At 38.2% G+C, this 64,830-nt stretch overlaps 1 long non-coding RNA gene across 1 annotated transcript; it reads left to right on the top strand.

The window, feature by feature from the left end:
* The first annotated feature begins 7,849 nt into the window (after positions 1 to 7,849).
* LOC129657433 (uncharacterized) lies at positions 7,850 to 49,012 on the top strand. The gene is made up of 3 exons (XR_008716717.1): positions 7,850 to 8,174; positions 47,813 to 48,037; positions 48,152 to 49,012. It is a non-coding gene; the product is annotated as an uncharacterized LOC129657433 (long non-coding RNA).
* Positions 49,013 to 64,830: the final 15,818 nt, after the last annotated feature.

Below are 64,830 nucleotides of genomic sequence, written 5' to 3'. Positions count from 1 at the left end.
AAAAATGAAATCTTTCCATTTGCCACTGCCACTACGTGGATGGACCTTGAGGGCATGACGCTAAGTGAAATAAGTCTAACAGAGAAAGAGGAATACCATATGATTTTACATGTGGAATCTTAAAGAGAAAACAAGCTCATAGATCCAGAGAACAGATTTGTGTTTACCAGAGGTGGGGGGTGGAGCTCAGCAAAATGTGTAAAGGGGTAAAAGGCACAAGTACAGATTTTCAGTTACAAATAAATCACATGGATGTAATGTACAGCATGGTGACTATAATAAAAAATCATGTATTGCATATTTGACAGTTGCTATGACAGTAGGTCCTTTTTTTAAATTTTATTTTATGTTTTAACTTTACAATATTGTATTGGTTTTGCCATAAATCAAAATGAATCCGCCACAGGTATACATGTGTTCCCCAAAAGCACTCGTCACAAGAAAAGCATTGTTTTGGTAGCTCTGTGTAGTAATGGACGTTAACTAGACTTCTTACAGTGATCATTTTGCAGTATATACAAATAACAAATCACTATGTTGTGTACCTGAAACTAATACAATTTCCTATTTCAATTACACCTCAATTAAGAAAAGAGAAAGTGAACACTCATTTCAAGAGGCTTTGAAAATTCTGAGCAGGAGGATGGACATAGGACGCTCAGGAAAGGCCTGGTTGAGAAATGACATGAGAGGGAAACGTGAGAGGATAGCTTGTTCAGAAATAGCAATAAGGTCATTATGGCTGAAGCGGACTGATGGAGAAAGTGGTAGGAACATTCGCTGCCTCTTACCTGGATTACTACGGTAGCTCCCAGACGAATTTCACTGTTTCAACTTTTGCTTCTTCCCCAACCCCATGGGTTGAGAGTAGTCTCTGTGTGTGTATAGTATGGTATGGAGGTACAGGTGGGGATGGGTAGGCAAAAATAAAAACACTGAAATTAGTTAAGAGGCTATTTCAGTAATCAAGATGAAAGAGGATGGGGATTCAATCCATAAGTGAAGATGAGGAGAAGTGTTCATATTCTGGGTGTTTTGAACATGGAATCAATAGGATTTCTTGGATAAGAGAAGAGAGAAGTTTGGATAAGAGGTATGAGAGAAAGATGTTAAAAATGACTCTAAATTTTGGTCTTGTGCAACTCTTAGGATAGAGTTGCATCAACAGAGAAGGGACAGTATGTGGGTGGAGCAAGTTTCTGAAAGAGTCAAGATTTCAGTTTTGGAACACGTTGTACTTAACGATTTCTATTTTAAAAACGCAAACTAAGTATAGGAATTAACACATGGTCTCTGTTGCTGACTTGATGAGATACATCTTTTACTTAACACCAGTACAGACACCAATCTGCCAAAACTTTGCATTGTGGATAGCTAAAGATATTAAGAAAAAGCCAGAATTAAACAGATGCTATTTGTACTATTATTTAATTTGCACTTTCTCTCCCATTTTCCAAAAATCTTACTGGTTTTTAGAACTTGCCTTTTTGTGTGTGTGGATTAAGGACCTTGCTCAAAGTATTTTTTGAACCTGTTTTACCAACCAACCAACCAACCAACCCAACCCACAAAATCACAACCAAGAGAACAACAAAATTGTCTATTTGTCTTCTTATGGAATGAGTAATCATTCTTCAGTCTTCTGCTTTTAAAATTCACACCCAGGGCTGACACATAACTGTGAATTAAATAGACTGCTTTCCTCCAGCAGTTGAAGAGGTGATGGAGGCAGCTGGGAGAGCACTAGAGACTGAAGAGAGGAAACTACAGTCCTCAGAGATGAGTCTACACAGAGGAGTGTGGCTGTGGCCTGTCATCCTGGGCATACCCTGGACTCTTTTCCCGCTTCCTTTGAAGTGAGATGTGGCCATGTAACTGAGTTCCAGCCAGTGGAATATGACTATTAGTCACCTGTTCTATTTCCAGGTCTTGTCTAGGAAACCTTTCCACTGATGATATTTATTCCTTTCCCTTTTGATTGACTGAGGCCTAGTCTGCCATACTGGAAACAACATGCTGAAAAGAACACATCCTAAACTGGAGAAATGGCTGGATGGCATCACCGACTTGATGGACATGAGTTTGAGTGAACTCCAGAGTTGGTGATGGACGGGGAGGCCTGGCGCGCTGCGATTAATAGGGTCGCAAAGAGTCGGACACGACTGAGCGACTGAACTGAACTGAACTAAAACTGGAGAAGCCTGGGTCTCTGAAGTTTGCTCAGACCATCCACGAACTAAGAACTTCAATTTTTGAACTTGAGTGGGAAATAAATCTTTACTGTAGTTGAGCTAGTGCACATTTGTGTGTTTATTTGTTATAGCAGCTAATGGCCTCAAATCTAATCCTAAGAGAGAAATAGGGGTTCAAAACATACTTACTGCCCACATTTTCCTATTTAACTCTCCCGTTTGTAGCCAGTTATTTCCTTCAAATCCCCTATAAGTTTATAGTTGAGGAGTGGAATTACAATTACATACCTTTAAATGCAGAGCTTAAATTAAACTCACGGAACATTCCATATACTATAATACTGACTTAGGCAAGAATTCAAAGATGTAAACCTTTGAGGCTTGAGAAACTGGCAGCATTACTGAGATGTTCAGTTTTCCCAATTTGATTTGCACTGCCAGCCCCATCTGTTTACTGAGTGCATGGTGGTATTTAGAGATCTAATTCAATGCTCTATTTGAAATTTTCTGATCATGCTTTTGAATCATAGCCTTTCTCAAATATTATATCCTTACTAGTGCAGTATATGGCACCCCACTCCAGTACTCTTGCCTGGAAAATCCCATGGATGGAGGAGCCTGGTAGGCGGCAGTCCATGGGGTCGCTAAGAGTCGGTGGCGACTGGGCGACTTCACTTTCACTTTTCACTCTCATGCATTAGAGGAGGAAATGGCAACCCACTCTAGTGTTCTTGCCTGGAGAATCCCAGGGACGGTGGGGCCTGGTGGGCTGCCGTCTATGGGGTCGCACAGAGTCGGACACGACTGAAGTGACTTAGCAGCAGCAGTGCAGTATATATTTTTAAAAGTTTCCTTAGAAGTTTTTTTTTTTCCCATTTTTAATATATCCATTCCTTGTCTCTAGAGGCATACAGTGTAAAGCCTATATTTTCAAATTTCATATACACATGTCCTTCAGAAAAAAATAAAGTTTTTTCCAACATAGGGTAATCTTCTGCAATGACTCCATGTTAAATATATATTCTTTAAATTAAAGTACAAACTTACAAAATGGTGTGGACTTTCTAACCTTGGACTGAGAGGAAAAATATAAGTAAATTAACATTCTATAAGGAAATAAAAATACTTGAAGATTTTTGTCTACAAATGTAGATACCAAGGGTAAAAATCTTCCAGTATTTAAACTCTGGTTTAGTACCTGGTATACTATGATAATATATGAGCAGTGACAGGCTCCCCTTCCTCAAATATCTCCTCTAAAAATATGATACAGAGTCTCTATGTCCTGCAATATTCCAAATAGTAGGAGTAGTAGTAAGAAAAAAAATTTATAATAAAAATAAAGTTTTACTGAACACTATCATGTGTCAGGGATTATGTAAAGCACTTTTTTTTAATGACTCTTTTAAGGTAATTCTCACAATGACTCTATGAAGAGGCAGATATTATTTCCTAATTTTCCAGTGAGGAAGTTGAAGCACAGATAAATTTAATGACTTGTTCAAGGTTACATTTAGTATGTTGAGAGAGCAAGGAACTGAACAATTTGGCAGTCTGGCTCTATAACCCATACTCAATATTCCTGGAAAAGCTAATATATTAAGCCCCTTTCATCAAGTGCAAACTGATTCACCATTTTTACTAATGATAGACATATTAGGTGTTAAAATAATCATGCAAGAAATTAAAATAAGAAATTATTAGTACTTATCTTTATATATATATATATATATATACTTATGGTTATTCTTATATAATTATAGCTAAACTTATAGTACTTATGAGAAATGTAGTACTTACACTAATACATTAATGCTATATACTATATATAAAACTAAGTCATGGTTTAAATATTATGAAATTTTCAATTTATTATTACCTAAAAATATAGCCAAACCTTAAATATTGAGAGAGAGATATATATATATTATACATACACATAAACTATACTATATGCTAATACATTATACTAAAGAAACCATGACTCATATAAATAATAATCAGTGTAAATACAATTAAATAAAATATAAAAACCATGACTTTGTCCTAATCTGGGGAAAGCTCAGATTTATGTGAAACATATGAAATACATGAGATAAAAATACATTTTAAAAATACATCTCTAAAAATGAACTTTTTTGGAGGACCTTAGGTGATTTAATGTTCTTAAATATCTTCAAAGTGGTAAATATATAATATTTATAGTAATATTAAACTATAGTGTCAAAGATACATATTTAATTTCTAGGACAGAAAGCTTCTTGAAGGCAAATCATTTAAAAAATCTCCAGCACTAGTCCAGTGTCTAGTATAGTTCAGATAAAGGAATAACTAACAATTAAAGAGTTGTATTAGTCAGGGTTCTCCAGACAAACAAGACCAACAGAATACATACAGACATATAAGAGGAGATTTATTGTGGGAATCAATTCATGCAGTTATGGAGAGACAGGAAAGCTGGTTGTATAACTGTTTGAGCCCAAAGGTCTGAGAACCAGGGGAGTTGATGGTGTTCAGTCCCAGAGTCATAAGGTCCAAGAACCAGGAGCTCTGACCTCCAAGGGTAGGAGAAACGGATGTCCCAGCTCCAGAAGAGAGAGAAGTGCCTTACCGTTAGCTTTTTGTTCCATTCTGGCCCTCAACTGATTGGAAGATTCCCACCCGCACTGGTGAGGGTGGATCTCTTCTTAGTCGACTAATTCAACTGGTAACCTCTTCTGGAAATACCCACACAGCCACACCACCAAACAAGTTTTGCCTGGCATTCCCTTAGCCCAGTCAAGTCGACACCTAAAATTAACCATCACAAGAGTGTTTTCAAGTGAAGGTCCATTTAGACCTGTTTCACATCAATGAATAATAAAAGTGATTCATCATCTAACAAATTTATTATCTATATTAATTCATTATGTCCCTATAGAAGTGAAACGTTTGATCTATAATATTTTTCACATTGTTAATCTGATTATCAGCCATTTTATTTATAGCTCATAAAGTCAGCGATAGGCTAGTTCAACTAAAAAAATCATGGTTCCTAAATTGGTAATTTTGGAATTAACAAAATGATATTGTATAGCTGAGCATGATAACTAGAAAGGCATATTTGAGAGCTGTGCTGACTAATACAGTGGCTATGCGCTACATGTGGCTATTTAAATTTAAAAGAATTAAATTAAAACATTAGTTGCACCAGTGGTAACTGCATCGAACAGTACAGATATTTCCATCATCACAGAAGGTTCTCCCAGACATTGCTATTCTAGAGAAAGAATGTATAATCTGAGTCAATTATTGTGTTTTTGTTCAGTTGCTAAGTCGTGTCCAACTCTTGTCTTCTCAGTGTTTATCCAATGACTTAACTGGCATGAATCTGAAGTCTTGCCTCCCTCTTGCTCTAGCGCTGGAGAAGGCACTAACCATGGCGAAAGTATACCTAACGGAAGCAAGAAGGAAATTAAAGGCAAGAAGCAGGATAACATATAAATTCTGCCATCAGCTTTTCTGAGATCAAGAAATTTGTATATAATACACCATAGTTCTTTAGTCTTACAGCTTTTGTGAGCAAAAAGGCCCTTGAAGGAGATACAATAGAACTATGGAGGATTATGTGACCTGTCAGTTGGGTGAACAACCTAAAATCAAATAGTGCAAACAGAAAAAGGCATTAGAAACAACAAATATGAAAGGATATAGGTAAACCCCAAACCATTTAGTAGCAATGTTATCCAACTGCTGCAGAGGATGGAGTTTTCCCTTGATGCTTCCACACTTAGAGGATGGGGATTCCTGCTGCTTTCTTCCTTTCAGCAATCAGCCTTTGAGGGGTCTCTTGATGTCTAGGTTTCCCAGTACAACTACCAGCTCTTCTCTAGGTACTACCCTTGTACTTTGAACTTTTCAACCTAGGATTCCGTTCTCAAACTGAGTCTAACAAAATGACTAATTACATCCAAGGCAATGACACAATATCAGCTATTTAAATGTTCCAGAAAAGTTCCTATTTCCATTACAAACAAATTCATTCCTAACCTCTTGCTGACCTAGTTATGGTAGGTTCATTGTAATTAGATCTCTTAACAGTTACCATCTTTTCTTTTTCAAGCTGCATTTTAACCTGTCTCTTTTTCAAACAAAATGTAATAAATATTAGATTTAAAATATTCACAAAGACAAGCAAAAAGAAAAAGGTGTTTGCCCATGAGTGGGGACATAATTCACTGCAGTGTTTAATCTTTATCTTTTTAAAACGAACTCTAGCTTTGGGAGGAATACTGCAGGAAATAGAAAAAGGAAACAATGTCTCACATGCTTCTAAATGCAGCTGAGATATTTTAAATCAAATATTTAGCCATTTAACCAAAACTTTCACTTTTCATCACCAAGCAATTCTGACAATATGAATTGTCCATATATTGCATTGTGCAACAGGCATCAATTTCATTTTGAGAATAATCAATGGAGAATATACGCAAGAGTATTTTGGCAAGTCTTATTTTGGTGGCTTATTTTGAACCAAGAAAAAAATAATTAAAAATTATAACTTTTACTTTCCCTTCTTAGGCTGCTGTTTACAGTCACTTGCTGGTCATACACCTGGCATAAGACATGTGAGGCCACACTGAGCATACCTCAAAGAAGAACTTTGAGCCTCCTGGAATTAATTTCTGATACATATTTTCTTTAATAGAAGGAGATATTTAATATTTTCTAGTGGTACTGTGGTGTTGAGCTTGGGAGGATGATAATTTTTCCAGAACGTCAGTAAGTTATACACTTGATTCAGAGCTAGTATATATTTCAATATTTTTACTAACATGGAGGGATAGATGAGATAATAAAATGACTGGGTAGTGTGTAGCGGAAGGCCACATTTGAACTATGCTTATTGCCAGAGTTCAGATCTTTGCTGGAACATGTCTATAGGTTGTTTGAAGTCTCTTTGAATGAAGAAAGTAGAAATCTCCTTGGAAAGATCCTTAAAAAAAGAGAGAAATTTAGGTATGACAAAATTATCCCTATAACAAAATATTCACTAGTGGAGTTTCAGTTGTGAATACAACCATGCTGGTCTGGCTCCAATTTAATTCCTGGGGGGAATGGGGCCCATGCTCTCTGCACCTCCAGTTAGCATTTTTTAAAAATAATAAAAGTCTTCTCAAGGTTGTTGCTCCTCATTTAAGGTCCAAAGAATCGGTGTTATACACTGTCAAAGGTGTAGACTGACACTTACAGGCAGATCATCTTCCAGTTCCTTCTTTTTCACACTAGGTGACAATCTTCAATCAAGTCAGACAACATTCAAAGCCCTTAATCTGTTATGGAGATGATGACAGACATAGTCTCTTCCATGAGAACAGTTATGGTCTCTCAGAGAAGACAGATCTCAAAAACAAGTACAACCGTAATTATACAATCACAAGAAGGTAAGAATACATGAGAGGGGATCTAATCTAACAGGAGACTGATAAGAAAATCCTTAGGGTGAGATTTAAGTCGATAGCTACAAAATGAGTCCAGTTAATCAGGTCAGTGGAATATGGAGAAAACATTACAAAGAAGAGCACATGCAAAGACCGGTAGCAAGAATGAATCTACTGTGGTTAAGAACAGAAAGAAGCTAGTGTAGCTGCCGTAAACAGATTGAAGAGGAGGACAGAGGGAGATGAGGCTGCAGAGGCAGACAAGGACAAAATAACAGAGGGCTCTGTCAGCCATAAAAAGGGTTTTCATTCAATTCTAAGAGTAACGGGAAGTCCTAAGAGGGTTTTGAGTAGGAAGTGACATGATTAGGTTTGCTTTATTACAAGTCCACTTTGACTGTTTGTTGCTGAATGGATCACAAGGTAGCCAGAATGGACATGTGGAGCTTACTGCGACAACCAAGCCAAGAGACATTCGTGACTCTAGGTTAGAGTGGTAGCTCTCAAAGTGTTGTCCATGGAACCCTAGGAGGCTCAGAGATGCTTTTTTGAGGTCTGCAAGGTAAAAATCATTTTCATAACAAAACTAAGATGTTATTGACCCTTTAAATTGGCTTGATATTTGCGATGATGGTACAAAAGCAATAGTGGGTAAACTTCTGGAAATTTAGCTCTAATTAAGACTTAGAGTCACTGAATTCTTTATCTGAACATATTCTCATTGGAAACTGCAAGTTTTATTTAAGAATTTCCTTGATGAAGCAGAAACATCACTGATTTTATTAAATCGCATCCTCAGGGACACATATTTTTAATGTTATGTGACAAAATCGTGAAACATATTGCAAAGGGAGCTTAAAGTTACTGCCAGCTTCCCATAGCAGATGCTGTTTTTCTCTTTGTGGTAGCAGAGGTCAGTTGCTCAGTTTACCAGAGGGCTAAAGAAAGACAGCATGAGAGATTAGATGCTCTAAAAGAAGAGATATAAAGACAATGCAGGCATATATAAATATATCTATGGGCATTTATGAGTCACTCTGCAAAGCTATTTAACCTCCCGGTTTTGCCTGTTATGTAGTCACAGATAGGCTCTCAGGGTGACCCCAGAAAGTCATTGTTGAGTATTAACAATGATGTACTAGAGTGGGCTCATCACAGATCAGGAAAATGGATTGTGTTCGTCTTTTCCCAATTCCACATTCGATGATGTCAGGTTGGTAGACCGAGATCAGACACGATGGTGTTCTTTGTGTGCATGCTAAGTTGCTTCAGTCGTGTCCGGCTCTTTGTGACCCATGGACTGTAGCCCACCAGGCTCCTCTGTCCATGGATTCTCCAGGCAAGAATATTGGAGTGGGTTCCCTTCTCCAGGAGATCCCTTCTCCAGGGGATCTTCCCAACCCAGGAATCAGACCCATGTCTCTTATGCCTCCTGCACTGTCAGGCAGGTTCTTTACTACTGGGAAGCCAGGTGTTATTTACCACCACGTTAATGAACAAACAAATGGGGCCTCTTTGATTTTAAAACCCTGGAGAGCCAGTTGTTAAACATTTACCAGCATACCTCTGGTCCAGCCAGGTCTCTAAATTCCTTCTCCCTCTCATGTTCCCGAGACAAATAAATCATCAGCTCTCTCCATCAATCCCCATTCATTTAATAATCTTTGTTTTAAAAGAGAATAGGTGATAACAGTTGGCATTGTTAAATGGAAACATTTGGCATACATGTTCAACAAATATTTGTCGAATGCTGATAACTGAATAAAATGTGGGTCAAAAAAGGCTAAGAATATATATCTTAATTGTTATTGATGTAATATATTGTCTTCCATAGCACATATTTTGAATATAGCATTTATATCATATTAGAGTTACTTGTTTAAATACAAATGCCAAAAATCTAGCTATTGAGATAAGTGATAAAGTCCCTGTGTTCTTTATTTCCAATTTACTTTTATGAAAATATATTTAGAGAAGACTCTAAAATCTTAATTTCTTTTCTTAATGATATATGACTTGTATAGTCCTAGTGTTAACATCCATTTAGTGAAAAAATAGGGACTTGAGCCTTTGAGAAAGCCTCTGTTCGTCATGCTTTATGACGCTCTGCAAAGCCAGCCTTCTCTAGTCAAGAGCCGAAAGAAACAAAAAATGAGCTCGCTAATAATCAATTCCCAGTCATTCTAGGATTAATAGGATAGTTTGTGGCATAGTTTGTTATCTCCATCTTTGCTTCTCTTTATTCTCTTTTTGGCTTCCTGCCACTGAGTTTTCGCATTATTCATTAGAATCCACGCCAGCCAGCGCATGATTGGGGAAATAAAGGGCTCTGAAATGCAAATTTTTCTGTTTACTCTTTGTCAGCAGTGCTTCAGAAAATGTTACTGCAGGAGGAGGTGGTCAAAACAATGAAATGAAACTGGTTTGTATTTATAGGCTTCAAATATTTCATTTAACATAAAGATGCATCCGCTTAACTTTATACATTAAAGATCGGCTGGAAACACTAAAGCTATTAGTAAGTTGTTCAAACTCTCTAAGATTCTTACAAGGTATCAAAAATCTTAAAAATTAGATAATGACCCTTCTTCCTCCAAAAACGCCTTCATGTCTCACAATTTTAAAAAGCATTTCCACAGCAGGTACTTTGTCATGATGAGTGCATTTGAGCATGTTCCCTGGAAGATAAACAAAATGCTGGGCTTCGGTTATAGCAGAGCTCTCCGAAAGAAATAAAGTGACTAGTTAATCCTCAGAGTACTGGAATTTGCTGGACTGTCAGCCAAATGAATATTTAGGAAACTGCCATGTGTTTCTGTGTATAAATGCTCATATTTTGACACTTTGGTTTGAGGAAAGAGCAGAAGGAAGACAAATATGGGACCACTCACCTCAATACAGAAGGTGTTAAGGATTGTAGAGAAATAGTTCCTATTCATGAATACATGTGGGTGTATATGTGGGCGTTGTGGCAGGTGTAGGTGAAGCAAAGAGGGGGAACAGATAACGATTGATTAACATCACTGTCACTGCTGACACTTGGGACTAAGCAGCCAAAGTTCTAAGAGGCTTTTCCTGGTTATCTTCAAGGCTGCCATGATGAAGACCTCTGGCCTGGGTGAGGTTTCTGGCAGTGTGACTGTGAAGAGTTCTTTTTAAACTGATGATGATGCCATTTCTCTAGTTTGAAGATGAAGCTAAGCTTTATTACAGCTCAGTTGTTCTTTTTTGCCTCCCCTCTGAGTGTGTGTGTTTTTCAGCAAGGTCTCTCAGGATACTGGAAAATACCTAGTCACATACAAATAAACACACAGTTACCATTAAATTTCCCGTGCAGCATCTCAGTGTGCAAAAACATATTGTTCTAGGTACAGAAATCTATCTCCCCCAGTCCTCTCATAAATCCAGCCTTGATTATCAGACTTAAACTGAATCAACATCACTGTGTCCCCCAGTCTCTTCCTTCTATAGCAGCCATTCCAGGGCTACACTGGGACTAGGGAGGAAAAAAACAAAACAAAACAAACAAAAAAAACACAAAAAACCCCTCTCTGCTTGCACTAGTTTCGAGGGCATAGAAAAACAGGAGCTGAAAGAAGCAAACCAAGACACCACTGATGCCGTTATGAAGAGACTTAAAAATGCTGTATGATTCCCAGGAGAACTGTTCCCTGACCTGGTCAGGTCAACTTTTGGGGGTGATATGTGATTTCTCTCCTTGAACTAATTAATAGTGAAGATCAACCTTCTACTGTAAAGTAGGGATCAGGAGAAGAGGAGAAGAAATGAGTTTTCTACATTAGTATTAGTTGCAGACATTTTAATTTCACTTTTTAATTTATATTCTTGTCTCTGAATAAAATGCTATTTCAAATATTTAATTCAAGGCACACATTGATGACAAAATGCGATAAAGTACAGCTTTTGACCCTTTATTTAGGCTCCTAGATCTTATTTTTTATTCCTGAAATTTCCCTTGAGTCCTTGGCATAATTCTGTTCCTTTGCCTGCTCTTTAGTTTCTTTTCTTACCAACAGTTTTAGAGTTTGATTTTATGAATCAATTTTACATTGAGTCAGTGGAGGTATGCATTTTGGAAACTTATCTTTGAGCTGTTGTCTTACTTTTCCTGCATCAAGCAGCATCCTCTAATAGACTTCCTTCCCTTAACCTCATGAGACACAAAAATATCTCAGAACATTTTCCAGAACGATGTTTGTATTAGAGATCAAAACTAACATTAGGCAGAAACATCCTCTGTGAAAACAAAAGGGGGGGGGGACAATTAAGTACAGTTTTCAGTCAAAAAAGACCCTATATATATAATTAAAATAAAAATTCAGAATCCTGCAAATGGGTTTGCTGGAATTATATAATCACAAAGGTAAAAAGGAAAACAACACCAAAAAAATCATATTGAATTGCAGTATTGGTTTTTACTTCCTAAAAGGGCTAGGATAAGACTATTAAAGGACTCACCTCAAATTTCAACAAATTAGAAATAATTCATGCTCAATTAACAAATAATTTTTGGTGTCTATCATGTCAAAGTGCTAGGCCTAAAGCTTTTATGAAATACTTTTCTTCTCTTATTGATCAGGATGAAGGATTTAAGCGTCAACCTCTTCAAAACGACCTAAAAGTAATCTTATTAGGAATTTTGTATATATTTAATAATCATTCTCATTTCTATAATAACTTATAAATGTTAATTATAGAAACTGAATGCTAAATATTTGGTTTGAATAATATTCCAAATCAATAAGAAATCAGCAACTGCATCACTATTCCTACTGTTTCATAACCACACAGTTAAGACTAACAAGACTAGAACACACACCTTTAAGAAAGGCCCACCTTCTGTACCTGAGGACCAGCTGACCCATGAGGGCATACAGTTCACACTACAACTCCACATCCAGTAATCCCAGGACTTTCCATTGCAGTTGGATCTGTTTGCTGCCCCCTTGGATCAGCCTCTTGTTACCAGCTAGACTGTGGTTCTATTATACATATTTGGTTTCCCCAACTATAACTCCTTTGTAATTCTTAAGAACAATGACTATTTGCACCATTTATTTCTTTTCTGGATTTTGGCTCCTTCTTTGTTGAACTCCTAACCTAGCTTTAACATGTCAGGCTCTAGTCCCTAAGTTTTGCTGTGTCTGGTCAGTACCCTTATTGAACCCATTTAAGTTATAATGTATTAATAGTTATATATTCAAAAGAGTAAATTTTATAGGATTGACAGTAGTCATGGTATATGCATTTTTATATTTAAATGAAAAACCATTTTTCTGAACTATTTGTTCAAAGCCTGTATTTATTTCTTCTGGTTAAATGCTCTATTTCCTTATCAGTAAAATACTAATAAAAGATGTTTGAGATATAAGTTTAGGTTTAGTTTTTTTTCCTACATTTTGACCACCACCCCCCCCCAATCTTTCTGTAACTATTTGTGATGAAATGATAAATGATAATATATGTAAAGGCACTTCAGAGTGTTCTACAGGTGCTTATGATTATATTATCATTACACACACCTAAGTTTCAGATAAGCCAGTATCTCAGCTTATCACTAAATCTAATTGAGTTGGATTTCTGTAGAAGGTAACTTTTTCACTGCATGAAGTTTCATTTATGAATATATCATTTAGGAAAGAATTTTTATAAGTACTCTATAATGAATAGCATCAAAATGAGTTATAAGAATGAACGTCACTTTCAAATATGCTTACCTTGCTTTTCAGTTTTGTTAATGTGCTGAAAAATCCTGATTAAATACTGAAGATGTGGATGAGGATTTTTGTATTTTTATAATTCCCTTCCCCATTCCTCATATAAAAACAATTTCTTTTCAAACAATATTGTATCTTGGTGAGAACACAAGGTCAACCAACTAAAGCAGTCATATGACAAGTATCTTGAAAAATAGTATGTAATTTACTTAGCAAAAGGGATCTGAATTTTTCTACATTTAAAAAATTTAGGTAAGTGTGAGTTTGGGTGCTGCTGCTAAGTCACTTCAGTCGTGTCTGACTCTGTGCGACCCCATAGATGGCAGCCCACCAGGCTCCGCTGTCCCTGGGATTCTCCAGGCAGATTCATACTATTCCACAGAGCGAAATTTGTATGCTTTTCAAAATATGGGTCAACAGAATTCACTAAACATTTTAAAAATGATATAACTTCCTGTTTGCTTAAGATGTAAGGATCCTGTCACTGTCTACAGAATTTAATTTATAACCCAAGTGGGAATGTATTCAATAAATTTATTTTTTGTTCTAAATAGTATACTCTTGAAAAAATAGCTCTCACTGGACGAAAATTGTTCATAACTATGTAGTTTTTAAACATAAGCGAACAAACATACGGAAATCAGAGTCACATCAGAGAAGCATGACCCAAAACAATTTGCAAGAGGGAAGTTCGTGTATACTCAGAACTCATGGAACTCTAGCCCTGGCTGAAGACTTTGTAAATAAATCTTGTACAGCATAGTGGACTGGAGGTTAGAGGCTATTTAGTATAAATAAGCAAAAACAGAGCTTGTATTTGACATACCCTATTACAGAAGACTTTCCCCCAAGGTTTTCAAGTATTGGAATTCCCAACAGAAAGCCAAATATGTCCTTGGGAGTCTAATGGATGTCATCAATTATTTGACATTTTTAAACATGTATACTGTGACGATGAGCTATGAATTATTTGAAAAATTCTTATGATGTTAATTCTTGGGATTTGTGTGCAATTTTAATTTCCAAATTTGGGATATCATGGAGCCTTATTAAGGGAAAAGATAACTGTCTACTCTGTGCCAAACAGAGTATAAGGTTTTTCATTTATAACTCTCAGTTTCTTGTAACAGCCAACAAGGTAGGCATTCTACCCACAACTTACAGATGAAGCCTCTGAGATCCAAGCTGTAAGAACCAACTTAGTAGGGAGTTCTCAAACTTTTGTTATCATTTATTTATTTGTCTTAAGCAAATAAACTCATGCTTCATTCATTGAGAGATATATGTGTATCTATAACAGACTGAAAAGGACACGCTGTGATTCCCAAATCTGTGGAAATTCCAGAAATGACTGAGTATATGATGGGTCACTGATCCAAGAGATCCCTTTCAAGAATGGGATGATGAAGCAGGAATTTAGAATCTGTAAAAGAAAATCTGGGCAACAGTAGAATATAGACTTATGCATTTGGAAGAAGATACTGTGTATGTATATGTGTGTGTGTGTGTGTGTGTGTGTGTATATATATAGATATATAGATATATAGATATGCTAAGAAACACCGTTTTCCTTCTGTATTCTGTATTCTTTATCCATCTCCTTTGCCCAGTAGTTACTCAACACGTACAAGCCAACCCATCACCAGCTACCATATATTAATACATACAGGTTCAGAAGACATAAAATAGTTCTAGGAACAAGAGGAAATACTACAAGTTTCTCATTCTCCAGTGTCTGGATTCCTGTGGAGGACAACCAGGGAGCCAGGGCAGGGGTTAAGTTCAACTTAGTTCAATTAAGTTATAAAGTATAATTATTCTCAGAAGGCCACCTGTTATGCCCCTCTCTGATTGTTCCTGTCTCCTTCTTCAGGGTTAACTTGAAAAATATGACTGCTCACTTTCACTTTTGGAAACTTGTCCCCGCTAACCCCTGCCCATTTGAGACAAAGATGAGTAGTGCTTATATTAAATCTCTTATTTCGGTTTAAGACTTGACTTATTTGAAGCTCTGACTCTTTTCTTTTGACTCCCTGGCCCAGGCAGTCCTTCAGCAACCTATGACCCAGCAGAAAAAGGATGACAGAGCTGGGGCTGGGGAAGTGTAATCTATAGACAGAGTGATTGTTATAAGCTTGGACGTGGCCTAGTATGAGTCATATCAGTGTCCATCAGGTTCAGTATTTTATTACCAATAGAAAATCTCGAGAGTATGCCATCAAATTTAAAATTTAGGTACATTCCAGCTCCTTTTAATAACATACAATCATAGATGTTTAGGGCTAAAAATGACTTCTGTTTTTCTATTCAGTCTAAAGTCCTCGACTACATTAAAAAGCAAAAATAATAACTCTGACACATGCCAAGTAACGTATGAGGCTTTTTATATACATGTTCTCTATCCATATACTTTACATTGTCTCAACATATTGTAATCATCAGGGTAGAAATCATTGTCCTCTATATAAGAATCTGGCATTCAAAGGATTTAGGGAGATATTAAGATTTGTAATAGGGAGGGAAGCAGACATTTAAAGAAATTACTCCATTTGTACCACAGAAAACATTTCAGGGTACAGAAGTAAACTTGAGGAACATCAGCTGGGGTTTATTGCATTAGTCTCATGAAGTCAAGTTTGGATTAGAGATGGTGGGATGGAGAAAAAGAGACAACAGAATCAATAGAAATTCAGAATATAGAACTAATGAGACTTGACGACAGATTTGTCATGGGAGGTGAGAGAAAGGAGAAGGAAGAGCCAGATTTGGTGCCTTGTTTTCAGCTTGAGCAACTGGCTGGACAGTGGAGACACCAGGAAAGATGAAAGGCAAGATTTGGGAAGTGCAGGTAAAGCAGGGAGCAGAGAAGGGATGCAGGAGGCCAGAAGATCAGGAACTGATTCAGGGAACCTTTTGTTCTTTTTTTAATAAATTTTTCCATTTCTATAATTTATTATTTCTTAATTGTAGTTGATTTACACTGTTTTGGGTGTATAGCAAAGTGATTCAAAAATACATATAGACTTTTTTCAGATTCTGTTTCATTATAGGTTATAACAAGATATTGAATATAGTTCCCTGAGCTGTACAGTAGGCATTTGTTTATCTCTTTTATATATAGTAGCATCTGTTTATCCCAAATCCTAATTTATCCATGCCTGGCTTTCCCTTTTGGTAATCATAAGTTTGTTTCCTATGTCTGTGAGTCTACTTCTGTTTTGTAAATAAGGTCATTTGTATTATTTTAAAAAAAATTTTTTCAAACAGTTTTTAAGACTGGAGATCTGAGAATACATTTTCTACCCAGTGTCCTCTCAGTCTTTTCCCCTGCACTTATTCGTAGGTCAATCCCAAAGGCACTTGGCCCTTGGGTTTAAAATGCAGATGTTAACTGCATTTTCTGGGTAACCGCAGAGATTCATCAACTTGCATAACCAAGAAATCTAGCCTTGGACTTGGCTAGATTTTAGGTAACCTGAGAGAAAGGGTACTGTTGTAGAAGAATTACTGGTGTAATGGGGATCTCATCTCAACCTAAACTGGGATTTGGAATTTTGGTATGTGTCTGACGAAAAGTTGCAGCTGAAAGTTCAAAGAGGCTGTTTTTGGTGCAGTAGTTCACATAGAAGGAAAGTGTCTTCAGAGAGGAGGGTGTCTGAAGAGAGAAATGGAGAGGGACGTGAGTGGACAGAAGGCTGTTTCTTCTATTAAAGGCTCGCACGGAGTTAGTCGGAGCCCTGATGGAGACATGGGCTGCAAGATGGACCTGTTCCCACGGGCACTGAGGCACCTACTATGTGGCTTAGGGGCCATGGTGATGTAGCAGGAGGGAGCTGAGAGAATAACATCATTTTCTCTCAGCACTAAATATTCTGCTCCATTCTCTTTCTTGCATGGGTTCTAAGAAGTCAGCTGTGATTCTTATCTTTATTTCTCTATAAATGAGGTGCTCCCCCCGGCTTTTTTCAGGATTTTTTCTTCATCTATGGTTTTTCATAACTTGCAAATGTATAGCATTTTTGTTTTTGGTATTTGTCCTGCTTTTCTCTGAGCTTCCTAAATCTGTCTTGGCACATTTACATTAACCTGGGCAAGTGTCTAGTCATTATTATTCCAAATATGTCTTCTGTTCCTTTTTCTCCTCTCCTTCCTATAGTGCATACATTACACTTTTTGTAGTTGTCCCTAAGTCCTTGGATACTCTGTTCTGTTTTGTTCAGTCTTCCTTTTCTTGGTTTTGCTTTTTGAGGATTGCTCATCTGTTCTTCAACGCTGTCTACTTTATTCATTACAGCCCTTAACACATTACTCATCGGTGTTTTACGTTTCTGGTCTGATAATTCCAATATCCCTGCCATATTTGGTTTTGATACTTGTCCTATCTCTTCAAACTGTGGGGTTTTTTGCCATTTGCTATGCTGTGTAATTTTTCTTGATATCTGAACATGACTTAGTTGTAAAAGAAACTGCTGTAAATAGTTCTTTATTAATATAGTGGTGAGCTTTCAGGGGAGGGGACGAGTTCTCTGGTTTTGTGATTAGGTCTCCGTCTTTTAGGAGATGGTGCCTCTGCACTGTGAAGGAGCATCCTTTCACCACATCGAGGCATAACACAGCCTTGTTCTGAGAGAACCAAAACCGTTTGGGATTAAGGGGTTTTACTTTGTGAGTACCAGAACAGGAATCAGCACAGCGAGTAGGGAGCCAGTGTTAAGTACCCCTCTCAAGTGGCTCTCCTAGCCAGGACTGAAGCAGGGGATGACAGGCAGAAAAATCTCGGAGGAGTGCTCTCTTGCGCTACGCTTTTGGGGACTATGGAGATGTGTGGATGAAGCCCTCAAGTGCATGCGGAGGACGATGCGAGTTGTTACTGTGGCTCTGTTTGTAAGCACAGAGTGGTGAGACCTGGGGGAAAGGTGGACTACATGAGAAAAGGAGTTTCCAAGCTGAGGTGTCCCTCAGAGTAACTTGGGACTTTTTAAAAAAGACCTCTGCCCAGGTCCTACTTGTAGGGTTTCTGTTCTAGAAAGCCTAGGGTGACAACTGTGTTATGAAACGGCTCTGTGAGTAACTCTGATGCTTATTCCTGATTAAAAACTACTGCCTTAAATTTATTAGAGTTGAGTCATTTGATGCTAGTCAAATAGCTAGCAAAAGAAAAAGAAGTTAGATTTTTGGAGAGATTTCCCTTTTTGACTTTATTGTTTTATATTTTTCTCCCCTTCTCCCCAGCTATCCACATTCTCACTAAAACAGCTTCCTTTCCCTGGTATTGGTTTTTGTAATTTCTCACTGAAGGCTTCTCTGAAGAAGAATTATTGGGAGGCCCACCCAGTCTTACTTTAGATTCTCCATAGTTGGACTCAGATAAAAAGAAAAATCAAGAACGTAAACATCCTTTTTTTTTTTTCCTTAGAAGAAAATGGTTCACAATTTTGTTTGACCAGTTCAGTGTTAAACAATTGTGTGAATATTTTTCTTGAAACATCCACTCTCTTCTACTGCTATTTCCACAGCTCACTCTACTGTTATTTTTGCTTAAATTATCAATGGAATTTAGACATCAAAGCACGTTCACTTCATTTCTCCATTCTGGCTCCACAGGCTCCAAAGTTGTGAGCCACAAAAATGATCCCTCACCATACATCATTTCTGTAGAAGGTAAAGCAGGATTTTTTTCTCTTGTAGAATCTATAGTATCGAAAATAAACTATGTTAGGGATTTAATTCCTGATGAATACATCCTTTATTCCACAATTTTACCCATAATTTTCAATCCAACTGAATTCTAGTCTTCTCGAAATCAAGTTAAAATAACTGTATAACAATTTTTTCAGTGCAAAAATTTCAAATGTCAATTCTATTAAATGGAGGTGAAAATTACATTAGGAATTAAACAATTTTTCCCCCCAATTATTCTCCAGGAATTAAAGAAGAAAACATAGACCAAGCTCCAGTTTGAAAGAGCCATAATTCAGCACACTCTGTATTACTTCTCAGAGAAAGAAATCTGAGTTTCTAAAGGAAGAAACAATGCATTAAGTGCTGGGGGAAAGAAAAATGAGGGTCTCCAGTCTTGGGAAGGTAGTGCCCTGAGGCAGACTGACCCAATCAGCTGTTGACAGAGGGACATCACTGCCGTGCTGAAGGGAGCGCATGCTTAGTCACTCAGTCGTGTCTGACTGTTCGTGAATCCATGGACTATATAGACTGCCAGGCTCCTCTGTCCACAGATGCTCCAGGGAAAAATACCGAAATGGGTTGCCATGCCCTTCTCCAGGGGATCTTCCCGACCCAGGGATTAAACCCACATCTCATGAAGTCTCCTGCATTGGCAGGTGGGTTCTTTACCACGGGTGCCACCTGGGAAGCCCTGAAGTTAGGGCTAGGCATATACTTTCTACCCTGAACTCTCTGGTATCTTCGTATTACCCAGAATACATAGCAGGGTCAACGAATATGTCCTTGAACAATGTAAAAAAAAGAAAGAAGAAAAACCTTCCATTTCTCAATGCTAATTAATTTAAAATTCAAATTTTATTTACATTCTTCAGTGAAGGGATCATGTGGTTTAATGTATACAGTAGCATATGAATAGTGGCTATGCCAAAAAGAGGTTTGGGGAACCATCTTTTAGTGCCCTAACCCACCCTCAGTTACCCACAAATTTATTAATATGTTTACCAGTTAAACAACTGCCATTCTCTTAATGCATGAAAATCATCTTTTGAAAAAGTTCTTGTTTTCACTGATCTGTGGTTTGTAATTTAGATAGAAACAATTGAGACAAGTCTCCTAACTTCCCCACCTCCACTTCCTGCTGCCCCTTAATTCCCCTTCTTGTGAACATGCTGACCCCAGCAGATATGTGAATAAGTGATATGTGAATAAGCGGATAAGTGCATATGGAAACATGAACTTCAGTGTTCACTCTACTGAATACTACTAGTATTCCATAAAGACCCAAACTTCTGTGCAAATAAAATCCTTACTAAAGGAAAAGAGACAAAGATGATTTTCTGGAGAACAGAAGGACTCAAATTAACTGTGTATACAGTATATGCTCCATGGATGACTGGGAGACGTCATATATCACGTAAGCAGCATTTGTTATCTCATTTTTATATAGTTGTGGTTTATAGGAAAGCTATACTGAAAAATAAAGAAATGAAAGGGATTATCTGTGGATTTCTTCTTTTTATTCTTAAATTGATTTGGGCTTACTTTTTGAGGATTTCCACCCACAGTCTATTTCTACACATCTGCATCCCACACACAGCAAGTGGAGGAAAAGAAGAGTACATTTTACAACTTCGGAGACGAATTAAATAGGTGTTTGCCTGGAGAAGTACTTATCATGATGTTTAAAATGTTCTGTAATAGTTATTTGACAAGAACCTCAGATTCTTCTGTTTCTGGGAACTCAAAGGAAAGTAAGAGCTGTAGCTGATTTTGAGACTGATGTTTGTGCAAAATGAGGACACAACTGAGGTTGAATTGCCACTCTGAGATTTCCCTTAAGGTATTGCTTAGTTTCTGTTTCATCAAAAGTATAGCAAGGAGTCACTATGTGTAAAATATCGTAGTTTGGGGGTGGATGGAAAGAGGAAGTCGACATAGCCCTTACTTCCCTGGTGGCTCAGACAGTAAAGTGTCTGCCCGCAATGTGGGAGACCTGGGTTCGATCCCTGGGTCGGGAGGATCCCCTGAAGAAGGAAATGGCAACCCACTCCAGTAGTCTTGCCTAGAAAATTCCATGGATGAAGGTGCCTGGTCGGCTACAGTCCATGGGATTGCAAAGAGTCGGACACAACTGAGCAGCTTCACTTTTTTGCTTTCAAAGGAGATTTTAACCCAATGAGGGTGACAGACTGGAGGGAGTACACAAAAAGGGTTTAGGGAGTGAACAAGATGGAAGCTGGGGGGGAAATGCTGAAGGTGAGCTCAGAAGAGAAGGCTGTACAGTCTTTGGTGTGTTGTTGGGGATGTCTTTTAATCCCCATCTTACAGACTGAACAATATGTTATACTACCTAAGTTGGAAGGGGGACTTGTAAATATATCTCACTTGAATCTGAAATCTGATCTCACTCAGTAATCCCACCCATAATATTTACTATTTTAATAGTATCTATAATCTCAGTGGTTCTTAATCTTTGGAACAGTTTGCATCCTTTAGAAAACATGAATAAACTATGATTCTTTCCCACGGGAGAAGAGGGGAGGAAGAAGCACATGAAAAAATTCAGGGACTTCTTCCTGAAGTACTGGACAATCACTTAACTTCTCTATGTCTCAATTTCTCAGGCAGGGAATGGCAAAGGCTATTCCATAAAGTACTTGAGAAAATTACATAAAATATTTATCTACCATGTACCTATGGTCAGTTAACTTATGACAAAGGAGGAAAGAATATACAATGGAGAAAAAGTTTCTTCAATAATTGGTGCTGGGTTAAAAGGACAGTTGCATGTAAAAGAATAAAATTAGAACATTCTTTAATATCATACACAAAAATAAACTCAAAATGGATTAAAAATCATTTAGTAAAATCAGATACTATAAAACTCCTAGAAGAAAACATAGGCAGAACACTCTTAGACATAAACTGTAGCAATATCTTTTTGGATCCATCTCCTACAGTAATGGAAAAAAGAACAAAAATAAACAAATGGAATGCAATTAAACTTAAAAGCTTTTGCACAGCAAAGGAAACCATAAACAAAATGAAAAAACAACCTACAAACTGGGAGAAAATATTTGCAAATGATGCAACCAACAAAGATTAGTCTCTAAAATATACAAACAGCTCATCTAGCTCAAGATAAAAAAAAAAAAAAACCAATTAAAAAAATGGGCAGAAGACCTAAGTAGACATTTCTCCAAAGAAATATGCATATGTGTGTGTGTGTATATATATACATATATAAAACTTAATCACTTTTCTGTACACTTGAAACTAACACAACTTTGTAAATCAACTGTACTTCAATAAAAAAATAATTATATAAAGTACCTAGCACTGATCCCAGAGCAAATATTCAGCAAATGACATGCATTATTTTATTCTTTCTTTCTTCCTTTTCCCTGGAAGATGTGTTCTTTCCTTCGCTGGGACTGATGAGACAGTGATAAGACTGAGGGGTCAAACAGGGGCTGTTCACCAAGTAAGGTGGAGGAGAAAAGGGGATAGATAAGTTTCATGCCCAGGCATGAAATATGATAGAAAAAGGAATTTCAGGAACTTCATAGGAAGTTATCTGTGGGACTCTCTGGGAGAATACTGTAAAGGATCTATGAAGATGCTGCTCTAGATGTAAATATTTTGTGGGTTTACTATAATAGTAATACTAAATAGCATCAGTTTCAATAATAATGACAAATGCACACTTACAGAGAACTTACTATGTGCCAGGCACTGTGTTTAACTTAGCTTACATAGATCACCTCATTTAATCCTTACAACAATATGAAATGATACAGTACATCATATCTCATCTGAAGTTCTAAAAAAAAAAAAAAAAACTTTGAAAACGAAAATTTTGAAATAATTGACAGCAAAATCTGACCTGAACTGACATGAGTATATTAGTCTTTATTTATCCCATTAAAAGTAAATATTTGCACATTTAGCTATAGAAGTCTTAATGTTTGGTCAAGGGGTGGTTCATGCCCTACTAGGGTAATGTCCTTGCCATTCTAAAAAATGTCTTTAAATTTCAAAATTTGCCTAGACTACAGAATTTCAGATAAGGAGTTTTTGAAAAGAACTAACATTTATTGAGAACATGCTATTTGCCAGGTTTGGGTCCTAGTTTCTACTTATGTTAATGAATTTATCCTCATCATAATCCTCAGAGGTGGATATATTTAGCATCCTTCCTGCTTTATAGTTGAAGTGACTATACAAAGTACAGAGAAGTCAAAGGAACTCAAGGGTACCAGCTAGTAACTTAGATACACAGAATTTGAACACAGATAATCTGGATCTGAGAAGCTTTTGCCTAATCGCTACACATACTGCCTCATTTATATTATTACAATTGTTATCCTCATTCTACAGATGAAAATTCTGAAAATTAAAGGTAATTTTAAATTAAAAAGTGAAATTTAGGAGTAATTATATCTAAGATAAAGTGTTTATGTGATCTTGGGCAAGTTATTTAACTGTTCTGTGCCTCAACTTTCCTTTCTGTAAAATAGAGACATTAATAATACATACCACATGGATTGTTATGGGGAGTAAGGTAGGTTAAAACACTTAGAGAAATGTCTGATATACTCCATGAAATCAACACAGATTAGCCCTTACTATTATTACAACTAGGACATGTGGATGCCAGAAGGGAGGAGAAGGATATAATGAAAGTTAATCCTCATGCAAAGATTTACTATAAAGAAGGTAAAAGAGACAATATTTTTCTTTCAGATATTAAATCAGTGCTTGCTTTATTTTTTGTTCCCTAGCCCTGAGGTGTTTAATGGCTGCCTATCTGTTCAATCAATGGCTTCAGAGAGCAGGTACAGAACAAAGAAGTCTTTTATTTCTCTCTGAGTCTATGAGCTGACATTTTTTAATCCATTGCAAGACTTTAATCATGAAGTCATGCTTTGTTAAAGACCAAGACTGTTTTGTAAATCCCCAGAGCTTCTCTTTACAATTAAAAGTCTGGGCCTGGTTCACTTAACTCTTCTAGTATTGCATTTGTAAGAAGCCACAGCGTGAAGAGAACAAGGCTTGTACTGAAAGGAAAGTTCTCTTGTAACAGGATAGGAAGTTCCTTTTAACTAAGAACAGGATTTGAAAACTACAGAAAGAGAAGTGGGGCAAGTATAGATCTGAGTGACATACTCATCTACTTGGGTGTGAATGCCCTGGGGAGAGGGAAGATGAAGGGCTGTAAGCTCTTTAGCAAACCCTGCATTCAGCCTTGCTTAGTGCTATGTGGTCTCTGGGAAGAAGAGCAATGTCTGAGGCAATATTTGAAGGCTGCCTCAAAGAATTCTGCATATTGTAGAATGGCACTGATGACTCTTTTGTGAGTGAAAGTCGCTCAGTTGTGTCTGACTCTTTTTGACCCCAAGGACTGTACAGTCCATAGAATTCTCCAGGCCAGAATACTGGAGTGGGTAGCCTTTCTCTTCTTCAGGGGATCTTCCCAACCCAGGAATCAAACCGGGGTCTCCTGCATTGCAGGCAGATTCTTTCCTGACTGAGCTATTTTGAGTCTCCCATAAACAGCACAGATTTAAGACAATCAGTAAAACAGAAAAGAATCACTATAGGGACCTCAGGACAAGGGAACGTGATAAGAGGCAGAAGCATCAATGGCAGATGAAACCATGGAAAAAGACTGACAGCAGGCACTGGAATGAGCCTCATTCAGGGATGAGGAAGGAAAGGAAAAATTGCAGGAAACAGCATGTGGATCAGATCTTTCCCTATATCACCATCATGGCCTGGACCCACAAGCTAGCTGTAAAGAAAGATTTAGAGAAGTCTCTCTAAGAAGGGAGAAACAGTTGTGACTAACCTTTAATGGAATGATTTTTTTTTCCTCCAAAATATTTTAAAATCAAAAGAAGCTGAATTAATTTTATTTGTCCAATTATATTTTGTCTTTTCCTGCTTGTAGAAGAAACTGAACTCCAGAGACGTGTGAGGTTAAATAATAAAGGTCTACCTTTTTTTTTTTTTTAAGTCAAATATAGGTTTTAATTCTATTATATTTCAAAGATATTAAATCTCAGAATTTTCTAAAACCAAACCCCATTCTAAGTCATGTCAGAATTTGTAGGGCTTCCCAGGTAGCACTAGTGGTGAAGAATCCACGTGCCAATGCACAATTTGGCCATGACAGATATTAAGGATATGCAATTCAGATCAGATCGGATCAGATCAGTCGCTCAGTCGTGTCCGACTCCTTGCGACCCCATGAATCACAGCACGCCAGGCCTCCCTGTCCATCACCAACTCCCGGAGTTCACCCAGACTCACGTCCATCGAGTCAGTGATGCCATCCAGCCATCTCATCCTCTGTCGTCCCCTTCTCCTCTTGCCCCCAATCCCTCCCAGCATCAGAGTCTTTTCCAATGAGTCAACTCTTCGCATGAGGTGGCCAAAGTACTGGAGTTTCAGCTTTAGCATCATTCCTTCCGAAGAACATCCAGGGCTGATCTCCTTTAGAATGGACTGGTTGGATCTCCTTGCAGTCCAAGGGACTCTCAAGAGTCTTCTCCAACACCACAGTTCAAAAGCATCAATTCTTCAGCGCTCAGCTTTCTTCACAATCCAAGTCTCACATCCATACATGACCACTGGAAAAACCATAGTTTTGACTAGACGGACCTTTGTTGGCAAAGTAATGTCTCTGCTTTTCAATATATGCTATCTAGATTGGTCATAACTTTTCTTCCAAGGAGTAAGTGTTTTTTAATTTCATGGCTGCAGTCACCATCTGCAGTGATTTTGGAGCCCCAAAAAATAAAGTCGGACACCGTTTCCACTGTTTCCCCATCTGTTTGCCATGAAGTGATGAGGCCAGATGCCATGATCTTCGTTTTCTGAATGTTGAGCTTTAAGCCAACTTTCTCACTCTCCTCTTTCACTTTCATCAAGAGGCTTTTGAGTTCCTCTTCACTTTCTGCCATAAGGGTGGTGTCATCTGCATATCTGAGGTTATTGATATTTCTCCCTGCACTTGATTCCAGCTTGTGCTTCTTCCAGCCCAGCGTTTCTCATGATGTACTCTGCATAGAAGTTAAATAAGCAGGGTGACAGTATACAGCCTCGACGTACTCCTTTTCCTATTTGGAACCGGTCTGTTGTTCCGTGTCCAGTTCTGTTGCTTCCTGACCTGCATATAGGTTTTTCAAGAGGCAGGTCAGGTGCTCTAGTATTCCCGTCTCTTGAAGAATTATGCACAGTTATTGTGATCCACACAGTCAAAGGCTTTGGCATAGTCAATAAAGCAGAAATAGATGTTTGTCTGGGACTCTCTTGCTTTTTCCATGATCCAGTGGATGTTGGCAATTTGATCTCTGGTTCCTCTGCCTTTTCTTAAACCAGCTTGAACATCTGGAAGTTCACAGTTTATGTATTGCTGACCAGTTTCTAAAAGCAAAACAAACTTTAAAAATCCTGCTGGGATTGTGATTGGGGTTGCATTCAATTTACAGATCAGTTTGGATAAGCATAATATTTTAACAATATTAAGTTTTCCAATTTATTGATGTACATTTCTCTTTTAGTCCAGGTGTTCTTTAATTTTTTCTCTGCTATGATTAGTAGTTTAATGAAGAACTCTTACATTTATGCTATTGCTTCTCTCTGAGTACCATATTTTTCATATTTTTATTTAGGATGGTTTTATGTCTCATTTTCTAAGTACTCATTGCTAAATCCCAGAAAAAAGCAATTGATTTTTGTATTTGACTTGTATTGGTATCCTATAAATCTTTCTAAAAGTACCTAATAATTCTAAGAATTGTTTTATAGACCTTTTGGTATTTTCAATGTAAATAATTTATTATATTTAAATATGGAAGCGTTTTAGGTTTGTTTGTTTTTTTTTCAGTTCTTACGTATTTTTGTTTTGCATTGTTTCATTGACTAGAATCTCAAGAAAAATGCTGACTAGAAGTGGTGAGTGAACATCCTTGCTTGTTCCCAATATTAAGACAGCATTCAGTTTTTTACCTTCAAACATAATTTTAACTGTAGGTTTCTACAAATATTTCTTATTAGAGTCTATTCCTAATTTACTAGTTGATAAAAGTTATTTCTTTCATTCTGGGCTGTGCTGGGTCCTTGTTGCTGTGTAGGCTTTTCTTTAGTTGGGGCAAACGGGCTGCTCTCTAGCTGTGGGCCTGGGCTTCTAACCACAGTGGCTTCTCTCCTGTTGCAGAACGCAGGTGCGTGGGCTCCATAGCTGTGACACGTGGGCTCAGGACTTGTGGTTCCCAGGCTCTAGAGCACAGGCTCAATAGTTGCGGCACACAGGCTTAGTTGCCCCACAGCATGTGAAATCTTTGCCCATCACTGAACCAGTGTCTCCTGCATTGGCTCTTCATCGCTGACTCTTTACCACTGAGCCATCAGGGAAACCCTGTTAATTTTTTTTTTTTTTTTATCATGAAGACATTGATTTTTTTTTTTAATGCTTTTTCTGTACCTACTGAAATGATCATATAATTTTCTCTTTTCATGCTTATGTGGTTAACTGTATCCATTGATTTTTAAATGTTGAACTAACTGTGCCTTCCTGTGAAGAATTTCACTTGGCTATATTTCTTTTTTATACATTGTTAAATTTAAATGACTAATAGCTTGTTAGGGAAATTTATGTCTATTCATGAGAGGTATTGCTTTGTAAATTTATTTTTGTAATGTCCTTATCTGGTTTAGGGATCAAGATTATCCTAACCTTATAAAATGAATTGCAAAATGTTTTTTCTCCTTCTGTTTTCTGAAAACAATTGTGTAGAATTAGTATTATTTCTTCTTTACATGCTAGGAGCATTCATTAGACACTCCAGATTAGCCTGGAATTTTCCTTGGGAGAAAACTTCTAGTTACAAATTCAGAGAGATGTGGTAATACTCAGATTTTCTAACTTCTTGTATCTGTTTTGGCAACTTGTGTCTCCTCCCCCCAATTTTTTTCTTGCGTTTTTCCCAAGTTGTCCAGCTTTTGCTTGTCTTATTTATTGTTGGATGTGTTGGGTCTTGGTGGTGGCACATGGGATCTTCCAAGCATCATGTAGAATCTTTTGTTGTGGCATGTGGGCTCAGCAGTTCAGGCATGTTGGCTTGGTCACCCCATAGCATGTAGGATCTTATTTCCCCAAGCAGGGAAATCTGTGTCCCTTGCATTGGAAGGTGGATTCTTAACCACTGGACTACTAAGGAAGTCCCTGCCCAGTTTGAAAAAAATAGCGTAAAAATTTTTAACGATACTATCTTTTGGAAATTTAATGTCTGCAGTTTCCCTAGTGATACCCTCTTTCATTTTTATACTACTATTTTTCCCTTTTTTATTTTTGATCAGTCTAGTTACAGGTTTATCAATTTTATTAATCTTTTCAAGGAATCCACTTTTGACTCTGTTAGTTATCTTTAGTGTTTATATTCTGTTTCACTTTTTGTTTATATTCTGATTGCTGCTTTTATATTTATTATTTTCTCCCTTTTATTTATGTGAATTTAATTTAATCTTTTTATAGCTTTAGTTGAAACTTACTTTAATTCTTTTCCAATATAGAGCTGCAAAGTTCCCTTTAAGCACCACTTTAGCAGTATCACACAAACTTCTATCTGTTGTGATTTCATTATTATTTAGTTAACAGTGTTTCCTAATTAATCTATGTTTTCTTTTTGGACTTATGAATTATTATAAAGGTATTGCTTACCTTTCAAATATTTCAGTATTTTCAAATATTTGATATTTTGTGTTCATTGATTTTTACTTTAATTTTTATTATGATCTGAGAACATAATTCACATGATTTTAATCCTGTTACATTTTGAGAGTTCTTTTTTTTTTTTTTTTTTTTTTGCTCAGCACATGATTTATCTTGGTGACTATTACATGTGCATTTTAAAAGAGAGTATTCTCTAGGTGCTCGGTAAGTGAAGTGAAGTGAAGTCGTTCAGTCGTGTCCGACTATTTGCGACCCCATGGACTATAGCCTACCGGGCTCTTCCATCCATGGGATTTTCCAGGCAAGAATACTGGAGTGGGTTGCCATTTCCTTCTCCAGGAGAACTTCCCGGCCCAGGGATTGAACCCCGGTCTCCCGCACTGTAGGCAGATGCTTTACTGTCTGAGCCACAGGGGAAGCCCTGTAGGTGCTGGGTATAGTATCCATAAAAACAAAGATGCTCAACATCACTCATTATCAGAGAAATGCAAATCAAAACCACAGTGAGGTACCATTTCACGCCAGTCAGAATGGCTGCGATCCAAAAGTCTACAAGTAATAAATGCTGGAGAGGGTGTGGAGAAAAGGGAACCCTCTTACACTGTTAGTGGAAATGCAAACGAGTACAGCCACTATGGAGAACAGTGTGGAGATTCCTTAAAAAACTGGATATAGAACTGCCTTATGACCCAGCAATCCCACTGCTGGGTATACAGACTGAGGAAACCAGAATTGAAAGAGACACATGTACCCCAATGTTCATCGCAGCACAGTTTATAAGAGCCAAGACATGGAAGCAACCTAGATGCCCATCAGCAGACGAATGGATAGGAAAGCAGTGGTCCATATACACAATGGAGTATTACTCAGCCATTAAAAAGAATACATTTGACTCAGTTCTAATGAGGTGGATGAAACTGGAGCCTATTATACAGAGTGAAATAAGCCAGAAGGAAAAACACCAATACAGTATACTAACACATATATATGGAATTTAGAAAATGGTAATGATAACCCTGTATGCGAGACAGCAAAAGAGACACAGATGTATAGGACAGTCTTTTGGACTCTGTGGGAGAGGGAGCGGGGAATGATTTGGGAGAATGGCATTGAAACATGTATAATATCATAAGAAACAAATCGCCAGTCCAGGTTTGATGCAGGCTACAGGATGCTTGGGGCTGGTGCACCGGGATGACCCAGAGGAATGGTATGGGGAGGGAGGTTGGAGGGGGGTTCAGGATGGAGAACATGTGTATACCCATGGCGGACTTATGCTGATGTATGGCAAAACCAATACAATATTGCAAAGTAATTAGCCTCCAATTAAAATAAATAAATTTAAGTTAAAAAAATAACAATCAGATTAAATTGCTTGGCAATGTTAAGTCTTAGATTCTTCCTGATTTCTTAGTTTGCTTTTTCTATGAGAGACTGAGAAAGGAGTATTAAAGTAGCCAACTATAATTGTGGCTTTGTCAGTTCTCCCCTTTGACTTTTTCAGGTTTTTCTTTATGTAGTTTGAAATCCTGTTCCTAGGTACAATGGAAGAGGATTATGACTTCTTAGTAACTGACTCTTTAGCGTCTTGGAATGTACATTTTTAACCTTTTGTATGTTTACAATGGCTACTTTAAAGACTTGATTTCCCAGTGCCAACATGTGTCATCTTTGAGATCATTTCTTTTGTCTATTTTTTTCATGGTTACATGTTATATGTTCTCGTGTCTTCACACATCTAGTCATTTTTGATAATCGGTAGTGTATTGTAGATGCTTTGTTTTTAAAAATTTAGATTTTCTTTGTTTCCCTAAAGATCACTGAATTTTATACTAATGGACAGTTAATTTACTAGAGTGTCAACCTGATCCTGTTGAGCACTGGTTTAAGACTTAATTTGGTTGTGCTTAGGATGGCCTTACTGTGACTCTTCTGAAGCAAACCCTTTTTAGGCTGTCAACTAAATGCCCAGAATGTTCAACAGGTTCTCTCCACTGTGGATGATTGAAACGCCAGTTTTTCCTAGCACCATATTATGTCTAGAATTATTATTCAACTCACTGTCACCCAGTAACTGTTCTGTTCTAGTCCTTGTAAAATTTTGTCCTGTACAAAGTCGTGTTTGGCCCAAAGTCTGTGGAATCCTGTGAAGATTTCTGTTGTTTCTCTTCTGAACATCCTCTCTCTGGTACCTTTCCAGCAAATTCCAGTTACCACAGCAGCCCCAAACATTGATTTCTGTTTCCTTCAGTCAGAATGACCATGCCTTGCTTTTTGGACTCTATTTGCCTCCACTTCATTTTGGAAAGAGGACAAAATAAGGATGAATGCATAGCTTACCTCACGCATTTCTCTTTTCAGAGGGATTGCATCTAGTTCTTTCTGTTGTACTTTGCCTGAGAACAATTGATTTACATAGTGTTTCAAGTTCGGTAGTTGTCTCTGGTTGTAGTCTCTCATGATCAGAACTTAAAGTTCACATAGATGTTAAAAAATTGTCTCCAGTACATCTTGTCTGTTTTGAAAGATGTGGAGGGGGTATTGGGCTTCCCAGGTGACACAGTGGTAAAGAATCCACCCACAATGCAGGAGACACAAGAGACGCAGGTTGTGATCCCTGGGTTGGGAAGATGCCCTGGAATAGGACATGGCAACCCACTCCTGTATTCTTGCCTGGAAAATTTCAGTGGGCAGAGAGACCTGGCAGGCTGCAGTCCATGGGGTCGCAGAGAGTTAGACATGGCTGAGTGACTGAGCATGCACGCGCAGAAGGGCGATTTTAGTAACATTTTTGGAAGTGGTTTGTCAAAATATTATACATCTACTAATTTTCCTATATATATATTACCTGTGAAATATTTTAGCTTAAATAGAAAGCAATAATTAACAAAGGTCTCTCCAACATATGCATAATGCACTTTGTCTTTCTTAGCTCCCCCCATCACCATAATCTTTCTCTCTCTCTCCAAAATTTGTCATTTGTTTATCATTCTTCTACCTCTCAAATTTTTTTCTTAGAGTTGGTCCAGTTTGTCTCCTTCCACACTCAGGGACATTAACCCTCTAGGGATTTGTGTCTTTAGGAGCTCTTTGCTACTCGTTGCAAATAGTCTAACTTGCTGTTCTAAAAACAAATCTGTTTTTTACCCTTTTTTGTTTTCTAAAAAGGGGAAAAAAACCAAATTGCCATCTGTCTGACTTGTCTCGTGTGTGTGCACACATACAGAGAAATGGCATCGGGGAGGGGCTAACCTGGTGTTAAATTATCCTGGTCTAGACAGTTGCCACAATCTTCCAGAGACAACAGGTTTGAGGACTTTTCTATCATTTCTCTTTCTATCTTTTTTCTGTGCTATGAAGGAATAATTCTCTATTAAATGATGCTGTTGGTATCAACTCGGTACCCTCCAGCTGCTTCCAGTGTATTGATTGAGCTCCTAGTACTGTTGACTGACTCTTTAATTTTACTTAAAGTGATACACAAATAAAATGTAGATTATCTTTATCAACAAGTTTTTCACAGATGCATCAATAGATTGGGAGTGTGTAAATCAGCATTAAGCAATCCAAAATGCTTTTTGAAGACTTGCAAAGTCTTGTGAATGACATCGTATTTCCAGACACGTCTAATTTATAAGTGTACACAGTGTACCTTGCTTTAGAAAATTGCTCGTTTCTGTGGTCCCTTACATCTCAGGGATAGACTTAAAGATATTTATTTAGCTCATGCTCTGTGTCTGACACTAGGCTGGGACAGAATAATTTCTTTTAGATGATTGACCAGAAGGAAAATAGTCCCAGCAAAAGGGGCTTCCCAGGTGGGTCAGTGGGTAAAGAACCTGTCTGCAATGCAGGAGATGCAGAAGACTTGGGTTCTTCCTGGGTCGGGAAGATATCCTGGAGGAGGGCACTGCCTCACTCCAGTATTCTTGCTGGAGAGTCCCATGGACAGAGGGGCCTGGAGGGCTACAGTCCTTAGGTCGCAAAGAGTTGGACACGACTGAAGTGACTGAGTATGCATGCACACAGGATGCAAGAAGGTGATTCTTTGAGTATTTGAAAGCTGTTTTAGTTGACTGATGTGAGTTTGAGTGGAGCCTAAATGACATGTGAGAGAGAGAACAAACCTCTCCTAGCTGCACAGCAGAAGCCATAGAGAAGGGGGAAAATGACACATGCAAATTTGTATCAATACTAGGGATTTGACTTTGAATGCACTTTGCACCTGTGCTTTTGATCTTCACGTGTTCACTTCACAAGTTTGTCCATTAAATCCAAAGTGAGCACAAGTGTTTGACAAATTAAATTACTTTTCCATTGACTCTAAAAAGAATCCGTCTAAGACAGCAAAATTGTATGTCACTATGAAAAAATTACTTTTTTTCCACAAGTTTATATTTACAATTGATAGGTTGCATTAAATAGTATTATAGTAAATTCATCCTGGACCAATATGGAAATCTTCAGTTATATGAGAAAATTCATAGTAAATGTTAATAGAAGAAATAAACAACACTAACTTAAACTGACAGTAAACCAAACACAACAAAACCACAAAATTTGAGTGGAGAAATTGGATTTGATAGATTTATGACAGCAAAAGAACACTCAAAAAGGCAAAAGCTGTAAAGTGTAAAAGTGGATATGAAAAACAAATAGACTGATTATTCAAAGGAAAATGTAATATAAAATGTTTATATACAGTAGTTGATACCTGGTGAACATTTTCAAATAAAATTCCAATGTAGACAAAATTTCGTATGTAAATATTTACATTTATTAAAAATAATGTCAAAGCAGCCTCAGGATTAAAACAGTGGGATGAAAAAGGGAACAGGTGAAGCATCTTCTTCATGTGCAAGATACATCTAAAACAAGTTACATTGTTTACAGAAGAGTGTAACAATTGTTCTAACATTTTATTATAATACTTGCTCAGTCTTCGCAGGAATAGTTAAAATCATAGATACTGAGACAGATGCTGTTAAATCTGAAAAAGTTGAAACTCAGTTTGCATATGTTCTGATAGTTATTAATATATCAAAGTGTACTGCAACCCATGCTTTGAAAGTTCTCCCATATCTTGGGTAACTCTGTATATTATGGAATCATTCATATTTGTAAAGACTCACTTGCAAAATGTATTTGAATCCAAATCAAACCTACCTGACAGGTCTTCATCAGAGAATATCTAGGTCCCTTCAACGCAAGTGGGATTTGGTAAGTTCTCAGGATGCTTTGGTATGTTCCAAGGTGCAAGATAAATTTGAATCTATTTTGGAAAAGATATTTTTCACATCTCCTGTCCCCTCCCCCACTCTACTAGCGAGAATGTTAAATCATCTTCTTTTCTATGAAATTAAAGTTACATGGTTACAAAGTACCAACATTCAGGGTAAAAATTAACCTCCTGTAAGCTGTATAGTGGGAGAGGTAGGACATGAGTGATAAAGTGATAACAAAAATGAATAAATATATGTGTGTCTTAGGTTTAAGCTGAGAAACCATACTTTGCACATTTTTAACGACAGGGCCATGCAACTGGAAAGACTCTGGAGGATGACGGACAATCACTTCTTATTGTATATGTTGAAAACGGAATGCAGTTCTCTGCCTTCAGTTTAGTGCTTCCCCTGAAAAGTGAAGCACCAAGAAGTTTATTTTAAAAGGCATTTATCACCGTATCATCTACTGGATCACCCATTTGAGTGTTTAAATAGCTCTTAGTCCTGTGTAACACAAGAGAAATAAAACTATATCAATATATCAAAGAATATAGATTTAATTTTTCTAAACCTCTTGTGCCAACTCCTTCATAAAGAAATGAAATAAAAATTTTATTTAAAAGTTCTTTCAAAAAGTAGCCCACTTTTTAAAAAAGACCAAATCATTCTATTGTTACACTGACCTGAAGAAACTATTGACAGAGAAAAATAGCAAAATGTAATAGGAAGCTTCCTGTCTGTCAAAAAAAGAAAGACAGGAAAAAGGACACAAAAAAGTGTGCAGAGGTCTTTTTTTACAAAAAAATATAAAATAGCCAAAAGTTTGTACACAATATTAACTTTGAAGAGTGTAGATAAAAGAAAATGGAACATGTCATTTTGTTCAGTCCATTTACCACTTCACAATATGGGCTAAATCATTTGTTTACACATGTTGTTCGTATTTTAGATTTCTGTACATAATTTTTTTTTTACTTTGTATGTGTTTGTTTTTCCTTTCACTCATAATTATTTCTCTAAGTGTGAAACTTTATGTTTCATTTTCTATAAGAATGCTTCCATCAGTACAGAGCCTGATGTTGATTATCTAGTTTCTTTACTCTCTGTGTAGGGGGGAAATTCCACCCATATATTAAGAGCTGTGTAGTTTTAGCAGAAACAGTGTTCCTAGCATCTCTTGAGAAACAGCAGCTGAGAGATCCTAAAAGTGAATCTGGTGAAATTAAAGCACCTGTAGGTCACTTGGCACAAGTAGGCACCTGTCACGTCAGCTTTTACTTTCTTAGGTGATGGAATTGGTTACATAATGCTTTATCATTCCAGTGGAGTACTGTTTGGTCTTCTGAAATCTAGACTTCCAGGATTTAAGACAGTGATGAAAGGCACATGGTAACTGGGCTGACTTCTTAGCTGTTTAGTGTGGTGTTTGGTGTTCTGTGATGAGAACACACTAATAAGGATCTTTTATCAAGATTGGCTCTGTTAGAGCAGTGGAGGATGTGAGATGCAGAGGTGAGAGCTCAAGCCCCTCGTTCAGTGACACTCAGGATCCTTGGGTGTATGTGGGGTTGGGAAGTTCTGGGAAGAGCAAAGTACCATTTAATTTCAGAGCTTATACAAGCAAGTCTACTTGCCTTGGCTTCTAGTTTTATGTCATAAAATGTTCAATAATTGCTATTAAATATGATAAAAATAAAACTTAAAGGAAATAGTTTTCTGAACCAGGAAATTGTTATTATTATGGCTGTTAACATGAAAATCTGAAACAGGCAAGTCGGTCTCTTGTGGAGGCTGAACATCCTTTCACCTGGCCTATCTTTAGAGCAGGAGTGGGGGTAATTATAAAGGATAGTATTATGTAGGTCTACAGCTATGAAGGCAATGGCACCCCACTCCAGTACCCTTGCCTGCAAAATCCCATGGACGGAGGAGCCTGGTAGGCTGCACTCCGTGGGGTCGTGAAGAGTCGGACACGACTGAGTGACTTCACTTTCACTTTTCAGTTTCATGCATTGGAGAAGGAAATGGCAACCCACTCCAGTGTTCTTGCCTGGAGAATCCCAGGGACGGGGGAGCCTGGTGGGCTGCGTCTATGGGGTCGCACAGATTCGGACATGACTGAAGCAACTTAGCAGCAGCAGCGTAGCTATGAAAAGAAGAGAAGCGAAAAGCAAAGGAGAAAAGGAAAGATATAAGCATCTGAATGCAGAGTTCCAAAGAATAGCAAGGAGAGATAAAAAAGCCTTCCTCAGAGATCAATGCAAAGAAATAGAGGAAAACAACAGATTGGGAAAGACTAGAGATCTCTTCAAGAAAATTAGAGATACCAAGGGAATATTTCATGCAAAGATGGGCTCCATAAAGGACAGAAATGGTATGGACCCACCAGAAGCAGAAGATATTAGGAAGAGGTGGCAAGAATACATAGAAGAACTGTACAAAAAAGATCTTCATGACCAAGATAATCACGATGGTGTGATCACTCGCCTAGAGCCAGACATCCTGGAATGTGAAGTTAAGCGGACCTTAGAAAGCATCACTATGACCAAGATAATCACGATCATGTGATCACTCACCTAGAGCCAGATATCCTGGAATGTGAAGTCAAGCGTGCCTTAGAAAGCATCACTACAAACAAAGCTACTGGAGGTGATGGAATTCCAGTTGAGCTATTTCAAATCCTGGAAGATGATGCTGTGAAAGTGCTGCACTCAATATGCCAGCAAATTTGGACAACTCAGCAGTGGCCACAGGACTAGAAAAGGTCAGTTTTCATTCCAATCCCAAAGAAAGGCAATGCCAAAGAATGCTCAAACTACTGCACAATTGCATTCATCTCACACACTAGTAAAGTAATGCTCAAAATTCTCCAAGCCAGGCTTCAGCAATACGTGAACCGTGAACTTCCTGATGTTCAAGCTGGTTTTAGAAAAGGCAGAGGAACCAGAGATCAAATTGCCGACATCTGCTGGATCATGGAAAAAGTGAGAGTTCCAGAAAAACAACTATTTCTGCTTTATTGACTATGCCAAAGCCCTTGACTGTGTGGATCACAATAAACTGTGGAAAATTCTGAAACAGATGGGAATACCAGACCACCTGACCTGCCTCTTGAGAAACCTATATGCAGGTCAGGAAGCAACAGTTAGAACTGGACATGGAACAACAGATTGGTTCCAAATAGGGAAAGGAGTACGTCAAGGCTGTATATAGTCACCCTGCTTATTTAACTTCTATGCAGAGTACATCATGAGAAACACTGGGCTGGAAGAAGCACAAGCTGGAATCAAGTGCAGGGAGAAATATCAATAACCTCAGATATGCAGATGACACCACCCTTATGGCAGAAAGTGAAGAGGAACTAAAGAGCCTCTTGATGCAAGTGAAAGAGGAGAGTAAAAAAGTTGGCTTAAAGCTCAACATTCAGTAAACGAAGATCATGGCATCTGGTCTCATGACTTCATGGGAAATAGATGGGGAAACAGTGGAAACAGTGTCAGACTTTATTTTTTTGGGCTCCAGAATCACTGCAGATGGTGATTGCAGCCATGAAATTAAAAGACGCTTACTCCTTGGAAGGAAAGTTATGACCAACCTAGATAGCATATTCAAAAGCAGTGACATTATTTTGCCAACACAGGTCCATCTAGTCAAGGCTATGGTTTTTCCAGTGGTCATGTATGGATGTGAGAGTTGGACTGTGAAGAAGGCTGAGCGCCAAAGAATTGATGCTTTTGCACTGTGGTGTTGGAGAAGACTCTTGAGAGTCCCTTGGACTGCAAGGAGATCCAACAAGTCCATTCTAAGGGAGATCAGTCCTGGGTGTTCTTTGGAAGGAATGATGCTAAAGCTGAAACTCCAATGTTTTGGCCACCTCATGGGAAGAGTTGACTCATTGGAAAAGACTCTGATGCTGGGAGGGATTGCGGGCAGGAGGAGAAGGGGACGACACAGGATGAGATGGCTGGATGGCATCACCGACTCAATGGACATGAGTTTGGGTGAACTCTGGGAGTTGGTGATGGACAGGGAGGCCTGGCGTGCTGCAGTCCATGGGGTTGCAAAGCGTCAGACACGACTGAGTGACTGAACTGGCTGACTGACTGAAGTTGGTGCTAGCAGTAAAGAGTCTGCCTGCCAATGCAGAAGATATAGGAGATGCAGGTTTTGTGCCTGGTTTGGGAAGATCCTCTGGAGTAGGAAATGGCAACCCACTCCAGTATTCTTACCTGGGAAATCCCATTGACAGAGAAGGCTGGTGGGCTGTAGTCCACAGGATCGCAAAGAGTTGGACAGGACTGAGCACTGAAAAAGATCTGCACCCCCAAAACCAAGCATTCGTTTTGGGCTATATGCACCCTATTTCCCAGAGTCCTGAGCAAAGTCTGACCCAATGGTCTGAAGAAAATGTTTATTTCAGTAGAAGCTAAGCATAAGCAGGGACACATATTACAGTCAAAGACTTTCTTCTGCAGAATCTTTTAAAAAACAATTAGATGAGAATATGCATGCCAAGATCGTGCATATACTTAGGAGCAAATACTTGCATCTGTGTCATTATAAACAAACACGGCAGATATTGCTACCCAATCTTTTTCCACACAACTTTTCAGACAGCTAATACCAATAAACCAGAGTGTACTGCAAATTAAAATCTTCTATTTTTGATCTAGTCCAGTAAACCTGATGCCAAAATTGGATGGCCCTAGAGATCAACTTAACATAAATTTACTGAATAATTTAATCATCAGAATACTTTGTATGGTTACCTGAGATCACAGTGAGGCATAAAATGTGGTGTACACCTTTGAGGAACTTGGAATCTTGTAGGAGAGAGAAGATACAGATTGTAATCCTGAAGTATTAAGTGACAGTTGGATAAGATGGTCAGGAGGGTCCTACAGGAAATCTAGATGAGAGGAGAGAGCTGGAAGATGTAAAATGTTTAAGCATATAAAGAGCAGCAATTGGGGAATTTGGCTGACGTAGGGAGGAGCAGAGAAAAAGAAGGTAAGATCCAGAGAGGAAGAGAGTTGCTCAGAAGGGCTCCAGCATTAATGATCACTGATCCTGAAAAACAAGTCTTTACTGTCTGCTCCACTCTGCATTGTCTACAGGATGTAGGTGCCTCGAGTTAGAAAGAAGGATTGTTGGAGCCACAGATGCATCAGTGTTTCTAGAATGCCTAATAATATAAGGAATATGTTTGAACTATTTGAAGCTTTTTTTTAAAATGGAGAACAAACAGTGAAATCAAACCAATTCTTGAATACTAACTTTTATAAGATTGGAGAACACTAAGGCATTTTTATACTACTAAATTAGTTATTAGACATAGAGTATGTCTAATATATGTAAAGTATACTGTATACTTAATCAAATATTTAATGGACAGCATTTGTGTGTGTCTTCGACAACTTAAACCAACTCTTTTGACTGTACATTTATGAGAGGAAACTGTTAGTTCTTTCTGTGATTTGTAGAAATTATTTTTGCCATGGAACTCTTTACAAAGTTATCTTCTAATTTTATTTTCCCTAGCACATTCTACTTAGGCTAGCAATACATTATAAGTGCTCTATTTAATAATGCTGCATAGGAAGCTTTATTTCTGTTCCAGTGATTAAATTTACTGAAAGTAACTATGTAAACTTAATTTTTTTATCTAATATTATATCCAAAAAGATATTTATCCAATGAATATGCCAAAATCAGTGTCTGGATTTGTTGAACATAACTTTTTACAAATCCTGTTTACTAATATCTCCAACTAATGTTATATTTTTCCAAAAAATGCACAGTGTCTGATTGCATGCAACCGGATATAAACTTCAAATGTGCTTACTTGGATCATTCTCTGTTGGAAAATAAATATCTACCATTATAACCAAGGTTTCTCTTTTTATTCAGTTTTAAAGCAGCTGAAAACAGCACAGTGAACCCATCTTTAAAGAGGTTTCCTAGTGGGATCTCAGAGCTTAAATACTGCTAGCAGGATTGCAGATGGTCCATCTATGTGATACAGCCTATCAAATGACTGATCTCTTACATGGGCAGATGGCTAAGAGGCCTGACAGCAGCTCAGTTTCCAAGTTGCGAGTGTGTGTGTGTGTGACTGCTGAAGAACAAAGCTCCTTCACTCTGAAAGGCTTGTCAACACAACACTGAAAACGAAGTCTTGAGTTTTGGAGTTATATCTGAAAAGAACAGATTACCTAACTAAAACAAAGCAAAACAAAAAACTGTAAGGCTGCTGATTTACCTAAACTATGGTTCTAAATTTTCCATAAAATAAAAAATCAGAGAACTCTGCTCAATATTATGTAACAACCTAAATAGGAAAAGAATTTGAAATAGAACAGGCACATGTATATGTATAATTGAATCACATTGCCCTACACCTGAAACTATCACAGTATCATTAATCAACTATACTCCAAAAAGTAAAAAATATAAAACCTGAAATAGTTGAAGAATGGTGATCATCTGAAATAGTTGAAGAATGCTTCAGAAAATTTTAAATTTAATGTTAATTTTTACTCTTTGAAAATTGGAGAATTATTCATTAGTGAAAGCTAATTTGAAATTTAAGAAAAATAATTTGCATCTTTTCATCTATAAGAATCTAAAATACTCTTTTTTTTTTTTATAACCTCCTGTTCTCTATCTTTTAAACAAAATACAGTTCTATATTCAATTTGAACTCATCTCTTCGGAGAAATAAATGAAAAAATTTCAAAAGATTGTTAGCTGCAGAGTAGGCACTGGATTAGTGGTGCTCCTTTGCTGTATCTGTGAAGGGCGCAGTTATTTCATTTGCTCCCGGAACTAGCTGATCTGGAAAATCTCAGTTGTTTTCCTTTCAAAATTATTCTGTCATCTGACACATCTCAATCATTTATCATGAGAACAGTCAGAAATGACAGATTTTATTTTTTCTTCTCTTTTTTTTCCTGATCTACGATGTAGTAAGTAAGCAAACAAATTTCCAGTCTAATTTCTGGTGCAACCTGTCCCAGGAAACAAGATATTTTGAGAAGAAAATGAGTTGGTGCCTGCCTGGAGGGTAGATGTGGTAAACCATCTATCTCCTCAGGAGATGGAAGGCAGCCACACATTTGGCAGCGAATCCTCAGTCAACTGACAGAGCAGGCAGTTGGCGGCACAGGAAAAGTGCATCTGTTGCATTATTAAGTATCAAGATGACAAACAGAGGTCGTAATTAAGCTGGTGCTTAACAGCTCATTGCCTTGCGTAGTAACAGCTACGATTTTCTGAAGGCACCCTCCGATCACTTCTCTCCTGTCCTCACAGAGAAATGTGATGGCGTCAGAGTTGTCAGCACTAGGACAATGTATCGTGCTCGCCTTCTTAATTAAAACCTTTCCTCTAGTCTTCTTATTAACATTTTTATATTTTCCAGCTTTTAAAATGACTTCCGTTGCTGTTTGGAGACAAATCACTGTATAAATCCCCAAACACAAATAAGTCATCCCAATTACATGTTGTCTAAAGCAATTACTTCATTTATATATGTCTATTCAAAAGGAGAAAGAAAAGTATTAGAGAAACTTCAGATGAATACTGTATTTTGATAAATAAAAACACTGAAGTGGGATTATGCAATGAAATGGCAAGGTATTCTATAAAACCTATATTACATATGTTACATATTACATCTTTGCATAAAGATTGAGTTGTTTCTGTTAAAGGTGAGAGAAAAGAAAGGAAGTGTACTTAGCAGGTAATTAGAAATAATATTTTCACAGAGCTAATGTGACCTAACTTATGTTTAAAAAGTAAAATAATGAATTAGAATTCCATATTCAAGAGAAATAAAATTTGCTAGTTTTGATTAAACAAGAAACCAAAAGACACTAAAAAAAAAGCAGCAGTTCAAAGAGTGATTATAATATGGCAATTAGTACCTGATCAAATGCATAATAAAAAACTGAGGATTCTAGTTAATAAGGATTATTCTGAGATGTTTCGAGTTTGGTATGTTGAGCCACGTACAAGTAAATAAAAAATAGAGGTTGTTAATTTCTCCAACCATATGTAAATTATAAGTGATGTTTGAGGTCCCTGCATAATACAGTGTTGTGTGGATGTGAAAGCTGGACTATAAAGAAAGCTGAGTGCAGAAGATTTGATGCTTTTGAGCTGTGGTGTTGGAGAAGACTCCTGAGATTCCCTTGGACTTCAAGGAGATCCAACCAGTCAATCCTAAAGGAAATCAGTCCTGAATATTCATTGGAAGGACTGATTCCAAAGCTGAAACTCCAGTACTCTGGCCACCTCATGCGAAGAACTAACTCATTAGAAAAGACCCTGATGCTGGGAAAGATTGAAGGCAGGAGGAGAAGGGGACAACAGAGGATGAGATGGTTGGATGGCATCACCGACTCGATGGACATGAATTTGGGTAAGCTCTGGGAGTTGGTGATGGACAGGGAAGCTTGGCAAGCTGCAGTCCATGGGGTCACAAAGAGTCAGACTCAACTGAGCAACTGAACTGAATGTTGAAAGTCAAGTAAGAAAGAATAAAATGTGGTGTTTAGGTTCTACTAAAAGTATGGATCGTTTAGGTTCTGTTAAGGAAAAAAGAACAACTGAGAGGTCTGTGAATTTACTGTATGTAAATTTCTCATGGGTTTTCAGTGAAGAGTTTTTGGTCTATAGGTACCATAGAAGACCAGGCATTGGACAATAGTCACATCAGTACTGTGGGCCTCACATTCCTGAGCAATCCAGTAGGCAAATCCACACTGGTTAATATATATATATATATATATATATATATATATTTTGCCACTATTGTTCCTGTTTTGTTGTTGTTATTGCCCAGCCGATACTCCAGTAAAGCTGCTCCTTCTGTAATCAGTGTAATTTATTTGCTCTAGGACAGTGCCAGAACAGGATGCAGAAGACTGAGGAGGCTGTTCTCCCCTAATTATTTCTAGTCCTCTTACAGGGAGAACAGGTACTAGGGAAGAACACTAGTTCCACTTGCCATTTTCAGTGCTCACTTTTCTCTTTCTTTTTATTTTTTATTTATTTATTTTTTAAATTTTATTTTATTTTTAAACTTTACAAAATTGTATTAGTTTTGCCAAATATATTTTTTAAAAATAACCCCCACCATTGCTGAAAAGTTTTCTGGTAGATAAAAGAATCCCACAAGTCTGCAATGGGGGATTTTTTATTTAAGTATAATGGACTTGGATGAACATGTGAACGAGATGGTGGAAGCTAGAGTGTTTTTCCATTTCGCATGGATTGTATCAGTCCCCTCTTGCCTTCCAGTGCATATTCTTGCCTAAGCATGTGAATCAGTTTAAGAGCAAGGGTTCTGGAAAAAGCCCTAGGTTTAAACACTGGCTTCTACCTTTGTGGGTCATGGGATTCTGGGCAGGTCAGTTATACTTTCCTGGCTTTGGTTGCCTCATATGTGAAAATATAGAGTCATGATGATACCTACTTCAGAGATATTTTGAGATAAATAAATGAGACATGTAAGGAATTTAGTGTAGTCAGACATATAAACAATTAACAAATGATACGCTTGTACAACATGAAAAGAGTTTCCCACTCAAAATCATTCAGTCTTCCAATTAACAATGTGTATGAAAAAGATAAAGTATGGATCCTCAAGGGCAAATGATAGGAAAAGAACTGCTTTTGGGGTGCTTATTATTTGTCTCAGAAGAGAACAGACCTGTCAAATACACAGTTATGGGAACCCTTGTTGCAGCTTTGGGGGCATGCTGTCACCACCCCAGATATTTTGGAAATTTAGCTCTCATTAAGCTTGTGGCATGGAGAAGGAAATGGCAGCCCACTCCAGCGTTCTTGCCTGGAGAATCCCAGGGACGGGGGAGCCTGGTAGGCTGCCGTCTATGGGGTCGCAGAGAGTCGGACACGACTGAAGTGACTTAGCAGCAGCAGAAGCAAGTTTGTGGCAAGGTCCTTAATCTACCATGGAAGCTTAAGGCTGTCCCATGAGCCAGCAAGACAGAACTGTGTTAAGGTTTATTCTTTATTGGGATTGAGTTTTTGATGGCTTAGCTGTTTTAGGGCTAGGATGGACCACTTGGGTTCTCAGAGATACCCTGGGACACCCCACTGAAAGACATTATTTGGTAGCTCACTGTGTTAGCATAACACATCCCATGATGAGCTATTTTATTTCACTATTATCGCTAACCCAAACCTAGTTGATTTTTGGCTGACTGAAGTTCACTGCCTCTTCAAGGCTGGTCTTGCTGCCTTATTCTCTTTCATCGCTGACCTCCTTTTGTCCTACCTATTCTACCTTCCTGTTCCTTGTGGGTAAGATTATTCTAGGTTTCCTGGCTTGAGCATTTTGTTTTGATCTTTACTGTCAAAGCTTTTGCCCAAATTTGTAACCTTTCTGAGATAAAGTTCAAGTACCACAAAAGATAGCTTTTTTTGCTACTCACCTGCCCTCATGATGATCCAGTATTATACTTCATCTCTTTCTCATAGCCTTGGCTATCTTAGTTCTCTATCCTTAAGTCCTAGTTGCCTGGCACAAATATAACCTTTGTTAAACCTACCACTTTACATTTTGCATACCTACAACAGACTTGCTCATTGAGGCTGGAAAAAATACACAGTCACAACTGCATTCATGGTGCGCAGTGTATAGCCACAAGACAGCAATATTAAATTTATGACAACATATCTCAAAGGAGCACTCAGTTAAGCCCAGAAGTCCAGTAATACTTCCTTTGTCAATCCTCCCTCACATTCCCTAAAAGATCTTCTCTTTCTTCAAACACCCAAAATTCTATCCCCTTTTCTCACTTATATCTGTTGACCTTATTTCGCCAATAAAAGAGAAAGAACGCATAAGAAAAACACCTTATGTTTTCACTGTCAACCCCCCAAAAACATCTGGCTTTGAAAACCTACAGGGCTTGCATCCTGAGGAGACATAGGGCCATAGCGAATGGAGATTCTGCTCTTGAAGAACTGATGTGCAGATTCACTTACCCTGGCACTTAGTCCACAAATAGCACTTTGAAAAGTGCCCAGGCCATATGTGAAGGAAATTCATTTGCTAATCTTAAAGCATCTGCCAGAGAGACAAAAGCGTGTTGAGATTCTTTCCAGGGCTGGAAGTGCTAGTGGGTGCCATTTGTGTTCTCTAACTTGCTAGCACCCACCTCCTCACGATGCTGTGGTAGCCCTGCCAGAGGCAGCAGGTGAGTGCTCTATCCCCTTGTGTCTCTGCCACAGTCCTCTCGGAGGTGATGGGCAAGTGCTCACCCCTCCATGTATGTTCCAGTCACTTCATTGGAGGTGGTGGGTGAGTATCCTGCCTCCCCCACAGACCCCCAGAGCCAGTGGGCACATGCAACACACACAGAATATGCCCCTTGAGCACTGGGCTCTGGTGGCTGGATGGATTGTTTCAGAGCCCGTAGTTCTGAAACAGAGAGAGATTTCAAGAGACAGCCAAGTACCAGTGCAGGATTAAACAATAAAGCTCATTGCCTACATGAGGCCACCTCTTTAAGACCAGGGGAGAGTGCTGTTTTACCTAATATATAGAACAAACATTAAGAGTCAAGAAAAATGAGGAATTGGAAGAGTAGGCTCCAAAAAGAAGAGCAAGATAAATCTTCAGGGAAAAAAAAGTTAATAAAATGAGATGAGTAGCTTGCATAATAAAAATTCAAAGTAGTAGTCATAAACATGCTCACTGAACTTAGGAAGAGAATGGATGAATAGAGAGCTTCAATAAAAGGATAGAAAATAAATACCAAAGAGAAGTCACAAAACTGAAGAATACAGTAACTGAACTGAAAATATGCTTAGAAGGGTTCAATAGTGGACTTGAATGAAGCAGAAGAAAAAAAAAAAAAAAAAAAAAAAGGGATCTGGGAGACAAGGAAGTGGAACTCACCCAGACAGAGAAGCAAAAAACAAAAAAAAAGTAAATGCTGCTTAAGGGACCTGTGGGACAACATCAAGAAAAATAGTATCTATATTTAAGGGGTCCTAGAAGGACAAAAGGCAGGGATAGGAGCAGAAAACTTACTTGAAAAAATTATGGCTGAAAACTTCCCTAACAATGCTAAGGAAACAGATACCCAGATTCAGGAAGCCCAGAGAATTCCAAACAAGAAGAACCCAAAGAGACTCACACCAAGACACAGAGTAATTAAAATGCTGAAAGTTAAAGAGGGAATCTTAAAAGCAGCAAGAGAAAAACAAGGTATTTTGCATAAAGGAACACCCATAACACGAATAGCAGATTTCTCAGGTGAAACCTTGCAGCTCAGAAGAAACTACTTAAAGGAAAATACTTCTGACCATGCAAGTTTATCATTCAGATTTGAAGAAGATATCCAAAGTTTTCTAGATGAACAAAAGCTAAGGAAGTTCATCAATGCTAAACTGGCTGTACAAGAAGTGTTAAAGGGATCTTCTTTAAGGTGAAAAGAAAAGGCATTAGTAACTAGAAAGCATAGGAAAGTAAAAATCTCACCAGTTGAGATAATATATAATACAGGAAGTAGATTGATTACTTATAAAGCTAGTATGAATGTTAAAAGAGAAAAGTAGTAAAAATAATTACATAATTAGTTAATTATGGATTCACAGAATTGTAAAACTATAAAATACAATATCAAAAATATAAAATATGAAGATGAGTTCAAGAATGCAGGCTTGTAGAATGTATTCAAATTTGCTATCAATTTAAAATAAACTATTGAACATTTATTAAAAAGCAGAGACATTACTTTGCCAACAGAGGTCTGTCTCCTCAAGGCTGTGGTTTTTCCAGTGGTCATGTATGGATGTGAGAGTTGGACCATAAAGAAGGCTGAACACTGAAGAATTGATGCTTTTGAACTGTGGTGTTGGAGAAGACTCTTGAGGGTCCCTTGGACTGCAAGATCAAACCAGTCAATCCTAAGGAATTCAATCCTGAATACTCATTGGAAGGACTGATGCTGAAGCTGAAGCTCCAATAATTTGACCACCCGATGTGAAGAGCCGACTCACTAGAAAAGACTCTGATGCTGGGAAAGACTGAAGGCAGAGGAGAAGGAGATGACAGAGGATGAGATGGTTGGATGGCATCACGGACTCAATGGATATGAGTTTGAGCAAGCTCTGGGAGATAGTGAAGTACAGGGAAGCCTGGTGTGCTGCAGTCCATCGGGTCACAAAGAGTCAGACACGACTGAGTGACTGAACAACAACAGTTGTATGCAGAAACTGTTATCTGTGAGCCTCATGGTAACCATAAAGCACAAACCTATAATAGATGTACAAAAGATAATGAGAAAGGAATCTAAGCATAATGCTACAGCAAGTCATCAAACAACGAGGGAAGAAAGCAGGAAACCTGAAAAAAAAAACCAGAGATGAACTACAAAACAGAAAAAAAATATTAATAAAATGACAATTAGTACATACCTATTAATAATTATTTTAAATGCAAATGGACTAATTTCTCCAATCAAAAGACATATACTGACCAAACCGATAAAAGAAAACAAGACCCACTTATATGCTGCCTAATCTAGTAAGAAAAAGACTCTCATCGGTCAGGCAGATTGCATAGAAGGTAACAAACAACTACCTCTTCTACAAGCAGACTGAATACTCCTACACCAATTTGCATTTTGATAGAAAACAATATTCTAGAACTGTGTTAATCTAATATTTTAGCAGTGAAGAATTCTTGAGGTTTTTCTTTTTATCTTATAAATAAACTCATAAAAGTTGAGCCTACTTTACCAACGTTTTAAAGGCTTTCATTGCTTCTCTTCAGACATGCCCCAGATAATCACAGTGGTGTGATCACTCACCTAGAGGCGGACATCCTGGAATGCAAAGTCCAGTGGGCCTTAGGAAGCAGAACTACAAACAAAGCTAGTGGAGGTGATGGAATTCCAGTTAAGCTCTTTCAAATCCTAAAAGATGATGCTGTGAAAGTGCTGCACTCAATATGCCAGCAAGTTTGGGAAACTCAGCAGTGGCCACAGGACTGGAAAAGGTGAGTTTTCATTCCAATCCCAAAGAAAGGCAATGCCAAGGAATGTTCAAACTATTGCAGAATTGCACTCATCCCACACACTAGAAAAGTAATGCTCAAAATTCTCCAAGCCAGGTTTCAACAGTACGTGAACCATGAATTTCCAGATGTTCAAGCTAGATTTAGAAAAGGCAGAGGAACCAGAGATCCAATTGCCAACATCCACTGGATCATCGAGAAAGCAAGAGAGTTCCAGAAAAACATCTGCTTTATTGAGCACACCAAAGCCGTTGACTGTGTGGGTCACAGCAAACTGTGGAGAATTCTGGAAGAGAAGGGAATACCAGACCACCTGACCTACCTCCTGAGAAACCTGTATGCAGGTCAGGAAGCAACAGAACTGGACATGGAACAACAAACTGGTTCCAAATCGGGAAAGGAGTATGTCATTGCTGTGTATTGTCACCCTGCTTATTTAACTTCTATGCAGAGTACATCATGAGAAATTCTGGACTGAATAAAGCACAAGCTGGAATCAAGATTGCCAGGAGAAATATCAATAACCTTAGATATGCAGATGACACCACCCTTATGGCAGAAAGTGAAGAAGAACTAAAGAGCCTCTTGATGAAAGTGAAAGAGGAAGAGTGAAAAAGTAGGCTTAAAGCTCAACATTCATAAAACAAAGATCATGGCATCCGGTCCCATCACTTCATGGCAAATAGATGGGGAAACAATGGAAATAGTGACAGACTTTATTTTTCTGGGCAACAAAATCACTGCAGATAGTGACTGCAGCCATGAAATTGAAAGACTCTTACTTCTTGGAAGAAAAGTTATGACCAACCTAGACAGTATATAAAGAAGCAGAGGCATTACTTTGCCAACAAAGGTCTGTCTAGTCCTAGCACCATCTAGGAAGGTATCCTAAGACAAAGTTAATTTTCTTGAAACTGTCTAAACTTTTTCTGTCCATTCAAGCTTTTTTTTTTTTTTTTTTTTTTTTTACTATCTTGTACTTGCTGTACAGAATATTTGCTTTAAGAAGAAATTACTCTGTTTTCCCATTGATAAGCAAAAATGCATCTCATTACTTTTTCTACACATTTAATCTTTTAATCATTGTTCCCAGGATAGCTCCAGCATGAATTTTGAACCTAAATATCCAATTTATTTTTCACACAGAAAATGGAAAGATAAGGAGTAACTGTTTCATACACAATCTTGGTAGCATACCAGCAAATTTCATGAGCACACATAAAGCAATTACCTACAGCTATCATTTTTACAACTCTATAAAGTGGCAAAAATAAACGTGTTCAGTAAATAAAAAGTATTTTATACGTAAATAAGGGGGCAACAGGGAAGCCTGGTGTGCTGCAGTCCATGGGGTCGCAAAGAGTCGGACATGACCGAGTGACTGAACAGATCTGAACTGAACTGAAGGAGTCTTCCCAGGTGGCTCAGTGATAAAGAATCCACCTGCCAAGCAGGAGACTTGGATTCGATCCCTGGGAAGATCCCCTGGAGTCGAAAATGGAAACCCAATCTAGTATTCTTGCCTAGAAAATTCCATGGATAGAGAAGCCTGGCAGGCTACAGTCCAACGGGTTGCAAAGAGTCGTACGTGACTGAGCAAATGAGCATGATATGTACATAATGTGAAATGTGAATAATAATAAAATGTAAATACATAAATAATAAGCAAATATTGCTGACTAATATTTCAGTATTCTGTTTCATATAGAAATTAAGTATTCAAAGATTATTTATTCAATAATCCAATATTAGTACTGGTCTTAAAGTTAACTAAAAAATCTGGAAATTATATCTAAGCGGACATGCCCCTGAGTCTAATTACTACTGATTAAAAAAAAGTTTGTCAGAGTTATATTTCAGTTGAGTTAAATGCAGTTTTTTCTTTGCATTAGTTTCACCACCACCCGCCACAATGCTTCTCACTCGTAATCTCAGAACTTACAACCGCACAGCAAAGTCGGCTTTATTAGCCCTGTTTAGAGATGAATTAACTGAAACTCTTTAGTGGTGGAACCTGTGTTCTGCCCTCAGTCTATCTTGCTTTCCAACTTGCCAAGGTACTTCTGAATGTCTCGGTAATTTGGGAGCTCAAGAAGCATGATACCTCCAATTTGACTTGTTCTCTCTCATGATTGTTTTGGCTATTCTAGTCTTTTGTGTTTCTGTGCAAATTTTGTAATTATTTTTTCTTTTCTGTGAAAAATGCCATTTGTACAGTAAATCTCCTACATACAAACCCTCAAACTGCAAACTTTCAAAGATGTGAACGTGCATTTGCATGTCCAGTCATGTAAGTCAGTACACTGCTATGTGCCAGTTGTGTTAGTTGGGTTAGGCTGACTTTGGTGGACTTACGAGCAAATTTGATTTACGAATGTGCTCTTGGTATGGAACTCATTCATATGTAGGGGACTTACTGTATTTTGATAGGGATTGTACTGAATCTGTAGAATGCTGTGGTTAGTATGGATATAGTAACACTGTTAATTCTTCTACTTCATAAGCATGGAATAACTTTTCATTTGCTTCTGTTTACTTCAGTTTTGTCCTTAATGTTATGTAGTTTTCAATGTACAGATCTTCCATTTCTAGTTATCAGTTAAATACAATTTTATATTTTCCATCATCTTGAACACTGTGCAAATATACTACCTTATCCGATCAGTAAACTGATGGGAAAACTTTAGGAAGTTCAGGTCAACTGGTCTCTTCATAAGAAAACACATATAAGACCTATTTAAAAATTACATTATGCATTATATTCCACATTTATAAAACAGAGAACTCATAGAAGCATTCTTAAACCAAAATTACCAAAGCAGTCTGATTTATCAAAAAAAAATTACCTTGATTACATGAACAGTTTTCATAGAAAAAGTTGCTGTGGAAGGATCATTTTTCTCTTAATAGCACAGCTAAAGTATTAGAAGTCTGCTCCTTTGTATGTGGGATTCTAGGAATATTATATTCATGTAAACACCTAAATTTTCTATAAACCAGTCAGAATTGATTTTTATTTTATTTTATTTTATTCTTTTTTTATTTTTTTTTTAAATTTTATTTTATGTTTAAACCTGAAACACTGTATTAGTTTTGCCAAACATCAACACGAATCCGCCACAGGTATACATACTCTCCCCATCCTGAACCCCCCTCCCTCCTCCCTCCCCACACCATCCCTCTGGGTCGTCCCAGTGCACCAGCCCCAAGCATCCAGTATCGTGCATCGAACCTGGACTGGCAACTCGTTTCATACATGATATTTTACATGTTTCAATGCCATTCTCCCAAATCTTCCCACCCTCTCCCTCTCCCACAGAGTCCATAAGACTGTTCTATACATCAGTGTCTCTTTTGCTGTCTCGTACACAGGGTTATTGTTACCATCTTTCTAAATTCCATATATATATGCGTTAGTATACTGTATTGGTGTTTTTCTTTCTGGCTTACTTCACTCTGTATAATAGGCTCCAGTTTCATCCACCTCATTAGAACTGATTCAAATGTGTTCTTTTTAATGGCTGAGTAGATCTTTCATTTATTGATTTATAGAAGTTAATTTATTAATGACTGTGACAGAAAATATTTCATGCTTACATTGAGAGAGAAAGACTGTTCTCAATTGTAGATAGAAAAGATCTTGTATCTAGTTTTATACCTTTAGTAATAGGTCAAAAGTAAGTACAGAAACACTATATCACAGTTGTTAACATTGCAATGTGTTCTTCTCTCCAATAAAATTGAAGCACAAAAAGACAAAACAAGGGGGGGAAAACACAAAACTCTTTGATATCTCTCAATGATCAAGTTCATCACATGTTGAGACCATAAAACCGGATCTTAAGCATTTGCTGCCACCCAAGGACTTCCCTGATGGCTCAGAAGGTAAAGCATCTGCCTGCAATGTGGGAGACCCTGGATGGGGAAGATCCCCTGGAGAAGGACCTGGCACCCCGCTCTGGTACTCTTGCCTGGAAAATACCACGGACAGAGGAGCCTGGTAAGCTACAGTCCTCAGGGTTGCAAAGAGTTGGACATGACTGAGCGACTTAACTTTCGCTTTCTTTCAAGGGAAATACAGTGGTGCTAGTGGTAAAGAACCTGCCCGTCAGTGCAGGAGATGCAAGAGATTTCCAGTTTGATCTCTGGGTAGGGAAGATCCCCTGGAGGAGGGCATGGCAACCCACTCCAGTATTCTTGCCTGGAGAGTCGCATGGACAGAGCAATCTGGAGGGCTACAATCCATAGAGCTGCAGAGTCGGACATGACAGACATAGCATAGCAGGCAAGGGAAATACTATTGGTCCTGCACAAATTAGAATCCAAATAAACTTTGCCAAACATCAGAAACAAAATTAAACTCTTGAACCCAGTAATACCAGTACTCTACTCTAAATCAGCTCTGCTCATGGTCCCTGTGAACCTGCCATGCCTACTAGATAGGGTGCCCAGAATATGGCTGTCTTTTGGGAAGGTGCCTGAATTAATTTACATAACTTTGGATATTGCAGTGTATAGTAATGAGCATCCTCCTTGAAACCCAGCAATATATAAAAACAGAATATATAAATTTTAAAGCATTAAAGGAAAAGGAAAAATGAGTACACTTGCTCAGTCTAGTAGAATGTAGTAGTGGGATGGAAAGTGAAGTGAAAGTCACTCAGTCGTGTCTGACTTTTTGTGACCCCATGGACTGTGTAGTCCCTGGAATTCTCCAGGCTAAAATACTGGCATGGGTAGCTTTTCCCTTCTCCGGGGGCTCTTCCCAACCCAGGGATCAAACCCTGGTCTCCCGCATTGCGGGCAGATTCTTTACCAGGTGAGCTACAAGGGAAGCCCAAGAATACTGGAGTGGGTAGCCTATCCCTTCTCCAGGGGATCTTCCCGACACAGGAATCATCTGGGTGTCCGGCATTGCAGGAGGATTCTTGACCAACTGAGCTATCAGGGAAGTGGGATGGAAAGAAAAGGGAGAAAAGTATCATACCTCAAAATTACAAAATAAGATATAGGAAGATTCCCAAAGTGTCACTTTTTAAATAGAATTAACTTTCCAGTTAAAAGACAGAGATAATCAAAGTCTATGAATTTGATTTTAGAAATCTTATTGTATTCTGTTTTAAAAGAGATACCTAAGACATAATGACACAGAAAAGTCTAAAGTAAAGAGAAAATAATGGTATCAGGCTATTACCAAGAAAAAGGGAACTTATTTGGCTGTGTTAACATTGGGAAAAAAATGTATCTTCAGTTAGAACTTTTTTTAAATAAAGAACTATAAGGTCTTGTGATATACATTTATATCACACAATTTATATTTATATCACACGATATATATTTATATTGTGTACTTAGTCACATCTGACTCCTTGCAACCCCACAGACTGTAGTCCACCAGGATCCTCTGTCCATGGGGATACTTCAGGCATGAATACTGAAATGGGTTGCCATGCCCTCCTCCATGGAATCTTCCCAAACCAGGGATTGAACCCAGGTCTCCCGCATTGCAGGCAGATTCTTACCGTCTGAGCCACCAGGGAATCCTAGGTCTATATATATATGGTATAGATATACCTAGTATATATTATACTTTTTATATATAATCTATGTTTATATAATTCATCAGATCTTAAGCTTCTTTATCCAGAAAAGAATTTTGCCCAGTATTAACATAGCTAATATTAATATAGTAATTACATTATTTATCAATGTATTAGTAAAATACTTAGAATAAAAAGTAGATATTTTAATATATAAGATACAATATTGACAATACCATTAATATAACAATATTAGTACTATTAATATATTACTAAGATATTACTTAGAGAGAGAGAGAGAGAGATATAATTATAGCTAATATATAAACATTTGTTTATATCCAGACACACATCAGTTCAGTTCCGTCGGCTCATTCGTGTCCGACTCTTTGCGTCCCCGTGAATCACAGCACGCCAAGCCTCCCTGTCCATCACCAACTCCCGGAGTTCACTCAGACTCACGTCCATCGAGTCAGTGATCCCATCCAGCCATCTCATCCTCTGTCATCCCCTTCTCCTCCTGCCCCAAATCTTTCCCAGAATCAGGGTCTTTTCCAATGAGTCAACTCTTTGCATGAGGTGGCCAAAGTACTAGAGTTTCAGCTTTAGCGTCATTCCTTCCAAAGAAATCCCAGGGCTGATCTCCTTCAGAATGGACTGGTTGGATCTCCTTGCAGTCCAAGGGACTCTCAAGAGTCTTCTCCAACGCCACAGTTCAAAAGCATCAATTCTTCGGCGCTCAGCCTTCTTCACAGTCCAACTCTCACATCCATACATGACCACAGGAAAAACCATAGCCTTGACTAGACGAACCTTTGTTGGCAAAGTAATGTCTCTGCTTTTGAATATGCTATCTAGGTTGGACATAACTTTTCTTCCAAGGAGTAAGCATCTTTTAATTTCATGGCTGCAGTCACCATCTGCAGTGATTTTGGAGCCCAGAAAAATAAAGTCTGACACTGTTTCCACAGTTTCCCCATCTATTTCCCATGAAGTGATGGGGCCGGATGCCATGATCTTCGTTTTCTGAATGTTGAGCTTTAAGCCAACTTTTTCGCTCTTCACTTTCACTTTCATCAAGAGGCTTTTGAGTTCCTCTTCACTTTCTGCCATAAGGGTGGTGTCATCTGCATATCTGAGGTTATTGATATTTCTCCCGGCAATCTTGATTCCAGCTTGTGTTTCTTCCAGTCCAGCGTTTCTCATGATGTACTCTGCATAGAAGTTAAATAAGCAGGGTGACAATATACAGCCTTGACGTACTCCTTTTCCTATTTGGAACCAGTCTGTTGTTCCATGTCCAGTTCCAACTGTTGCTTCCTGACCTGCATATAGATTTCTCAAGAGGCAGGTCATATATATATAAAGAATTATACCTGTGTGAACCTAAGTATCCAATATAAAACACTAGAAAAAAGCAAGAGTGTACACAAAGAAAATAGTATGAAGGAAATGATTGAATTAAGAACAGAAATTAATGAATATGGACCAATTTCACTTACAACATTAGAAACAAAAATGCTTAATGCCCAACCAAATCAAGCAGAGTGTGTGTGTGTGTGTGTGTGTGTGTGTGTGTATAAATATATAAATAGAATGTGAAAATACTAAGTGTTGGTAAGGTATGGAACAACTGGAAGTTTCATATGCTGTTGCTAGGAATAGAAATTGGTTAAAAGTGTTTTAAAAATCTCTTAGCAAATTTTAATATATTCCTAAATTGAAAAAATGTATCCAAACCATAAAAAGTCCCAATATTATATTTAAGAACATTCTAGTAATTCTCAAAATCATTACGCAGACCATCTCAAACTTCCCTCACATTTTTCTGAATTGAAATGTTCAGATGAGTACTTGCTAAAAAGACACAAATATGAACAAGTGTTTGTTCAACAAAGCCCTTGCCAACAGAGATTCAGGGATAATTTCAGGCGGCAGACCTTAAATTACTAATAGAGAAGATCATGGAAGTACTAGAGGATTTACAAAATGATATGGTAAAAAATAGATTAGAAGTAAAATTGAATCTGGTTAAAGAGATGTAGAAAGTGCATGAAGAATACTTGCCAGAGGTGATATTATGTAGGGCCTTGCAGGATAATATGAGTTTTCCTTTCAAATTAGCTTGGGAGAGATGTGGAGATAGAATTTTAGATCACATCCATGATATTAAATGTACAGAGATAAGAAACTGTATGTTGGAAGAGTATGTGTAGTAAGAGAAGAAACAAAGAGTATATTGGGGCCAAATTTCATAACATATATGTTATAAAAAGAAGTAGGATAGTTACTGTGACTTCCTAGTATATCAAATTACTTAAAATCTGTTGCTATTAGAAATGATACCTATTTGCAGAAGTACATCATATCGCTACTTTAAATTTTATGTGTACCATTAACTACTTGAATATCACAAGAAACTCCTATTATTTTAAAGATTTATGTCGTTTTAATGAAATAATTTTGATGAGAGTAAAATGAAGAAATCTGAAATGTTCAGATCAGATCAGTCGTTCAGTCGTGTCCAACTCTTTGTGACCCCATGAATCGCAGCACGCCAGGCCTCCCTGTCCATCACCAACTCCTGGAGCTCACCCAGACTCACGTCCATCGAGTCAGTGATGCCATCCAGCCATCTCATCCTCTGTCGTCCCCTTCTCCTCCTGCCCCCAATCCCTCCCAGCATCAGAGTCTTTTCCAATGAGTCAACTCTTCGCACGAGGTGGCCAAAGTACTGGAGTTTCAGCTTTAGCGTCATTCCTTCCAAAGAACACTCAGGGCTGATCTCCTTCAGAATGGACTGGCTGGATCTCCTTGCAGTCCAAGGGACTCTCAAGAGTCTTCTCCAACACCACAGTTCAAAAGCATCAATTCTTTGGCGCTCAGCCTTCTTCACAGTCCAACTCTCACATCCATATATGGCCACAGGAAAAAACCATAGCCTTGACTAGACGAACCTTTGTTGGCAAAGTAATGTCTCTGCTTTTGAATATGCTATCTAGGTTGGTCATAAATGTTACGTGCATTTAAAAAAACATGCCCTGTTACTTTGAGACTGTGTGTGTATACTCAGTCATGTCTGACTCTTTGCAACCCCATGGACTGTAGCCTGCCCAGGCTTTTCTGTCCATGGAATTTTCCAGGCAAGAATACTGGAGCGGGTCGCCACTTCCTACTCCAGAGAGTCTTCCTGACCCAGAGATTGAACCTGTGTCTCCCAATTCTCCGACATTGGTGGGTGGATTCTTTACCACTGCACCACCTGGGAAGTAGCTGTTACTTTGAGAAATTCACTGAATAAGAGTGTTTCTTTTTCCTGGCATTTTTATAGGCAGTTAACTGCTTGTTGAAACAAGTAGCATGTGTTTTAGAGTGAAAAAAATTGTTTTGTCTTTCTCATCCCATATTTAATATGTTTAGAAACATACAAAAGTCTGATATGTTACTGACATACTTGATATCTTTAACTTTTAAAATGTAAATCATAAACTAGGATTCTTTAGCTTATAGGCAACCGATATCCACTTCTACTTGGTTGAGCTGAAAGAGGAAATTTACAATGAGGATATTCAGATATGTTGAGTAAGCAAGGAGATTTGAAAACGCCTTAGGAAGAGTGAACACACCAGAGGAGGAGATGGTTGGATGGCATCACTGACTCGATAGACATGAGTTTGAGTGAGCTCTGGGGGTTGGTGATGGACAGGGAGGCCTGGCATGCTGCAGTCCATTGGGTCGCAAAGAGTTGGACACGACTGAGCAACTGAACTGAACTGAACTAGGAAGAGTGAAAACCAGGGTGGTTCTATGGATCTCAGAAGTAAGAGTTCTGTTGTTTCGTGGCTCCAGCTGGCTCGCCAGAATCCAACTGACTGTTGGATCAATCACCTATGGTCATCCTGACAGGTCATAGAACAGAGCAATAGGGGCTTAATTCACAATCAGCATACATCAGTGAAAGTATAAAATTTGGGAATGAATCTTCCTCCAAATAGATTTTCCAAAGAATTAAAGCATTTTGTTTTATACATAAATGAATGAGTCTAAGGGAATACTCTTTTCTTAAAATCTCACTGAACTTATACATCCTCTTTATCCTAGCCCTTGGCTGTAAGAAAAAGGTATGCAAAAATAGAACAGGCTGCATCCAACATTTTCTTTAAATATCGTTTGGGAAAATGTCTAACATACTGTTTGTCAGAGGCAAAAGTTTCCAGAGAGCTATAGTTAGTGGCTATAAAAAGATTAAGAGAAGCAATGTATTAAATGTTACCCTTAGCTGATCTAGCTGAAAAAAAAAAAATGACAAAAGAGAAGGGTGTTTGAGATGACAAGGGGTATGATAAAAAGTCACTGCTCACAGTTTGGAGAAATCAAAATAACCCTGTGTACGAGACAGCAAAAGAGACACTGATGTATAGAACAGTCTTATGGACTTTGTGGGAGAGGGAGAGGGTGGGAAGTTTTGGGAGAATGGCGTTGAAACACGTGTAATATCATGTATGAAACGAGTTGCCAGTCCAGGTTCGATGCACGATACTGGATGCTTGGGGCTGGTGCACTGGGACGACCCAGAGGGATGGTATGGGGAGGGAGGAGGGAGGAGGGTTCAGGATGGGGAACACATGTATACCTGTGGCGGATTCATTGTGATATTTGGCAAAACTAATACAATTATGTAAAATTTAAAAATAAAATTAAAAAAAAAAAAAAAAAAAAAGGCCCTGTTGAAGCTTGAATGCAACCTCTCTATTTGGCTGTCCTGCAGCGTGTTAAGTCGCCTCAGTCGTGTCTGACTCTTTGCAAGCCCGGACCATAGCCCGCCAGGCTCCTCTGTCCATGGGATTCTCCAGGCAAGAATACTGGAGTGGGCTGTCAACCCCTTCTTTAGGGTTCTTCGCAACCCAGGGATCGAATTCGAGTCTCTCATGTCTACCTGTGTTGGCAAGCAGGTTCTTTACCACCAGCACCACCTGGAGGCCCTTGGTTGTACTAGCAGAGGGAAACAGACCTGAGTCACAGAGTGAGATGTACACCTAGGGTGACCTGGCTGAAGCACTAGAGTAGGTACCAGCCCAAGAAAGGTTAAAAAGTTCATGTTTCCTCGGGTGTCTGGGAAAGCCCAGAGGTGAGAACACTGTGCTTCCTAACACAGGCTAATATTTAGTTGCTAAATGATAACTGAGGGCTTATTACGTGCCAGATACCTCAGATTGGCTTGCTTTATTTCACTTAACATTCAAAATAGCTTAATGAGATCAGCACTGTTCTGTACTCCCGTTTACTGAAGTGGCCACACAGAAAGTCCAAGCTTTTGGACCATGTGATTTTATTTTGATACTCTGTATAAACAGATGTCAGCATAAAAAAAATTTGAAGAGGAAAACCAGTCCCTTCGTTGTTAAAAGTTTATCCTAAAATAAACTAAGTGATGGCAGTTTCTCAGGCAGCACCCAACATTAGTGAAGCTCTAACTTTGTGCCATATTAAAGATGTGTAAGCTTGGCCAGGGTTATGAATTTGATTATTGTTTAAATGGCTGGCAATTTAGCAGGTTATCTTTGCCAGACCCCTCAAAGCTTTTCTCAATTATAGAAAAAAAATGCCTTGCACTTTGGCAAGTGAATATTTTTCAGTTGTTGCTCATCCAAAACAGGGGATACAGCATTTTTATTGCTGTATATGAGTGTCAGGCTTCCCAGGTGGCACTACTGGTAAAGAATCCACCTGCCATTAACAAACATGGGTTTGATCCCTGGGTCGGGAAGATCCCCTGGAGGAGGGCATGGCAGTCCGCTCCAGTATTCTTGCCTAGATAATGCCATGGACAGAGGAGCCTGGTGGGCTATAGACCATGGGGTCATAAACAGTTGGACATGACTGAAGTGACTTAGCATGCATGCATGCAGAGTCAGCAAGGAGATTCATTATTATTCTGAGCATGCATGATAAAATTGTTAATTATAAGTTTATAACCAAGTGAATGAACTTATGGTATTTCTGTAATTTATATATTATAACAAATAAAATGTGTAGTTAATATAATTAATTATGAGTTACAAATTTAATGATAACAAGGGTAGTTAATACTTTGTAGAACTATGAATTCTCATATCATATGTATTTTTTTTCCTTTGGGCATTTTTTTGTCTCCTAACTTGTATTCTGATTATTTGAATATCTCCCCCTCTATATTTTAGGCACAACTAGCCAGGGACTATAATTTAATTATACTCTCAGCATTTTCCCCAGTTATGTCAAGAATTAGGCTTCTTTAACTTTTGTACCTCAAGCACACAAGTTTTACAGTCCTTTGGGGAGAATTATTTTCCATGTCTGAGTTTCCTTATCACAGCAATTCCTTCTATTGCTTATTTCTATTCTAGGACCTATAAATTGCTTCACAGTAGGGTTTTTCAAACTAGACAGTGTATACCAACCTCCACAGTTTTTGCCAAATATATCATCTGTACTGTTACCTAATTAATATTTTCAAGTAAATTCAAGACTTTTATCTAAGATTTACTTGTGAAGGAACTATCTAACTATTGCAAATGGGAAAACAGAATAAGGCAAGTGATTTGCAATAGTTGTGTAGATCCTTTATAAATAGACTATGTTTATATAATGGGCTTCTCCAATGACTCGGCAGACTCCAAAGAATCTGCCTACAGTGCAGGAGATGTAGGTTCCATCTCTGGTTCAGGAAGACCCCCGGGAGGAGGAAATGACAACCCTCTCCAATATTCTTGCCTGGGTAATCCCATGGACTAAGGAGCCTAGCGGGCTACAGTCCATTGGCTCACAAAAGAATTGGACAAGACTGAGTGACCAAGCATGCACAAGCATAAAATTTATAGGTATAATCACCTATAGAATAATTATATAGATTAAAATAAAAGCCTGGAAACAAAGCTTTGGCTTTATTTTCTTACCAGCTCTCAACTGAACGAGGGCGAGAGAGAGTAGCAGTTATTAGAGAAGCATTAAATACACACTGGCACTAATCTCAGTCTTTACCGTTGATGCAATCAAGTTAATCAAAGGAAGTTTATAAAGGAGTGGATGTCTTATGATCTAATGCTATGTTACTTCATGCCAGTTTTAAAATGTTTTATTTATTTTTAATTGGAGGATAATTGCTTTCCCATATAGTGTTGCTTTCTGCCACATATCAACATGAATCAGCCATAGGTATACATATGTCTCCTCCCTCTTGAACTTCCCTCCCACCTCCCACCCCAGCCCACCCTTCCAGGTTGTCACAGAACACTGGATTTGAACTCCCTGCATCATGCAGTACATTTCCACTGGCTATCTAATTTTACATACGGTAATGTGTATGTTTCCGTGCTACTCTCTCAATTCACCCTCCCCCACCACCATGTCCAAAAATGCCCATGAACATCTTATTTCCAACCATGGTTTATTTTGGGAAACATGCCTTATGACATGGACCACAAACAATGTGCATCATACCTTAGCTCAAATCCCCTCTCCTTAATTGCCTGATTTTTAACAAGTTCCTTAGTTCCTCTAAACCTTGATTTCTTACTGAAGACAGGAATGATAGTATTTGCATTTCAAGATCACTTTGAGAGCATATGATGTAATATTCACAGTGTGTCTAGTCTTGTGCCTGCTGCTGCTGCTGCTAAGTCACTTCAGTCGTGTCCGACTCCATGCGACCACACAGATGGCAGCCCACCAGGCCTAGAGTTTATTGAAAAAACGTGAACTCCTACTACGTGTCAACTATGGTCTTTTGGTGCCTCAGCGTCTGGAAGACATGACAGAGCAGAGCTCTGCTTTCAGGGAACTTGATTCTAGTAAGGGTAGACCAACCACAAACAACTGAGGTCATTTCAGGCAGTAGGTAAAGCTCTGAAGTAAATAAAACAAGGCAACATGAAAGAAGCTGACTGGTATCCAATGAACGCTAATTTCCTTCTGGACTCTCACCTCTGTATCAGTTCAGTGGCTCAGTCGTGTCCAACTCTTTGCGACCCCATGGAAGTTTAATTATTGGAAGTTAAGATTTTGAAGAATCAATTAGAAGAGGATCCAGTTGGAGACAGGATGCCCAGTTAGAAAATACTGAAAAGGCAGCAAATCTGCTCCCGGTGTCTTTCATCTCAGCCATTGTTGACTCTTGCTTTTCCTTCTCAAGTTACAATAACCTTTTTGATTTTTGTGATGGAAGGAAAGATCAAGCTGATTCTCAGAACCCACAAATGAGTCTCTTACCCTGCTCTACTTCTTCAAAGATTCAGCTAAATTTGACTTGCAGTTATGTTTTCAGTGTAATTACCAGGCACAAAAGAAACTTGCTTCCTTTATTATCATAACTGAAAAACGCCATTTCTTTATTCTTCCATTTTTTTAATGTTACAGTTTATATCAGTGGGATTCATGTAAATTTTAATTTTTCTATGGCAATTCACAGTAAGAGATTTTCAAAGTAATGCCACTGTTTTTTTTTCCTTTTCTGTCAGAACCCCTACCTCTAAAACAAGTAAGTTCCGTGCTGCTTGTCCCTAATTTCCTTTAGAAACCGAATGATTCTATCTCCCAGAATAGTAATTACGAATGTTTAACAGACTGGATGACATAGTGGAGAAGGCTGTGATCTAGTTCTGACCCCAGTGTTTACTATTTGTCCTTGAGCAAGTGAAATCTGAGTATCACCAGATACATATCTATAGGATATCAAATATAGAAATGCAGATGTCTGCTTTTTAAGCAGACTGAAGCAGCACACGAGAGCTCATGAAGCATGACTACGGTTAACCTCACTTTTTAGTGCTCGTTGTATGCAGCCACTTGTGTTCATGTGGACAGATGTCATTTTGGGAGCTTGAATCACGGTGTTGAATACCTCAGTTCTTCTCTAAACAAATCCATGGAGATGACCACTGAGATTCTGAACACAGGATGAAAGAGCAGTTCAGAGCCGCCCTTAGCCACATTCTTGAAGTGTGTACATCGTAGGTGGACTGCCTCAGACTTCTTGAAAATTTTAGCAATAATGATACAAATGATATACTGTCTGTAATAGTACTGATTAACTGGTAAGTCTGTATTGAAATTTTGGGGCCAACCTACCTCACATAATCCATTTCTCTCTCCGCTCTCTCTTCTACCAAACCTACCAGCCAGGACTGCCTCTGTCACACAAGGCTGCTTGGGGATTTGGCCTGTGTGGCTGTGTCATCCAGAAGCTCTCTGAAATCCAGACTAGTTCAGGGATTGCTGGTCTGTAGCAAATGGAAGACCCTTAAAAGACTAAAATTAAGCTTTGTTTTACTTTGTGAAGTGAGGTGGAACTGAGTAGAGCTGACTGAGGAAAAGATTTCAGAGAACAGAGGCTGATCAGTAACAAGACACAGTGATGGTCAATCTTATATGTCAACTCGACTAGCCTGTGGTGTGCAGTAGTTCGGTCAGCACCAGTCTAGATTCCAAAGAAGGAATTCAGCCTCAAGACTCCAATGTAGAAACCCTGCCTGAGTTGCTCACTTGCCTCACCAGCCTTCAGAATTTCGACTCAAGACTGTGACGTTAAATCTTACATGAATTTCTAGCCTGTCAGCTTGCCCTCCAGATTTCGAACTTGTCAGCCATCATGAACATGTAAGCTAGTTTCTTATGATGAAGTGCTTATGCATTCTCTCTCTCTCTCTGCCTGAAACAACAGAACAAACATTTCAGTACAACAGAGTAAATATGGGGAAGAAGATAACAGTTTAAGAAGTAAATTCACTCACTACTTAGTCCTTTCAAATGTAACCTACTTCTTGTTTTCCAACCTTTACTTCTTGCATCCCAACCAAGTATCTGACTTGAAATTCTGCTGCAGTAAGCTTCTATGTTCAAGTTGCCAGGTTTCTAAATAAAAGTTGTGGGGTTTTTGTGTTTTTTTGTTTTTTTTTTTTTCCTGCCAAATTCTAATCTTATCTCAAGGATAATACCCTCTGATCTTAAATTATAACCATTTACAGATCTCCTTAAAATCCATTTGTGTGCTTTGGAAAGAAAGCTAAAACTTGCTATCTATAAAGACATAATGGAGCTATAATTCATGTTCATTTGGGAGGCCCAAGACACCATTATTTAAGAAAATGAGAGAACACAGAAAGGAACTAGCGTTTAGGAGACTAGAATAGATTTGTTTGAAAAGATTAAGAGACATGATCACTGTGGTTATCATCTGTACATTTGTAGAGGAGCCAATCAGGAACAAGCTGACCCAATTATCTAGCAATTACTGTGCCAGGCCCTTTGGGTGCAGAAGCCTGGAATCTAATGAGAAAGACAAAGCTAAAACATACTAAGCATTTACATAAATATTTTTAGGTTCACAAAACCTTTTCTTCATATGCATGAATAAAATAATCAAACAAAAATTATATTAAAAAAAAAGAATAAGTTGAGCTGCTTGTTGAAGTTATAGGAGTGACCAGAGTAGGGCTTCCCTGGTGTATCTTGGTTTCTCACTGCTTCAGCCCTGTTCCTGGTGCTCCTGGAGGTGCATGGAACACTACCTGAGAGCCATTGAGAGGTCAAGATTTCCTATTTTCTCAGTTTCTAGAACCCATGGATTATATGTGTACACATTCACTTGAACACATTTGCCTGGAGGCAGAGAATCATTGGGGGGGGGAACTCATTTTATATATATAAAGAAATATTTCCATTTCAGAAATTAAAAAAATTTTTCTTCTTCTTCTTATTTTTTTACTTTACAATATTGTATTGGTTTTGCCATACATCAACATGCATCCACCATGGGTGTGCATGTGTTCCCCATCCTGAACCCCTCTCCCACCTCTTTCCCCATACCATCCCTCTGGGTCATCCCAGTGCACCAGCCCCAAGCTTCCTGTATCCTGCATCGAACCTGTACTGGCGATTCGTTTCTTATATTATACATGTTTTAATGCCATTCTCCCAAATCATCCCCCACTCCCTCTCCCACAGAGTCCAAAAGGCAAAAAAAGCACATGCCTTAAGACTATGTTTCACAAAAATTATGTGAAAATGATTACAAGGCTGTAGAAATTCAGAAGAGGAAATGCCAGTCTGACTGAGCAAATCAAGACAGACTTCACTGGGAAGCTGACACTCGATATGCTGAATCTGGACAGGAGAAGAGGACAAGAAGGGAACCACTTAGGAGCGGCGACAGTGGGAACACCAGTGCTGGAGCTGGAATGACGGAACTTGATATTGGGA

Source organism: Bubalus kerabau, chromosome 7 (assembly GCF_029407905.1).
Source record: "Bubalus kerabau isolate K-KA32 ecotype Philippines breed swamp buffalo chromosome 7, PCC_UOA_SB_1v2, whole genome shotgun sequence".
Taxonomy (NCBI): domain Eukaryota; kingdom Metazoa; phylum Chordata; class Mammalia; order Artiodactyla; family Bovidae; genus Bubalus; species Bubalus kerabau.
The sequence above is the reverse complement of the archived record's forward strand: the minus strand, read 5'-3'. Positions and strand labels throughout refer to the sequence as shown.